Source organism: Plecotus auritus (assembly GCF_963455305.1).
Source record: "Plecotus auritus genome assembly, chromosome: 8".
Classification (NCBI taxonomy): Eukaryota; Metazoa; Chordata; class Mammalia; order Chiroptera; family Vespertilionidae; genus Plecotus; species Plecotus auritus.
Window position 1 is genome coordinate 93477077 of NC_137782.1, and position 70688 is coordinate 93547764.

Below are 70688 nucleotides of genomic sequence, written 5' to 3' on the forward strand. Positions count from 1 at the left end.
GAGTCACTCTGGTAGCTTGAAACCCCACCATAGTGGGGGTATTTACATCATGGGAATTGGCAAACATGACAGTTAGGGCCCCCCCGCCCCAGGCTGTTGTTAAACATTTACTAGCAGAACAGAGGCCTGATAAAAGGCAAGGTCTTGTCTGATTTTCAGGAGCCCCAAGTAATAGGAAGAAGAGATTATAGGTATCTTTAGGGCAAGAACCACACCTTAGCTCTCTTGGTTTCCCCAACATCAGCCAAGGCATTCAATTATGTATGTTGAATAACTTAAGGAAATCAGAGTCAAGGGCTTCATCTGTGGTTACCTAGTGGTGGGAAAGGGACCAGAGCTTTTATTTTATTCCAGATCCTAGTCAAGAAAGAATAGATAACCTGAATAGTCCGGTGGTTATTAAAGAAATAATATTTACAGTTAAAACTTTCTAACAAAGAAAACTCTAGAACAGGTGGCTTCACTGGTAAATACTATCATTCAAAGAAGAAATAATCATAATTCTACACACACTTCTAGAAAACAGAAGAGGAGGGAACACTTCCCAACTCATTTTATGAAGCTAGTATTGCCCTAATACCAAATATACTACAAGAAAAAAACCTGTAGACCAATGTTGCTTGAGAACATAAATAAAAGAATTCTCAACAAAGTATTATCAAATCAAACCCAGCAAAATATAAATAGGATAATACATTATAACCAAGTGATGTTTATTTTGGAATGCAAGGCTGGTTCAACGGTAGAAAATCAGTCATTGTAATTCATCATATCAGCAGATAGAGCAAAAGCAAATAATCATATTAAGCACTTGACAAAATTTAACATCCATTCATGATGAATTCTCAGCAAACTGGTAAAAAAAGAAATGTTCTCAACCTGAAATGGCATGTACAAAAACCTACAGCTAACATCATACTTAATGGCAAAAATGTTAGGCTCTTCCCCTAAATTGGGAACAGGGCAAAGATGTCTCATATTCAACATCCTACTGGAGGTCCTAGCTAGTGCAATGTGGCGAGAAAATAAATACAAACAAATTGGAGAGGGAAAAATGAATTTTTTGTCTCTTTATTCAGATGGCATGATTGTCTCTATAGAAAACACCAAGGAATCTACCAGAACTGATAACAAGTGAATTTAGCAAGGTTGCAGGATACAAGGTCAACATACAAAACTCTACTGTCTTACTCTATACTAGCAATGAACAATAGGAAATAAAAAAAATTAAAAAGAGTACAATAACAATAGTACCCCCTCCCCCCACCAAAAAAAAAAAAAAAAAAAACAAACCCACGAAAAACTTTGGTATATATCCAACATCTGTGCAAGATCTGAATGGTGAAAACTATAAAATGAGGAAACAAGGATGAAAGAAATCAAAGAAGACATAAATAAATGGAGAGACACACTACATTCACGGATTGGAAGACTCAATATTGTTAAAATGTTAAATTCTCCCAAACTGACCTATAAATTCATCTCTCCTGCCAAATTCCAGCAATATTTTCTTGTATAAGTCAACAAGTGTATTTGAAAGTTTACATTGGAAGGCAAAAAAAAAAAAAAAATCCAGAATAACCAAAACAATATTGTAAAAGAACAATGTTGGAGGACTCATACTTTCTGATTTTGATGCTGACTATAAAGCTACAGTAATCAAGACAGTGTGGTACCCATGAAGGGCGGATCAGTGCAACAGAAGGGAGTCCAGAAATAGATTCCCACATGTGGGGCCAATTTACTTCCAACACAGCTGCAGAGGGAATGAGATGGACAAGGAGTTTTTTCAATAAATGCTGCTGGAACAACTGATCACCCACATGTGCAAAAAGTGAACCCCGATCCACACCTTGCATCATAAACAAAATTGGACTAAAAAAGGACCACAGACTTAAATGCAAAACACAGAATTATAAAACTTCTAGTAGTAAACCTAGGGGAAAAAAATCTTTGTGACCTTGAGTTATGCAAAGATTTTTTCAATATGACACTAAAAGAATGATTCATCAAAGGAAAAAAAGATAAATTAGAGTCCATCAAAACTTCTTTAAAAATCTGCTGTTTGAAAAACACTGTAACCAGAATGAAAAGAGAGACACGGACTAGGAGGGAATATTTGCAAACGTGTGTCTCATAAAGAACTCGTGTCCAGAATCTATAACTAACTTCCAAACAACCTAATTTTAAAAAAATGGTTAAAAGATTTGACCAGACATTTTACTGAAGAAGATATGCAGATGGCAAATAAGCCCATGGAAAGATTTTCAAAGTTACTATTATTAGTAAAATGGAAATTAAAACCACAATGTATTAGCACTACAAACCCAATAGGATGGCTAAAAACAAAACAACAAAACAAACCCTGACAATACCAAATGGCATGTGGGTGTGTGGGCAGCTGGAATGCTCAGACCTGGCTGGCGGGAACACAGAATGGTGCATGCCCTTTGGGACCAGGTTTGGGAGTTTTTTACAAAATTAAACATACCTCCACCTTATGACCCAGAAGTCTCACTTAAAGAGGAATCCTATCTAATAAAGAGGGAATATGCTAATTGACCATCATGCCCTCACAAAGATGGTGACACCCACAGCCAATAAGGAGGGGATATGCTAATTGCTGCCACGCCCTCAAATGTGGCGGTGCCCACAGTCACAAGATGGCGGCGCCCAGTCCCTTCAGCCCCCCAGCCACCCAGGGCTGGCCTGAGGTACAGGCAAGCCTCGGATGGCGGCTGCCCAGCTGCCCAGGGCCACCCGAGGATCAGGTAACAAGAGCCAGCCAAGGCTTGCACTGCTGGCAGTGGCAATAGCAGAGGTATGATGGGGCATTGCCCTACCCTGATAGCAGGGTCGTCTCTTGCCCCTGAGGGCTCCCAGACTGTGAGAGGGAGCAGGCTGGGCTGAGGGACCCCCGCCCCCCACTCCCCGCTCCAGTGCATGAATTTTCATGCACCGGGCCTCTAGTGAAAATATATGTTTGCACAAAACCTGTATACAAATGTTTATGACGGCTTTATTCATAGTCTTCCCAAAGTGGGAAACACTCCAATGCCCTTGAACTAATGTATGCATAAACAGGTTGTGGACTGTCCATACAATGGAAAATTACTCTACCATGAAACGAACAAAAGGTCCACCAGCAGCAGGACTGAATCTCAGAGTCATTATGTTAAATGATTTTGTCTATCTCATATTCCGGTGGTTACTAGGGGCTGGGAGTAGGACACAAAGGATTTTGGGGTGATGGAGTTGCTCTATGACTTGATTGTAGTGATGGGTACATGACCATTCATTTGTCAGAACTCAGAGAATTATATACTTAAAAAGGGGGTGGGGGATTTTACTGTATGTAAGTTATACCTCAAAAAATTAAAAAATGTTTAAGAAAAATAAACAAAAAGATGTATTGTTGGAAAATAGCACTAAGAAGAATTGCAATATCCATTTCATTTAGATAACAAGTTGTGATTAGTAAACTAATTTCTATTTGCCCAACATTTGAAGGCCCCACATCCCCATGACTAATGTCTGATTCTTCATGGAATTTAAAAAATATGAGCAAGTATCTACCTGTACTCATCCATCCATCCATGCTGGGATTGTCCTATCTGTCACAATAAGTCGTACGAATCATGTTTGAGAAGAACCAGCGTCCTCCTTCTGTAGGGGCCTGTGTACTGAGAGGAGTGTTACCTGACATAGGACACACACGTTTGCGTAGTCAGACACGTGTATTTTGAAACAGTCCCTGCTCCGGCGACACTGCCAGCCAGCAAGGAGCAGCACCCCCTCGACAGTGATCCTGGATCTTCTCGTTGCCCCCTCCTCGTCACGGTGTGTCTGACACTGTAAGACAGCTGCCGCGCTTGCTCCCCACTCCCTGAGTACACAATCTTGGTGCCAAGCCATGGAGGAGGCTGGCGAGTTCCACAACACAGGTCACATGTTGCTTCTGGAAGCTCTGCCTCCTTCCATTCCTGCTGGAACAATGAGCCGTGGACAGGCCGCCAGAGAGAGGCTGAGTCACTGTGTTGGGTAGAACCCCAGAATGGAAGCTTATGGCTGGCTGCACAACATATGCATCTAGTTTTTCCAGCATGCATGAGAGCAGGGAGGAACGAAGCCTGGAGAGCAAGAGGCCCCAAAGCTCGCTTTGCAACAAAACTGGAAAATGCTGATTCTCCAGGGCCACCCCCATGCTAATTCCACGGGCCTGGGGAGTCCAGGGGTTTGGTTTTTATAAGCTCCCCAGGTAATCCCAATGCCCTGAGAGAATTCTGAACCACTGTTGTCGAGGGCCTCGAAGGAGCTGGATGTCCCCCAAGATGATGGAGTTGGATGAAGGTCAGGCATGTTGAGTGGTGTGAGGTATACAGAGCCACGCTGCAGGGGGAGGAACCCTGAGGCCCGGATGGATGGAGTGAGGGTGACCAGTGCAGGGACAAGTGCACACCCAGGTGACAGGTGCCGCAGCCCTCGAGCGGAAGGCACCCTGAGGACTGGGTGTCGCTGTAGACAAAGTGACCAATGATGATTGGTTTAAAGTAATTCACTGTCAAGCATACTATTTTCTGTTATCACTTTACTGATTCTGATGGTTCAGGCCTTGGGATGTAATTATGACGATGATCAGGATGAGTCTTTTGATCGGTGACCTTTGGACGGATACACGAACTGTTACACTCCACGAGCAGAAAATGGCAACAGGTGCCTTTCAGCTCATTTGGTTGCCTCCAAGAAGAATGGGTCACCATGTGGCCAGCTTCCAATCATCCTGGCTCAATTAAGAGGTTTTTTTAAAAAAATACATTTTATTGATTTTTTTACAGAGAGGAAGGGAGAGGGACAGAGAGTTAGAAACATCGATGAGAGAGAAACATCCATCAGCCGCCTCCTGCACACCCCCTACTGGGTATGTGCCCACAACCAAGGTACATGCCCTTGACCGGAATTGAACCTGGGACCCTTGAGTCTGCAGGCCAACACTCTATCCACTGAGCCAAACCGGTAAGGCTAGTTTCTTGTTTTTTAAATCCTCACCTAGGATACTTTTTCCATTGATTTCTAGAGAGAGTGGACGGGAGGGGGAGAGAGAGAAATATCAATGTGAGATAGACACATCCATTGTTTGCCTCCTGCATGAGCTCCCACCAGGGCTGGGAAACCTGCATCCGAGGTACATGCCCTTGACTGGGAATTGAACCCACAGCCCTTCAGTCCTCGGTTGGAGCAAAACCGGCCAGGGCTAAGAGGTCTTTTTATTGCCGTTTGTCTCCGCACTCATGGTGAGCGACCTCTATGGTATTCTACCTGCAACTGCTGAGAAAAAAAGTGATACAGGCAGTCCTCAGTGTACGTCGTTTCGTGGTTACGTCGCCATCTTCCATTTATTTATATAAAAGAAAAGTTCCATCATTTAGATGTATGTACATATGTGCTTTATGTTTTTTATTATTTATTTACTACAAATAAAGGTCAGGAATTGTTATCTTTTAATTTTTTTTTACTGTTTCGCTTCATTACTGCTGTGTATGTGCTCCATGTGAGTGACATAGGTGCTTATGTAGGTGGGTTCCGACTTTCGGCAAAAATCGCGTTACATTGCAAAGTAGTTCGGATCTCCGACGTAACCTGAGGACCTACTGTATGTGTCTTTTGAAATCCTAGATGGTGCATACTATAAAAGACAGTGATTTAAAGGCCAGGCTCATACTCAGCCATGCCTTGGAAACCTACTAAAGTAACATCATAAACTAGGATGCCACTTAAAATCTGTTTTATCAGATATACTCAATTAAAAATAAACTGCAATATGCCCTGGCCACTGTGGCTAAGTGGTTAGAGCATCGGCTGGCCCACCAAAGGGTCCTGGGTTCGATTCCCAGTCAAGGGCACATACCTGGGTTTCAGGTTTGATCCTGGGTCCCAGTTGGGGTACGTGTGGGAGGCAATCAATCGATGTGTCTCTCTCACATCAGTGTTTCTCTCTCTCCTTCCCTCCCTCCCTTCCACTTTCTCTAAACATCAATGGGAAAAAAATATCCTCAGTGAGGATTAAAAAAAGTAAACTGCAATAAGAGGATCAGCAAAATGTACATGAAATTGGCTGGTTAAGCCAAATGTCCTAAGGCTTTAATTCAACATGTTTAAGTATGAATAACACTGCCCATTAATGACAGAGTCATACAGCATACATTAAGTATCCATGAGGTTATCCATGGTTATTAAAAATACCACATTGATGTTGGAAATGGCATCTGTGAACTCTCGCCATGTTGAGTAGTAGGCTGTTGGGCTTTACAATATAAGCTCTTCTGGTTAGTTCCCCAGGACTAACCCTCCACTGGGAGCCACCCAGTCAGTGGCCGACTACAGCAATGCAGGCTTCAGCCAAGTCCTAGGTTTGTTTAAAGAGCATCCTTTACATAGTAAAACTGTTGTCAAACAGTGTTGTAATTTAAACACCCTTCCTCCGAAACAGAGACGTTAAATTGTGCAAGAGGTATACATTCCCAGTTTCCTGTGGGTTGCAAAGCTATTTTAAGCTGAAGCGTTCTGAAGGTGGCTCAGTCCCCAGGCATCTAAACTCAGCGCCTCCAAACCGTCCTCACCTCCAGGTTTTGTCAAGGCCCCTTTCTTCACAAAGTCAAGTGCAATAAACCCTCCTGTTACTAATAAGGACAAACCCTTTTTCATCTTGCTCTAGGGTACGGAATTGATCAAGCCAACGTGGGAGAGTTTGTTACAGCTTGGCCATTCCCATCAGTCTCCAGTAGCTGAAGTTCTGTCTCCATGGCTGGGGAGGAGGGCCGGTAGTGGGGGAACGTGGAGGGGAGACACAACTGCCCTCTTATGGGGACTGTTGTCATTGCTTCTGCCACAGAAATCGAATGCACTAATAGTTACTGCACTTGAGGAACAAATGAGTTTCTCCTTTTACGCAGGAGTTTGGTGGGAGTCTGGACACATAAAAGAATCAAAGCCCATCATCTGAATTTCATTCTACATCACATGTCATCAGGTGTTATACATGCAAAACACTGCAAATTACTTATAAAAGACTGTTTATGAGGAGGCATTGATGTTGTTAGATACCAACTGGGCTTGCAGTTTCAAACATGTTTTTGGTTGTTAATCCTCACCTGAGGATACTTTTCCAGTGACTTTTAAAGAGAGTGGAAGGGAGGGGGAGAGACAGAGAGAGGGACACAGTGATCGGCTGCCTCCCACACGAGTGGAGGACAGGGATCGCAACCAAGGTACATGCCCTTGACGAGAACCGAACCCGAGACCCTTCAGTCCGCAGGCTGACTCTCTATCCACTGAGCAACCCAGCCAGGGCTAAACATGTTTACCTGTTCTCTTTAAATTTAAAAATGTGTAATTGTAGTAAAATACACAACATAAAATTTACTATTTTAACTATGGGTGGACAGTTCAACAGCATTAGGTACATTCACGCTATTGTGCAACCAACACAAACATCATCTCCAGAACTCGTTCACCTTCCTAAACAGAAGCTCTGCACTTATTAAACACTAACTCCTCATGCCCCCAGTCCCCGGCACCTACCACTCTCCCTTCTGTCTCCAGGAATTTGACTACTCTGGGCCCCTCACATAGGTGGAATCATGCAGTGTCTTTTTGTGTCTGGCTTACGTAATGTCCTCAAGGCCCATGCATGTTGTAGCAGCTGTCAGTTTCCTTCCTTTTTGAGGCTGAGTACTATCCCATTGTATGGATGGACCACATTTATTTATCCATCCATCCATCCATCCATGCTCATTGGGTGGCTTCCCCGTATTGGCTACTGTGACTAGGGCTGCTATGACTGTGTGTAAATATCCCTTCAAGGCCCTGCTTTCAGTTCTTTTAGGTGTATACCCAAACTTCTAGATCATAGGGTGGTTCTATTTGTAATGTTTTTGAAGAACTACCCTACTGTATTCCATAGGGAGCGGCTGCACCATTTTACATTCCCACCAACAGTGCACAAGCGTTTCAATTTTTCCACATCTTCATCGGGGGCGGGGGGGGGGGGGGGGGGGGGAGGGGGAGGCATTTTTAAGAACCACCACGCACATTTTATAACAAAGATAACTTTAAGTCATTTTATTGAGTTATGCAAAACATCTTTAAACAATAGTAAAAAAATAAGAAACAATTACAAAAGTTCTAATAGTCAGAATGGTAGCATATAACAGACCATAGACTATGTCTCACTATGTGAATTCAATGGTTTGCTGTTATGAATAGAATATAACGCCCTCCCACATGCTCACCTTGTCCAGTGCTTCTGACGTGGGGTATTTTTAACAACAGATCAGCATTTTAAGAATTTGAACTGAGCTAACAAGATGGGAGAGGTTCTTCCACAATGTAGTTGTATATCAAATCATGGTGATGTACACTTCAACATCTTACATTTTTGTCAATTATACCTCAATTAAACTGGAAAAAGAAAGAATTTGCACTTAGGACCCATCATTGATCTTAAACTCTGGGGAGAAAATTTCACAGCAAAAGCAAGTGCTGAGCTCAGAAAAAAAATGTGACTTATTATGAAGATAGGAACTAGTTAACTTTGATTCTGGGCATTTCAGATGCTGTTCGAAGATGGGAAGGTCTTCAGTTGAGAAAGGCTCATTGTTTACAGGGGCTTCTAAAAAAGTACAAATTCTTCTCAAATACACATTTTCACGATCAGGATTCTGTTTTTTTCTCTGCCAATTATTTTGAAAACATAAAGTGGTTTTAGCAGGACAAAAGGGTGATGAACTGATATACTGACACGTAATAATGGGAAGTAACCAGAGTGATTTCCTGTAGCCAAAGGACACAATTTAGGGAGCACACAAAAATCTAAATGCAGACTTTGCTCAGACACCGAAGTGAAATAGGTTAAGCATTATTTTCTAGTCGAATTTAGAGTTTTTCATTGCCTACTCAGTTTTTTTTTTTTTTTTGTATAATATTAAGGCTCTTTGTGTTGAATCTAGAACTCATTAAAAGTATTACAAGGGCTTTAAATTTTATGGAAAATTCATTTGTACAAAAAGGATATAAATTAATATTTTATGTTTAAAAATTGTAATATTAGAACTATCACGGGCATGTACAATTCAACATAAAGTTTTCCAGCTTTGACTGTTGGCCAAAGCACTCAATAGTCTATGCTACGACAGAAATAGGCATTGTTCAAAAATCATTGCTCATTCATCCTGGGCCACTTTTGCCAAAATCTAGTGAATGAATTCATGGGTTTGGGATTTTATCCCTCAATTCAAGATGTTGGCCTCTTATAAAATACCTGCAATGTTTTTTTGTTTTAATTTTGTAAATATTCAGTGAAAAACAGGCAAACAATTCTAGGCACTGCGTCCAGCTTTGGAAAAAACTATGACTACCTGAGAATGACCCGAACGCCTCACTCATTCAGCATCTTGAGGACCATCTCGCAGGTCAGGTCTCCATCCAGGTCCTTGCTTCCGGCTGTGGTTCCCCCGGAGTTGACAGTAGTCATCTCTCCTGGGTACTGGTCTCCCCTCACCACGGAGGCCTCCTCGGCCTCCCCAGCAGCGGCTTCTTGGGTGTGGGGGGGGGGGGAAGGCACAGGGTTGATAAATTTAGAAGAAAGCCAAGAAGTCAGTGCAAATGTATTTTGGAAACAATCGTTTGATTTTTAGCCCAGCAGCACACTTTTTAGAAAGCCATCTTTCTATAGATGGGACGGGACGATTAGTCTGCTCTCAACTCTGCCTTCTGTCAGGGTTTCTCAACCTCAGCTCCACAGATGTTCTCTGTTGTGGGGCTTTACACAAAATCAGTGCATTTAGGTGAAGCCACACATCTATACAGATGTTTTCAGAACCATCCCACTTAGAGACCTGGTCCAGGTGGCCTGGTCTTGCTGTTGGATTTCACCTGGTTTGTTGTCTCCAATAAACGAGTGTACCTGCAGTGGGTTGAATCCTTGCCCCCCCAGAAGTTGTGTCCACACCCTAACACCTGATCTGAGTGTGACCTTTTTGAAATAAGGGTCTTTGGAGATGTAATTAGGGATCTCGAGATGAGATCATGTCAATTTCCCAGGCAGATCCTAAGCCATGACAAGGGGCTTTATAAGAGACAGAAAAGGTAAAGATGGACAGAGAGGTTATGTGACGACAGACTGGGGTGATGCAGTCAAGAGCCAGGGAACGCTGGGGCCACCAGTAGCTGGAAGAGGCAGGAGGCCCCTCCCCTGGAGCCTCCGGAGGGAGCAGGGCCTGGCCACGCCTGGATTCAGGATGTCTGGCTCCAGACTGTGGGGGGACAGACCTCCCTGGTCCAAGCCCCCAGTTTGCAGTCATTATTGCAGCATCTCGGGTGTGAACACAGCGCCCAGCAACCCACGGCTCTGCTGAGGGGAGCTTCAGGGACAGGAGGGCAGTGGGCATGTGCGGCTGTCATCCAGCCTCACTAAAATGCCCCCCAGGAACCCATGTGGTGGAGGGTGCGGACTTCCCCCAGGGCTCCTCAGTCACTTCCCTACTCTGACCTCACTGCAGCCCTGAGAGGTGGGTAAGTGACCAGGCTGCTCCACCCATGACCACTCGGGGCCACACGGAGTTCAAGACCTGCCCCAAGTGGCAGGAAGCCGCTCCTGGGCCGGGCGCCTTCGGGGCCTGGTCCTCAGGGTTCCTGGGTGCGCTGCCCGCAGAACGCTCAGCACCCGGGGAAATGTAGCGAGAATATCGGGGTCAAATTCAAACCCAATACGTTTAAAAGGAGATACCGTCTTCCTCCTTCGGGATCGCCCACTTCCTTGCCGTGGTCAGTCCTCCTGCTCTGGGGGCCGCCGCCGCACACTTCTCCGCGTGTCTCCGCATGTTGGTCTGCGGGAAGCGACACAGACACGCTGAGGGCCTGAAGGAATGCGGTCCAGGATGCGCTGTGGACAAGGTGGCGCACGCCACACTCTTACGCAAAAGGATGACTTTGTGAAGGTGACCCTTGCTGTTATGTGTGGGTCTAGCTGCAAGATGGAGTATTTTAGGTAGTTCTTTGTAACAGAAGTCAAAATGTACTTTTCTAGATTGCTTCTACTCTCCAAGGTGAGGCTGGATATTAAACCTGAAATTCAATGTATTGGTCGGTTTTATAAAAACCAATAAAAGACCAGAGCCATCATGGCCCTGCCAGCGTCTCACCTGCCCTGCTCTGAGTTATGAACACTGCGAACAGCAATCAGATTACAGTGGGAGTCTCGGGGTCCTGGTCGAGCCTCTCAGCGATATATTCTTAGGTAGGAACGTTGAGGAGGATTTGAAATTAGGCAGGAAACTTTCACTATCTGAAAAGTCCATGTGCTAATGGAAGATACTGGTGACATGTCATTAAATTTGCCAATTACATTAAATTTCCATTTTGACTTCAGGACGGGGCTTCCTGGGCTTATGGGTGGCAGAAGGGGGATTCGCATATAATAGAGGGGGGGAAGGTTACGGGTTAGTGAAACTCCATTTGGTGTTTATGCACAGGGGCTGGCACACTGTGGCTGTGGGCAGCCTGGCCGGCCAACGGCTTCTGTATAGCAAGTGCTCTGGGACAAGCCACATCCCTGCATTTAGGAACCTCCACCTCCGGCTGTGTTTGTGCTTTAACCTCAGACGTGAGCAGTCGGGGAGGAAAGGATCTGTCTGGTCTGAGAAGCTGAAAATATTCACTGTCTGGCCTTTCACAGAAAAAGCCTGCCAGCCCCTGGTTTGCACGGTGGTGGTGGGCACAGGAAGCCTCTAGGGTCGAGGATGCCATTGAGGATAAAGGGCAATGGTTCCTTCCCCAGAAAAATGCAAAGATATGTACACACCACACTCTCCCTACAAACCCATCACGTGCATGGTTAAGAACGTCTCATGTCAGTTTCGAATGAACAAAAAAGTCAAACGAAAACACACCCAGCCTTTCAGAAGCAGGTGGAGTAACCCTCTAGGACACCCAGGCTCTGTAGGACTCAGGGGACAAGGTAACGTGACTAACATCTGTGTCAGAGAGATGCTGCTCCTAGAGGACCCAGCATCCTCAGTCCCGAGCATGGTCCTCCCGGGAGGAAGGGGACCTGGCCGGTGACATCCTGGGGCTATTGTGTGTTAAAGCACGGAAGCTTGTTGCCCTGGCTGGTGTGGCTCAGTTGGTTGACCATTGTCCTGTACCCTGAAGGGGGGTGGGTTCGACTCCCAGTCAGGGCACATTCCCGGGTTGTGGGTTTGGTCCCCAGTCTGGGTGGGTGCGGAAGGCAACTGACTGATGTGAGGGAGATGGAGATTCTTCATATACCCCGGCCCCACAACTGCACACCTTCCCCTGCTATCAACAACCCCCACCTGATGGTACATTTGTTATAACTGACGAACCTACATTGACACGTCATCATCACTCAAAGTCCACAGTTTACCTTAGCATTCACTCTTGGTGGTGTATGTTCTATGAGTTTGGACAGATGTATAATGACATGTATCCATCATGTGTCACATGGAGTAGTTTCACAGCCTTAAAAATCCTCTGCTTCGCCCATTCATTCCTCCCTCTCCCACTCCTGAAAACCACTGGTCTTTTCCTGTCTTAATAATTTTGCCTTTTCCAGAATGTCATATAGTTGGAATTAAATAGTACGTAGCTTTTCAGATTGACTTCTTTCACTTAGTAATGTGCATTTAAGATTCTCCCATGTCGCCCGGCTGGTATGGCTCAGTAGTTGAGCATCAATCTATGAACCAGGAGGTCACAGTTCGATTCCCAGGTTGTGGGCTCATTCCTCAGTAGCGGATGTACAGGAGGCAGCCGATCAATGTTTTTCTCTCATTTATGTTTCTATCTCTCTCTCCCTTCCTCTTTCTGAAATCAGTAAAAACACATTTTAAAAAAAGCATCAGCAGAAAAAGCTTTTTAAAAGATTCCCCCGTCTCTCCATGGCCTGACCACTCATTTCTTTTCAGTGCTGGGTAATATCCCATTGTCCGGATGGGCCACCGTTTAAGTGCCCGTTCATCTACTGAAGGACATCTTGGTGGCTGCCAAGTTTTGGCTGTTATGAATAAAACTGCTACACAGTAGGTCTTCCTGTGGACATAAGCTTTCAACTCCTTTGGGTAAATACCAAGTATTGTGATTGCTGGATTGTATGGCAAAAAATATGTTTAGTTTTGTAAGAAACTGCCAAAGTATCTTACAAAGTGTCTATATCATTTTGCGTTCCCACCAGCAATGCTTTTTAAAAAATATGTTTTTATTGATTTCAGAGAGAGGGAGAGAGAGATGGAAACATCAGCGATGAGAGAGAATCATGGATCGGCTGCCTCCTGCTGGGGATCGAGCCCGCAACCCAGGAATGTGCCCTGACTGGGAATTGAACCATGACCTCCTGGTTCAGGGGTGGACATTCAACCTTTGAGCTTATTTTATTTTTATTTATTTACTTGTTAATCCTCATTAGAGTATATTTTCCCATTGATCTTTAGAGAGAGTAGAAGGAAGGGAGGGGAAGAGAGACGGTGGGGGGGGAGGGAGAGGGAGTGGGGGGAGGGAGAGGGAGGGAGAGAGAGAGAGAGAGAGAGAGAGAGAGAGAGAGAGAGAGATCAATGTGAAAGAGATACGTGTGGGATACAATTCAGGTACATGCCCTTAACCAGGAATCAAACCCATGACCCTTTGTTGTGTGGGCCGACAACCTAACCACTGAGCTACCAGCCAGGACGGGCTTCACCACTTTAAACCCACCAGCAGTGTCTGAGAGCTCTTTCCCAGCTCTTTCACGGTGTCTTTTGTTAGTTCGTTTGTTAATCCTGGCACCAGAGGATATTTTTCCATTGATTTTTAGGGAAAGTGGGAGAAAGAGGGAAAGACAAAGGGAAACATTCATGTGATAGAAACACATCGATTGGTTGCCTCCTGCCCTCCCCCTGACCAGGGCCTGGGCTGGGGAGGAGCCTGCAACCCAGGTACATGCCCTTGGCCAGAATCGAACCTGGGACCCTTTGGTCCGCAGGCCGACGCTCTATCCACAGAGACAAATAGGCTAGGACCGTAGCTATCACAACAGCTAGCTCTAGGGGTATCTTTTTGTGATGTTGATTCGAATTTCCCTGGTAACTAATGATGCCAAGCATCTCTCATGAGCTTCTTTGGAGAAGTGTCTGTTTAGATAATTTTCCTGTTTTTAATTGGTTACTTGACTTTTTGTTGTTATTAAGTTGTAAGAGTTTTTTTTTTTTTTAAATATATTCCAGATGTAAATCCAAATATCTTCCTTTTTGAATGAAAGACAAAGTTTCAAAGCTTCGGATTCCATGCTTTGAGGGACACTATGAGGCCAACTCATTCTGTTTTCCGCTTTCTGCTTCTCTCACCAGAGGGCGCTCCGCTCAGTGTTAACCCCAAAGGGATGCTCCTTGAAGCATTGCCATGACTTTTATTTCACATTTTGAACTACTGGCTTGAACACTCCAGAATCATCCCACTATGCTCCCTACCAGAACACACAACGACCCTACCTTACAAGAGAAAAAGTTTTCCCCCATAAAAATAGTCAACTTCAGATAACTCAAAACTTTTATAAAGTTAGCGTGGAGCACACATTATTTCAGGATCTAGCTAATCATTTGTGTGTGTGTGTGTGTGTGTGTGTGTGTGTGTGTGTGTGTGTGTGTGACGGGGGGGGGGGAGTGGGAGGTTAAGTGTCCACATGTTCTTGGACACTCTTCCTTTCTAAAGGGACTCATGCCCCACCTTTGAGTATGGGCTGGACTTAGTGATTCGTTTCTAATGAACAGAAGTAATGTTGTCACTTTTAAGACCAGGTGACAAAAGGCTCAGTGGCTTCCTCCTTGCACACTGGAGCAGTCCAATGGAGAGGTCCATGTGCCCAGGAACCCAGGCCTGTGCCCACCTCCACAGAGTGGCTCCCCAGCCGGGGCCAGCCTTCAGAGGGTACAGCCCCGCCAACACCCTGAGGCAGCCTCATGGGGGCGGGAGCCAGAGCCACCGGCCAAGGGTGGGCCACAGGACTTGAGGTCAGACATGTTTGGTGCTTAAGCCAAGCAGTGTGAGGCAATCTGTTAGGCCCCAAACAGAAAACAAGCACAACACCCCAAAAAGAATAAAGCTGGAGGGTAAATGGTGTGCTTAGCACAGTACCAACAGCACTATATTAAGACCATCTGTGAGCCCTGGGCAGGGGTCCTCAAACTTTTTAAACAGGGGGCCAGTTCACTGTCCCTCAGACCGTTGGAGGGCCGGACTATAGTTTAAAAAAAAAAACTATGAACAAATTCCTATGCGCACTGCGGGCCCGGGACGAGTCGGCTGCTAAGCAGGACAGGCAGAGGCACCCGGCACCCGGCGGGCCGGATAAATGTCCTCGGCGGGCCGCATGTGGCCCGCGGGCAGTAGTTTGAGGACGCCTGGGATAGAGCATCGGCCTGCAAACTGAAGGCGCCCGGGTTCAATTCCGGTCAAGGGCTTGAGGGGGCATGCGGGAGGCAGCCAATCAATGGTTCTCTCTCATCACTGATGCTTCTATCTCTCTTTCCTTCTCCCTTCCTCTCTGAAATAAAAAAAAAAATTAAAAAAATATATATATACCATCTGTGAAACATTTTGAAAATTGCTTTCTCTCTGTGAGAAGCCTAAATCGAATTCACAGGAACAATTTTTAAGTGTTACCCTAAAACTAGTGATTCTCCCTGGATTGCTGTGTGTCTGGGAATCCCTAAAAGTGTTTACAAGGCTTTGTCTGTAGAAGGAGAGAGCACACTTTGATAAGATTTTCAGGAGTTCTGTGACTACTAACCACCTTCCCAAGGCACAGCAGGTGCCACCTGGCCGGTCCATAACTGGGTTTCCGCCCGGAGAGTGACTGTGCCTGGGAGGAAGAGGGGTCCTTTCAAGGAGATCGATGGCGCCGGGGAGCTTACCCAGCGGGAGAAGCCTTTCCTGCACTTGGGGCACTCATGCACGGCCGAGGGCGAGGTGGCCTCGTGGCATTTCCTGACGTGAGCGCTCAGCAGTTCCTTCTTTCGGAAGCGCTGGCTGCAGGACAGGCAGGCGAATGGCTTCTCTCCAGTGTGGGTCCGGGTGTGAGCCGCCATGTGGCGCCCCTGGAGGGAGGGGAGAACAGCCGCTCAGCTCTTTACAGGGATGTTTTGTGTCAGACATTACGTATTGTAAGAGTTTTCCTCCCCAAAGGTGAGTGCACTACTAAGAAAGATCACAGCGGAGACATTGCCGACACAGCACCACCGGCCGGGGGTGGGAGCGGCCTGCGCAGGGCCCAGCGGTCTCCCCGTCCCCTCCCAGCGCTCCCACAGGCCCGGGTGGGAGAACACACCTGCGGGAGGGAAACGACAACCCTTTTCCCTCCAAGAGTTCACGTGTTTGCAGACCCGTGAACTGCGTTTACGGAAGGCGGACAGAACTCGCAAACTAAACACAGAGTTTCAATTCAGTGGCCGTGTGGGGTTGGAAGCACACGAAGCTTCCCTTTCCCTTCTACTTCCTGACAGAAGGATAACAAACCTTCACATCGAATTAAAAGCATCCTGGTGCCAATGACTGTTCTCAGCAAAGAAACAGTAGAACTTTTAACCAAGATTTATATGAGTAAAGAATTTCGGGAGAATCAGGACAAAAAATATATATAAAATCAAACAAAAATACACATTTCATTTGTTTAATTTAAAATGCTATGACTATTTTTCGTTTGTTTGTTTTAATCCTCACCTGAGGATATTTTTCCATTGATTTTTAGGGAGAGTGGAGGAGAGGGAAAGACAGAGAGAAACATCGATGTGACATCGTTTGGTTGCCTCCTGCACAACAGGGCCTGGGCCAGGCAGGAGCCAGGAGCCTACAACCAAGGTATGTGCCCTTGACCAGCATCGAACCTGGGACCCTTTGGTCCACAGGCGGACGCTCTATGCCCTGAGCCGAACCGGCCAGGGCTAAAATGCTATGATTCATTTGACATACATGAGCACTTGCGCACTCCTGTTAATTGCCTACTGGACAGTCTTGCTTCCAGTCTCTCGCTCTGGAACACCCTCTGCCCTTCCACCTGCCTCTCATCTCCTCCAGGACCATCTCCTGGTCTCCCCGCTGGGAGTCACCGTCCCACCTGGAGCCTGGGTCTCCGGAATCAAAGCACTCAGAGCTCCCAGCAGTGTCCCAGCTCAAGGTCCCCTGTCTGCTCTCTGCTTGACCCTCCCTGGGACCCCTTCCTCCCCTCCAAGTCTTACCCATCTTCCAGGAAATTCTCCTAGTTCATTTTTTAAAAATTGAGCCTGGGCTTAGAATATTCCAATGCTCAAAGTTCACTTGAAAAACTCTCTTTTCTTTACTCAAAGCATTTACCATTTATAGCTCCCACTTTGAAACACAGTAAGTACTGACTCCCACCTTTCCTAACCAGGCAAAATATCCAAGTGGCACATGCCTTTTTAAAAAAATCCTCATTCGAGGATATGTCTTCCATTGATTTTTTAGAAAGAGAGGAAGGGAGAGGGAGAGAAACACCTATGTTAGAGGAAAACATTGGTAAGTTGTCTCCCGCATGCACCCCGAACAGGGATCGAACCTGTAACCTGGGTATGTGTGCCCTGACTGGGACTCGAACCCTTCAGTGTACAGGACGATGCTCCAACCAACCGAGCCACACTGGCCAGAGCAGTTCCCACACTTTTGGTCTTAGGACCCCTTTTACTCTTAAACATCATTAATACTCCAAAAATTATTAATACTGACTACACTAGAAATCAAAACTGAGAAATTAAAATATGAAAATGGTTATAGACTCTTTTATTTTATTTTATTTTATTTTATTTTTTTAAAATATATTTTATTGATTTTTTACAGAGAGGACAGGAGAGGGATAGAGAGTTAGAAACATCGATGAGATAGAAACATCGATCAGCTGCCTCCTGCACACCCCCTACTGGGGATGTGCCCGCAACCAAGGTACATGCCCTTGACCGGAATTGAACCTGGGACCCTTCAGTCTGCAGGCCAATGCTCTATCCACTGAGCCAAACCGGCTAGGGCGGTTATAGACTCTTTTAAAAAGAACAATAAACCAACTGCACCTTAACGTATTTCTACAAACACATGTTACATTTCTTTCAAAACAAAAGTGAGTATCTGGCTGAGCAGAGAGGGTTGCCAGTTACCAGTTGGGACGTGCTTATAAACACAAGCACTTGTTTATCTGGAATTCAAATTCAAATGAAGACAGCCTGGCTCTCATCTCTGCTCCTGCCTTCAGGCAGCCGATGTGTGTTGTGGTTGAGATACTAGTAGATGAAGGAAATCTACTCTTACAGATAGGTAGCTGGGAAAGGGACAGAATTTTAATAGCTTTTTCAAATAATTGTAAACATTCTTTTTTTTATATTACACCAAAGGTCAAAAAGTGGTATTTCTTAAAAATTGGCTAGAATGTGGAATCTGAAACCACCCCTATGAACTTTTTGTATTGTTACATTAAAATCTGTTGATCTATCTTATACTTTGAATGGATTCTTTACCTAACCCTCATTCTGTAAAATAATAGATTGGTTGTTTGGGGAAAAATCAGTTTGAGTTAGGAAGAGCTTCTGAATGCTAACACATTTCATTATACCATATACAAAATTGCTTTCTTAAAGTCACTCCCATCTTTGGATATAAGTTTCACAAAATTCTAATTACAATTCCCTCTTAAAAGCTGATGCATCCTTGGCCACAATATTTCTCTGAAGTGATGTGCCTATTTCGTTCACTTTCCAGAAGAAGGTGTTGGTATTGTTAAGTGTCCAGGAACTGAATAAGCAGAGTTTGTCGCTTGCTCTTGCAAGTAAAACTAGAAAAGTGGCCAGTTGAGCTGGCAACTCCAGCAGCCCCACAGGCAATGTCCTCCAGACACTGTCCTGTCTCAGAGGGGAGAGGGGCTTCCTATTGACCTCCAGCTCGTCACCCGGAGCAGTCAGGGTCCAGATTGAATACAGTTCATAGCTGTGCTGCTTCCCCAAGGACATTAGGACGTAAAACTGCCCTTTATTTTTGCTTCCAGTGCACGAAGGTGAAGAGCACAGTGGTGACGGCACTGCTTTGCTTTGTACTAAGGCACCTCCACGGCTTTTGCACAACCAGGGCCAATGCCACACAGCAAAGGGCATATTGGCATTAATTCATTATTTAAGGACAATATTTTTAAAAATCCTTATCCAAGGCTATGTTTTTATTGATTTTTAGGGAGAGAGGAATGGAGAGGAAGAAAGAGAGGGAGAGAGAGAGAGGGAAAGGGAGAGGGAAAAAGAGAGAGAGAAAGAGAGAGAGAGAGAGAGAGAGAGAGAGAGAGAGAGAGAGAGAGAGGTGAGAGAGAAACATTGATCGGTTGCTTTCCATATGCACTTTGACGGCGGATCAAACCCGCAAGTTAGATATGTGCCCTGACTGGGAATCAAACCCACAACCTTTTTGGTGTATGGGACGATGCTCCAACCAACAGACCACCTGGCCAGGACAATTAACGATAAAAAGTTTGATCTCATGGCCCTGATTGGTTTCAAGGACCTCTAGGGGCCTATGAACCATACTTTAAGAACTGTTGCTTTAATGTATTGGCTCATGGCTGCCTTTTGGTTATTTTCAATAGCCTTTTTATAAAAGCATGACTTTTTTTTAGCATTTTCAAAGTGATAGAAAACCCTACTCCAGCCCTCCATTCTTCCATGGCCTCCCACCGTGTTCCCAAACTGATTGAAGCTCAGTACCTGCTTGCAGGTATAGCTGCAGTGCTCACACTTGAACTTCTTCTCGCTCCTATGAGTTTTCTGGTGCTGAAGGAGGCCATAGCGGTCGTGGAAGACAGAAGAACAGTAGCGGCACTCCATCTCTGCGGCTTTGTAAGTGTGCAGGTTGCGCAAATGGACACCTAAAACAGTTACAGAACATTATATATGGGGGTGTTATTTCGTGAGAGGCTGATCTAAACCAGGGTTCCTCACTCTCAGCATGTTAGCACATGGAGGGTGGACCGTCCCGTGTAGGACCTTTAGCAGCACCCCTGGCCTCTGCCCACTAGATGCCAGGAGCATCCTTTCCTTCTCACAACCAAAATATCACGAAGCTGCACTTATGCAAACCAGCCACCAGATGGCACCACAGGACTGCTGGAAAAAATACAGGTTCCCAGACTAGTTCCTGCAGCCCAGCTGCCTCCTTGGAATCAGGCGCAGGGCTCCACGGGTTCCCCTGCAGAAGGAAGTTCATCAACTGAAACGCTCACGCAGGTCGCTCTTCCTCGCGATGAGTGCGGCGCAGTGCGGACACTGGTACTTGGGGACGTTCTCGCTGTGCTTCTGCACGATGTGTATTTTCATGGTGCCGCTCTGGGTGAAGCGCGCATGGCACACGTGGCATTCGTAGGGCTTCTCGCCTGTAGGATGATGACAAAGACGACCCTCTGCAGAGGGGCCTCACCCCGCAGGCCTCATCCTCCCCAAAGGACACTGGAGCTAAAAGCTTGTCTTTTGTTCCCTGGGCTCCTTGTTTAACCCCTTTCTCCTATGTTCACCCCCAATTAGTACAAAATTCCCAAGCCGAGACCAAACCGCCCTCTTGTTCTCATCCTCAGCGTAAGGACTGAGAAGCACGTATAAGAATGTTGTTTATACACGAAATATGAAGTGAGTGCACGCTGGGACCAGCGCCCTGTTTTATGTGTTTCCAGGTTGAGGATGCATTAAGGAGCTGACTTTTAAATCCTGAACAACCAATGGCAGCAAATACTTGATGGTGTCTTCTTTGTCACAGCGGAGCGACAGCACAGCGTGGTGTCAGATTACGTGGGCTCCTGGATGCCACATAAACGCAAAGGCACAGAGCGAGTCCCCAGCCGAGAAGGCGCAGAGACACTCACTGATGCTGGAACTTGAAGAGTAGGTTTTACCAGCTCCCTTCTGAAATGAGTCGGTGCTTTATGGCCGTGGCCTCCAGCGTGAGCCCCTCTTACCTGAGTGTGTCCTCATGTGTCGTTTCAGCTTGTGGGTGTCCTTGCTGGCGTAGCTGCAGAGGTGGCACTGATAGGGACGCTCCCCCGTGTGTGACCGGATGTGGCGCTTCAACTTACTCGCCTAATAAACACATGGAAGGTACTTGTTTGCAAGAGAAACCAGAGAATTTTAGACCCAATCTATCAGCATTCTAGAGAGAGATTGACATTTTAACCTCACCATACTTCGCACCCTGAGAAACGCGAAGGGGTCGTTACTTTTCATCTTCGATTGGGAACGGCTGTTTGTCACTTGACGTGCGTTTAAGACCCTTGGGGAGAAACCAGCAGTAGTTTCCAGAAACTCTCAGATTCAACTTCACGTCCCACAGGGAAGACTGCAAGCTGGCCACTCAGCCACACGGGCTTTGATTTCCATTCCCAAGGCCACTTACACTTGTGTGGCCAAGTTTAGGCCGCGCCACGGAAGCACGGAGCCGGGTATTTTGTTTGCATAAACAATATGAGAATTTTGAAACATTCGCTCTCTGAGAGGCAGACACCTGTCTGAGGCACTTCTCAGGTTCTGTGGGATCCACATGGCCATCAAAGATGGTTCCATGTGCCCGGAGTTTCTTTATAATGAGTCACTTTTAAGTGGAAGAACATACATTCTAATTTGATTAATTACATAGCCCAGGCAACCAGTTAAAAGGCAAACAACCCATTACCTCCCATTTGATCATTTTTGCCTGATGGTTCTGTTACCTCCCAGAACCACCTTCGTCTGCATTCCCTCCCTGCAGGCCTTGTCTACCTTTGGCAGAACAGAGGGCAGGGGTGACTGAAGTCAGAGAGCCCCCATCGCCCTGCCTGTGATCTCTGGGTCTCACTCCCCAATAAGTGACATGCACACATAAGCCCAAAGAACATTCAAGAACAAAAGAAGACTTAGATCCAAACCAAAAACATTAGATTTTTTTTTCCAGATGAAAAGTAGATGTCTTCAAGTATATCAGAAAGTGAAACAAAAGGAATTTTTAAGATGATAGCATGAAAGATTTGATGAAGGGCTGTGAATGATCAAAGGCAGCTATGTGTCAACCTCCTCTGATGGCTTCACAGGGGAGGTGTGGGAGGGGGAGCTCGGAGATTTCACAGGATGTCTTGGGCACCCCAGCGTGATGCATTCCTGCCGGCAGTGTCTGTGTGAGAAATGGCGTGGGGGTGCAGGGAGCTTAGGACGCCCGCTTAAAGCAGACCAGCATGGCAAGACCTGAAACTTCATAAAACAGATCACGTGTGCCAGGCCGGCCAATCCACAGGCTGCGTGCAGACGGCGGGCTCCGGAGAAGGGTCTCAGTGTACCTCGATGTTTATGCTCAGAACCCTCAGGACACCAACCAAAGTCCACTCCAGGCTTGAGCGTCTCAGGTAGCTTTGTTCCTTGAAACTTTCATTTTTGTGTTTTCAAACTAAAGTTACAACCTTTAACTCGGATGAGAAAGAACTTTCAAAAATAGTAATAGCAGAAAAAAATTCTTGGAATCAGAGTCTGACCCTGTCGGTGAAATTCCCTCGTGTATGAAACGAGGTTGCATCATTCCCCTTTTTCAACGTTAGTCATGCCCTTTAACTTAGTTCCCTTCCGGAGTGCAGTATCCTTTCCCAACTAGGCTCAAAACCAGGTCCCACAGGCGTCCCGACAGACCGTGGAGGCCTTAAAAATTCCTTGTAGAACAGACAGTGAAAGCAACGGTCATGTTCGTTCGTCTCATCCAGTGAGCTGCTGAGCCTGCTAGAAGGTCTAAACAAAAGGATCTAGTTGATATGACCGGGACACAGGACTGAAGTTTGAAACACCTGGTTTCTCTGTAGTATCAGGGGATGGTATGTTTAAAACTTCAAGCAAGTCACTTTGTATCTGACCAAGAGCCACTGAGGCAAAAATGTCAGCCACCCTGAAGCCCGGATCTGGGGTCTGTTTGGAGCGGATACATTTGCGTCTGTGGACCTGAGCGCTCCCTAACATACGAGGGAGAGCTCTGAACCTACTTTGAGATTTATTTCCCAAGCACCTCATGCAGTTCTATTTGTAATTTGTACACTTTTATATATTGCTTTTGCTAACAGGTAATCAAAGCAGAAAGAAATCCAATTTTCTATTTTCAATTTAGAAAATTGAATGACTATTATTTCCTGCATAGACTTTGTATGAATAATATCTTTAATAAAACCTCTTTTGTAAGGGATTCTGCTGTTAGTTTAATGTAACGTAATTTAGACCAACTTCTTAATAAGACGCCACAAAGCTTTAAGCACACGTGTGAACTTACTTCTACGCTCGCATACTTGCACATGGAACATTTAAATGGCTTCTCGTGAGTGTGTTTGTAACGTCTGTGCCTGACGAGCTCTCCACTGGTGACAAACGCCATGTCACAGTCACCACACTTGTGGGGCCTGGTTCCTGTAAAATCACAGTTTATCCTTTTCAGCAAGATTTCACCTCAGGTTTCCTTAGAAATGTATAACTTCTGAATTACACTCAGCCTCAAAATGCATTACATATGATGAAGAGGCTCGCTGTTTAAACCTTAAACAGGCCAGGCAGAGGCGAGAAAAATCTTTGTAACGCCAGTGTTTTTAACTGACATGGCAGAAAACAAGACAAAACTAAAGTCTAAAGCAACACATTATTTTAAAACATAGAATAGGTTGCATTCGCATTCTTAAAGCATTAACACGCATCGCTCAAGGGCCATGTCCTTTTTGGCGGTCACCTGTGTGGGTGTTGATGTGGTTCCGCAGGAGGGTGACCGTGCGGAAGGCTTTCAGGCACAGGTGACACACATGCGGCCTCTCGTTGGTGTGGGTTTTCATGTGACGGTTTAAACTCGCCACCCTGGCCGTGGTGAACGTGCACAGATCACAGTGGAAGGCCTGCTCTCTTCCTGCGGGAAGAAGACACAGTTCATGCTTCTGTGAAAACCTCTTTGTGTTCCCATTTCTTTTGGGGGTGATGAAAGTACGCTGGGATTAGACAGTGGCCGTGGGTGCACAAACTTGTGACTATATTAAGAACCTGAAATGAGCTGGGAATTGGGATTTTGGGGTCACAATCTCTTGTTTAAAATATATAAGAAACTACTATATGGGGAGGGCTGCAAATTCAACCCCCAACAGGAAGCAGCAGCAGTAATGCTGAATGAGTGACTTGGACTACGGACGGTGTGGCGGTGTGACTTTCTAAACCAAGTTACTTCCCAGCCCAGCCACCTGCTGCAGGAGGAAGGAAACAGAGGCAAGTGTTGCCAAATAGGACTTTAAAAAAAATGAGCTAAAATTTGAGATTTGGAGGGTGAACTCTTAATTTAAACAAGAAATTATTTTTTAAATAGAAGCCAAAAAAAAAAACCAAAAACAATTTTGAAGGTCAAATTCATCCTGTGGGCTGTCAAGATTCAATCTCAGTTTTTTTAATTTGTTGTTAATCCTCATCCAAGGATATTTTTTCCATTGATTTTTAGAGAGAGAGAGAAAGAGAGATGTGAAAGAAAGACTTCCATTGGTTGCCTCCCAACTGGGTCTGGGGATCAAATCTGCAACCAAGGTACATGTGCTCTTGACCAGGAATCGAACCAGAGACCCTTCAGTGCACAGACAGATGCTCTAACCACTGAGCAACACCAGGGCTCAACCTCAGTTTTAATATAACTTCAAGGTCCTTCCTAATCTGGCCTGATCTCCCTCTTTGAGCACCGTCCAGCCTCATTATGAAGCCACACCCATAGGCCACTTCCTGCTGCCTGGACCAGTGGTCCCCACTGAGGGATTTCTGAGTCCTTTCCTGGCCCCACCTCATCTTCCTCTCCCCCAGAGGCGCCTCTGCTGCCTTCTCCACATCACTCCTCCTGGACGGGGAGCAGCTGCACACTGCAGAGCAGGTCGGAGCCCAGCATTCTATGTACATGCACAGCATTTTGCAGGAGCATTTTCTACGCTTTTAAAACATTTGTGAGCAAAACACAAAACTCTTCGATTCGATGTACAATATACAACATCAGTTTAACATTTCTCCCATTTCCTGACTTTCTGAAAGCAACTAGAAGTCAACCACTTAAAACTTCAACAGCAACCACTTTTATGCAGGGTCTGTCACACAATGAGCCCACCTACCCTTGGTCTCTTGTTGAGTTTTTGGAGAGTTGGCTGTTTCAACAGGTGGCTGACCAGAGGCAAGATGATCTTCTGTTTCCTCCCTGTTTAAGTTTGAAATTGTCAGAACAATTTCCTGTCCTTGCCTCGCTTCCACAAGAAAGAACTGGTCTTGTGCTTGCTGGACGCCTCCTTCAGCTGGCAGCTGGTCCTCCTCCCGACTCTTCTCAAGCTAATAAATAAAAACGAGCATTCAAACAAACACGACACGTAAATTGCAACCTGATTCAACTCTTTGCCTTGACGACACCAAGGAACACATGACGAAAGAGACAACTAAAGTAGCACATAAGGTTGTCCAGTGCAACCAGAATGCTTAAGCGTAATTATTAAGCATCAAGGAGTTTTGGTGGTAAAACAACACTATTTTAAAAAAGTCCCCACAATGTCACCTGATAGCATTCTAATTAGTGAAACTTTTTAAACTCTTAAAAAAAGAGCACGTGGTCTCCAGGATTTTTCTGGGAATTATTTTAGTGTGGTTAATTTGTCCATACACAATGCTGCACAAAAGGCAACCTAAAAAATAGTTTGCTTTTTAAAACCAGCCATACCTTAATCAGCCCAGCACTTTCGGGCAGGCTCTCCGCACACGCACTGTCCTCAGGGGCCAGGGCCACGCTGTTCTGCAGGACGTGGAACTGCATGGGCTCCACCGCCTGCAGCGAGTACACCTCGTCCTGGATGCTGATGGCCACGCACTGGTGCAGGCTCTGCTGGGCCCCCTCTCTAACCCACAGCAGCGAGGGCAACCCACTGCCGGCCTGCTGCACCATCACCTGCACCCCTTCTTGGTGCTGTGGCATCTGACAGCCGACCTCCTGCAGCTCCTTGTCTTCGAAGGTGGGGTACACCGCCTGCAGGGTCAGGATGTGCCTCCCGCTGTCCTCCATGGTGGCGGGCACCAGCTCCTGCACTCCCTCGGAGATCTTGGTCAGGAGAGCCCCATAGGTGCACTCGGCCTCCACTTCCCTGGGGTTTGGGGGCTCCTTCGCTCTGCGCACTCCACCCTCCTCCTCCTCCTGGGCTTTTTCTGGTACCAATTCTAGCTCTTTGATTTTGGTGAATTGCTTAGAAGGGCCAGAGACCTCAGTCCTTGCCATTTTGACTTGGCCTGTTTGAAAAAGAAGCAAGCAGTCTGGTGGGGCACACTGAGGTTTGGCCCTAGTAGGCTTTGGGGCTGACCTCAGAAGGCTTTAGGCCCCATAGGAATCAGGACTAAGCTGACTCAGTAGAGGCCTAGGAGGGGCTGAGCCTCAGCAGGCATTTGTTCAGAACATTCTAGAACCAACAGATTTGGGCTTGAGCAGGTTTTCAGCGAATGCACGCCCTAAGACAAGCAAGGTGGGCCTGAGCAAGCTTTCCACCATTGCACAATTCCAGATTGAGCACCATTTGAGCCACCCGGACTTAGGGCCTAGAGTCTTGAGCCCACACACACTTGGCAGACGGGGCATGCGCATCCCCACTCCCGACCCCTCCCCCGTCCGGCCCCTCCATACCGCCCAGCGCACCTTCCCGCCTTCCCGCCATCTCACCCGCCTGCCCACAAGTGGAGCAGCACGTGCTTTGCAGGGGGCCGGAGCCTGGCCCCTGGGTGCGTCCCACACCCAGGAGGCGTGGCCTTGGTGCTGGCCCGCCCTCTCCAGCGGTTCCGCCTCTGACGCCTCTGACCGAGGGCTGCAGGCACTGCTGGCCCAAGTGGCGGCTTAGGCAGGAGGATCAAGGATCCAGGGCTGCTGTGTGCGCAGGCGCAGGGTGGAAAAGCAGGGGCTGGGGGTTGGGGTGCTGGCGTGCAAGGGGCGGAGCCAGGGGGAGGGGCGACTGCTGAGGAGGGTGGTGGAAGGAGGGACCTGAGACCTGGAGGTGGGGGGTGATGATGAGGAGAAATAGAGGGGGCTAGCAATAGCGCTGAAAGACCTAGGGGGATGGATGAGGAGGGAAGTGGAGGGGGATCTGAGACCTGAGGGGAGGGATGAGGACGGAAGTGGAGGGGGACCTGCAGGTGGCGCTGAGAGACTTAGGGGGGGAGGGGAGAAGACGGAAGTGGAGGGGGACCTGCAGGTGGCGCTGAGAGACTTAGGGGGGGAGGGGTGAGGACGGAAGTGGAGGGGGACCTGCAGGTGGCGCTGAGAGACTTAGGGGGGGAGGGGTGAGGACGGAAGTGGAGGGGGACCTGCAGGTGGCTCTGAGAGACTTAGTGGGGGAGGGGTGAGGACGGAAGTGGAGGGGGACCTGCAGGTGGCGCTGAGAGACTTAGTGGGGGAGGGGTGAGGACGGAAGTGGAGGGGGACCTGCAGGGGGCGCTGAGAGACTTAGTGGGGGAGGGGAGAGGACGGAAGTGGAGGGGGACCTGCAGGTGGCGCTGAGAGACTTAGGGGGGGAGGGGTGAGGACGGAAGTGGAGGGGGACCTGCAGGGGGCGCTGAGAGACTTAGGGGGGGAGGGGTGAGGACGGAAGTGGAGGGGGACCTGCAGGGGGCGCTGAGAGACTTAGTGGGGGAGGGGAGAGGACGGAAGTGGAGGGGGACCTGCAGGTGGCGCTGAGAGACTTAGGGGGGGAGGGGTGAGGACGGAAGTGGAGGGGGACCTGCAGGTGGCGCTGAGAGACTTAGGGGGGGAGGGGGGAGGACGGAAGTGGAGGGGGACCTTCAGGGGGCGCTCCCAGTGTCTTATTGAAAGGAAGAGGGACAAAATGGGGGGACTGAAGGGAGGGAGCACCAAAAGGAGTTTGGAAATAGGCGGCAGGGTGGATGGACGGGGCAGGTGGATGGACAGTGGAAGGGGAAGGAGGGAACCTGTAGGAGGCTCCAGAGACCTGAGCGGGAGATAGGTGGATGGAAAGGAGGGGAGGAGGTAGGAGAGGGTCCAAGACATGGGGGGATGTAAGTCAATGGAATAAAAGAAGTTGGGGTAGGAAGAGTGCACTATGGAGGAGACATGGGGAAGGAGGAAAGTGGGTGGGGATGTTCGGCCGAAAAGGGGTGGGGGAGATGGGAGTGGAGAGGGGCAAATGCCGGGAGGGGGCAAGAGGCCCAGGCTGCTTGAAGCCTCTCCCAGATCTTTAGACTTTATGAAATTCTTCCCAGAATGCCTCCTCTAGGTGGGAGGGTGAGGGAAAGTGACCTGAAGGAGATACCGAGAGGAGACTAGTGTTGAGGAGAAACAAACTGGAAGGGGCCACACGTTGTGAAAGTCCTCGTGCCACCCAACTGTCCACTTGAATGGGGTTGCTCGCCTGGGAGTGTCCTTTCAGTGCCTTCTTTACGACGGGATTCATGTTTCCGATGGTCTCCGGAGGCCATCGGTTCATTTCTTCACCAGCTACAAAATGCATGTGTGTAGAGCCCATGAAGGGTTAAATCATCCGCAGTTCCCATCCAGAGGCCAAGGACTGTCCATATCTGTGAAAGGGCGTCCTGTGTTTGCCCAGCAACCTCCACAGCCCTTCTTGTGGCTGTTCAATTTTATTTCACGTTCTTGTGCATAGGGTGCACTCAAGTCTATTTTTTCATTTTCGATGGCACGAAGGATGGAACTAAATTCCCTTTCAAAAGGAACTCATGTGCCAGCAGTCCTGCGTTTGTTAGCGAGTTGCTTGGCTGGCTGGCTTCGACACGGTCTGGGTTTCCATTACAGTATGCATACTATACGGAGAAGATAAATAGCAGAGGGTCAGGGAAAATAGTGTATTGTGATAACTTCTTTTAAATCATTTAAATGAGTTTCTCCGCCCGAACAATCACCACTTATTTAGTGCCTTCTCGCTCTAATGCGCAGGCAGCTAGAAAGTTTGGCCACTATTTATATAATAAATGTGTGTTTAGAAATTTCAGCTACCGATTAAAAGCAATTTTTTAAAAGAGGTATAAAGCCAGTGGAAGGAGGGGCATGGAAGGGGAAAACGCAGGGTCTTAGAGAGAATGGAGAGAGGAGAGAGGAGGGGCAGGCGGGAGGAGAGGGTGTTGAAGGGGAGAGGAGGTAACTGGGATGAAGAGAATAAGAGTGGCAGGGAAGACAAACCAGCAGTTTATTGAACTTCGCTCCTATCCTGAAGTTGCACCGAAAATTGCATTTGTTTTTGCTCTTATTAGACATCCTGGGAGTCTGAGGGGAGGCTACCTCGGACCCCCACGGGAGCCCTCCACTGAAGGGCGCGTCACCTTGGAGCTGCTGGGACCCTCTTTCAGAAGGTGGAGGTGGGGGAACAGCACTGGGGGGGTGGGCAGTATATAATCTCTTCAAAGTGAAAGAAAAAGTTAAGAAACTCGCTCAAATGATGGGAACTATGATTCACAGCATCCCTATCTTAAATACTGTGTAGTTTGCTATTTATTATGGTTTTTGTTTGTTTATTGACGCCTGGGGGAACAGACTATGACAAGAATGTTCAAAGGCCTGGGAGGGAGGACCTGCACAGCTCTGAGGAGCAGCTGGGTGTCGGGGGCCCTTGCCCTGAGCCCCTTTCTTTCCTGCCTCCCTGCACACGGGGAGGGAGAGCTTGATTTTCACATCCTAGAATCTTCTAGAAACCAATGTCATGGTTTTCTTTTGTGGCTCTGCAGTGATGTTTACCTGAACCGCTGAATGACACCTCTGACCTCTTCAGGTTAAGAGACCTCTCTGGCACTTTTCACCTTATCCAGCAGTTGTTCGTGCATACAGTAGGCGTTCATAATGAACACAGGTATCTTCATTGGGGTGCTCAGACAGCCTTTCTGAATGGTAATCCGGCACCCAGAGTTTCCAGCTTTGACATGGGTGTGTGATCTCCCAAGATAGACTCGGGCCTGCTTTAAAGAAAGAAGTTAACCCTTAGTAGGCTAGGAGGGTCTCCCTGGACTAACCAAGATGTGTGAATTCTGCCCTAACTGTGTGTTGCTACAATCAGCTCAATTCTAAGGAAGAACAACCGAAAGAGATTTCCTACTTTGTTGACTATTACAGTTGGAGAGTAGACGCCAAGTGTTTCTCCTGCGTGGTTGGTTGGCTCTGCCTTCATTGATATTACTCTGGAGCCTGTCTAGCAGCTGGCGCGTCCACCGTTACCTAATCCAGTCTTATGTGATGAGTTTGGCTCCTCTAAGTGCCACAGAGATAATCCGTACCCGAAAAGTACATCAACAGCCTGGTTCTTTTGCCTAAAATGATCTTGTTATCACTCTGATTTTAACCAATAGGTTGTAAAGGAGTGTCTGTTTTCAGCGTGCCAGTTAGCCTCTGGCAAACGCTGTTGGAGTGTTACACTTTGAACTTTGGTATGAACACAGAGAGAATGTACCTTTACTTAACAGGTGGTTCAGCATTGCTCATGGACTTGGCCACAGGGGCGGGAGGCTGGGGACACATGCACAGGAGAGTTCTTCAAATCATTAGGAATGGTCATAAGAAGAGGCAGGGTGCCAGCATGGGAATTGGACTGTCAGGTAAAGTGTACCAAGTGTTCCAGAACTTTCTGGAACGTTATCATTATAACCTCTACCTTGTCCTGTTTATCTATGAAGAAGCATTGGGCAAATAAATAGATAAATATGTAATAAAAGTTTATTGCATTTAGCCTGATTAAATGGAGTCTGAAGACAAGCATCTTGGGGTAAAAAATCTGAAATTGTGTAATCCAACCTATTACTGGTAGTTAATTTGGGGGCTGGGGTGCTGAAGGGGCCAATGCAAAGGACTCTGCTTTATTCCTTTCAATAGTGAACATACTGTGTGCAATAGAAAAGGATTTTTTGTTGTTGGAAAAAAAATCTTGGAGGATCAAAAATCTAAAGTAAATTCTGAGGGTCTATGGACTGTGTCCCATTTGTCTCTGTATTCCAAGCTCCTAGCTGCTATGCAGCCCGAGGAGGCAGCATGCCATGGTGTAGAAGTGGTGCCCAGCTTCCCAGCTGTGTGGCTTTTGCTGGGTTACTCACCCTCTCTGAGTCTCTATTTTATCATCTGTAATGTGGATCTAATCATAGTACTTCCTAATTTTATTATTGTGAAGAATAAATGAAATAATCCATTGCAATTGCTTAAAAATAACACAGTGCTTGGGATATAGTGGATGGAAAATAAATGCTAGCTATTTTATTATTACTCTCACTCATTTATGCATCAGTTGTTACTAGTTATAAAGAAGTTATTTAATGTCATTGGGATTCTGGAGGTCTTATGAAATTCACTTTTCAGAATTTTTTTGCTAGTTCTACAATTAAATCCTCAAAAAAAGAGAAGACATCCCTAAATATTCTGGCAGAGAACAGATCAGGTCTTATTTTATAGCTTTATATTTTTCAAGTGGGGTTAGCATTAGAAAAAGGGCTGAATTTGATGGCATGGCTAGATAATACCCAATTAGGTGCTATTTAGAAGTTGATAATTTTACTCCTAAAACCTAAGAGGGGTGACGTTTGCTATTGTCCAGTACCAAGGACAGTCTGGGATGTCCTACTTCCTGCAGAGCTGCTCCTTCCTGTTCCTGTCGAGGTCAGCGGTAACCCCACATTGGTGGCTTCGTGCGCAGTTCTCAGTGCCTACCCACCGTGTGTGACCTTTCAGGGACGTTGTGAGAGGGAGACAGGAGGGTAGGAGTCAGACGAGGCAATGTGCTACACCTGAAACTATTCTATGTAATAAAGAGCTAATATACTAATTAGACTGGACAGAGGAACAACCTTCTGGAACAACCAGTGGGCAGGACCGTGGGGCTACGAGGCAGCCAGGGCTGCGAGGGCCGAGCCCCTTGCACGAATTTCGTGCATCGGGCCTCTAGTTATAAAATAAGATTGAATATAAACTATAATTGAAAAATAAAATTTGAAAGAGAAAAGAATGAGGCAATGTGATGATGGCAGCAGAGAGAGCGATTGGATGTTGTCACACTGCTGGCCTTGAAGCTGGAGGACGGGGCCACGAGCCACGCAGTGCAGGCACCTCTAGAGGCTGGACTAGGCAGGGAATGCGCTCTCCTCTGGAGCCTCCAGGAGGAGCACAGCTCGCTGACACACTTTAGACTTCTGACACCCAGAAGTGAGAGAGAATAAATGCGGGTAGCTTTAAGCCTCTCAGTGTGTGGCCCTCAGGGCTACACTGGGAGGGGCCAACCAAATATCTGTGAGAGGAGGGCAGGAAGGGTGGGAGGACGGGCAGGAGGGAGGGAGAAAGGAGTTTGAAAAGCAGAATAGAAGCCCCGATGATTGAGCAGGAGGAGGCCGCTGGCAGCCCCGGGCAGAGAAGGGCGTGCAGAGCAGCTGTCCTCCGATTTCCCCATTGGGGAAATCACCTCGAGAAGTTACCAACTGGTGGAAGGCAGGACGTCCATCAACACGCTGAATGGGGTAACAAAACTGCCCTGTGTTAGAAACGGAGAATTTGCCTTTTTTTGCTTTTCATTTTTTTTTAAAATTATTTTATTGATATTTTACAGAGAGGAAGGGAGAGGGATAGAAAGTTAGAAACATCAACGAGAGAGAAACATCGATCAGCCGCCTCCTGCACATTCCTCACTGGATATGTGCCCACAACCAAGGTACATGCCCCTTACCGGAATCGAACCCGGGACCCTTGAGTCTGCAGGCCGACGCTCTATCCACTGAGCCAAACCGGTTAGGGCTCATTTTGTTTTTTAATAAGCGGGATAAAGATGGACAAGAGTAGAGAGGGAAGGGGGAGAAAGGAATGGCCACACAATACTCAAAATGGCTAAAATACTCATCGCGCGCACACGTGTCTCACTGTCTGATTTTTCCGGAGAAGCCAGGATCTGGGTGTGTAAGTAAATTCTGATTTTTCAATAGCGGCAACTAAATAAAAGAAATGTTAAGTCCTCTGGTCAACAAAACAAAGACGATGCAGCATCCAGAATTGACCGGAGCCAGCTGGTGACCCCCACTGGGAGATTTCCCCATTAGCTCTCACAATTCGTTCCCAGAACAGGAAGCACAGAGGAGGGGTGGGATGGCCGGCACCGGATCTTCCCAATAGTACGCATAAACACTTTATTAAGTTACGGAGTCATTGTTTTTCTCAAATGAGAAACGTTAACATCTGCAGTGATAACAAGGAACGTTTGTAATGTGCTCTAAGGCTTTCCAAAGCAGTGCTGGTGTATGCTTCTTTGATTTACCTCCCGACGGGGTGGGGGTGTGGATCTTCTGAGGTTAAAGGCTGGGAGTCTGGGCATAGCCCGAACTGTAACCGACATCAGGGTGGGTGTGGGGGCACCCAGGGGCTCCTGCCAGAGCCCCCAACAGCATGGCGATTTCTTTAACTGGGCTGACCAAAGCAAGTGTGATCTTTTCCAACTTGGGATGGAAAGCTGGTGATGCTGGACCTAACATGCTGACTTGGAGGGGTTACTTTAGCTCCTTGAGGGTCCATAGATAGAAATTAGATTATAAATCACTTCAAGTGTGCACAGAACGTGTCCCCTCTGCTCCCAGAGCAAATTTTTCTCACCACCCCCAAACACACCTTAGCTGTGGGAGCCGGCAGCCTGCGGCAGGAGCTCCGAGGAAGGATCGCTTTCTTATGGCTCTAAAGGTCACACATGACCCAGCCGAGCCTCCTCTCTCGCCCTTGAATGACATGGACTTTACTGCAGCAGAAACATTTTTCTTATCAGGTGACTGCTCAGGGAGGTGTTTATTTGGAAGCTCTAATGTCGTTATTGTTTTAAACAGCCCGGCCGACGCATGAGGACATTGGTCTTCGGTGTGTTGACCTTGAAAATGTGGTCTAGAAGGAGGCCAACATGCTGGTTTCTTCTTTTCAGGCTTCCCTCTGGTCTGCCATGCTAATCTGAGCCAGCTCTTGCCAGCAGCTTTTCTGACCTGACACCACCTCCCTCCCGCTAGCTGCCCTGGGCATCATCCTTCCTCATAAATGCCAAACATGTCCATGTTGGGGGTCTCCTCCCTCCAATGTAACCCGTGTTTTCTACTATTAACTGCCATCTCAAATGCTCCCCTCTCCAGCACGTGACTCCTGTCACAGCCCCGGCTTCCTTATCTCTTCTGTCTGAACCCTTGTTTACGTGTTTGCCTGCCTATTGCTAGTCGCTCTCATGCTGTAGCTCCTGGGGAGCAGGGCTGTCTTCTTGTCCTCGTCCTCAGAGCCGTGCACATTGCCTGGAGTTTATGCGCTAAATGAACTTGAAGAGTCCAAATGTCAGTGTGCTTTCACATTGCGTTTTCTGCCGGGAACTGGAGCAAGGGCACCGCAGATGCTCTTGCTCCTGATGACAGCCCACACAACAGACCTAACTCACCACGCTCCGTCTTCTCAGCCTTTATCCCTGTGCAAGCATCTGGCTGTTGCACACCGACTGTCCAGGGCATGGAGTTTTCCGGAGCCGAGGTGGAGGCCCTGGAGTTCATGTGTGCCCACGCGCCTTTCAGCACCACTTGCCTGCCTTCTTCCTCAGAATTTCCTCTGGCCTCTTTCCAGCAATCTGTCAGGAAGTTATAGACTAAGGACTCTTTGGCCATTAGACTGGGCTTCAGTTGTTTCTGAAAGATGAATTTAGAGGTAATTTTCCAATTACCAGCCGTCGTCAAATAAACGGAGACAAAAGACGGCTGGATCTTTCTCTTGGTGTGAACGGTCCTTGTGCCTGCAGGAGCTGGCCGTGGTGTCTTAGTGATGAATGTGGGGAATCAGCAGCTTAAAAACCAATTAGCTTTCTGCTTCTTTTGCTAACGTGTGGCCAGGGCGGGCTGCTTGAGGATGGAGTTCAAACAGGGCCAGCGGGAAGTTGAGCTAGCAGAACTGATGAAAGGCCTGCTCCAAGGGTATCTGTGTCTCAGCAACATCCAGATCTTCATCTTCATTTGATGGAACACTTCTGAGTCTGATCTGTCAGCACAGGCATGAAGGGGTAATAGCTGTCGACGCCTGTTCTAGGTACTTACTCCTGAAGTGATCACAGGGGCATTTTTCACGGGAGCTTTTATCTGCAGGTGGAAGTTTTCCTGTGCATTTGCTATCTGCAAAGATGGCGAATGTACCCACACTAATATTTATAAGGTGATAATCTGCCTTATAAATTTATAAGGTGGTGTTTTCCTGCCATGGTTTGTGTGACATTTTGCTTTGTTAATGGTTGCATTTTGTCATGGGTCTGACAGGAAGGCCAGGGGATCACCTTGGAGTGTTGTGTTGCATGGGCTCAGGGCCTGATTTGCAGGCTCGAAGGTCCAGACATTTAATTCTGTTAGGACTCTACTGTGGAACTAACCAAACTCAGAAAGCACTGTTGTATCAACCAAGATGCCAATTTCTTAATTTACAACAAAAATACTACCTTTCTAGGGAGATAGACCTCAACTCTTCCATCCATGGTGCCCCATTCCTTGTAGCTTCCATGATCAGGTGGAAAGACAGATCTAGTACAGAATCCCAGCTCCACTAATGACCTCAGGTAAGCCTGACCTTTCTGAGCCTCAGTTTCCTCATTTGTAAGACAGTCATCCAGGGTGGTCGGGAAGAACACACATGTTAACTGCTGGGTCCAAGAAGAAACATTGACTGATTTTGATAGGACAGCCAAGTGCAAAGGTGAAGAATATAGACTTTGGAGTCAGCGTGTGGATTCCAATCCCAGCTTCTGCCACACGAGCAAGTGGCCCCCTATTTCTGAGATTCAGTGTCCTCATCTACAAATCAGGACTGGAATGCTCTCTAACTCATGGACTTGCTGTTGTATTGAATGATAGGCCATATTGGAAAGCCCATGGCATGGTGATCACGGCTCCTGGAGGTAGTAAGAGCTCGAATGAATGGAAGCTGCCATTGTTATTAGGCATGTTCATGGCTGTGGTGGTTAGAAATAAGCAGTAGTGGCTATTGTGGCACCACCAGCAACAAAAGCAAAACAGCCAAGAGGTGCACGTTGCTTAGTGAGCAGAAAATTGACCCAAGGGGTGGACTGTCTAGGGAATCATGCTGGTGCTATTCATGCTTTGGGCTGAATGATCCTCTTTTGTGGGGGGCTGTCCTGTTCATGGCAGGGTACTTAGCAGCATCTCTGGCCTCCACCCACTAGATGCCAGTAGCACCACCCTGTTGTGACAATCAGAGATGTCTCTGATCTCACCCTGCTGGCGAAGCACTGGTCCAGGGGACTACTGCACCCAGACCATGGAGAAGCCTGTGAGCCTCCACAGCACACCCGCACCTTTATAAACTCCCACTGGCCCAAGTGTTTTGCTTTGATTCTCCCTTTTCTAGATTTAATCTAAGCTCTATTTTGTCCCTTTGATGACAAATATCAAGTGACTATTATGAACCATGTGCCTGGAGGATAAGCTATTGGAGAAAAGGCTCAGCCTTTGCCTAGGACAGTGGTCGGCAAACTCATTAGTCAACAGAGCCAAATATCAACAGCACAACGATTGAAATTTCTTTTTAGAGCCAAATTTTTTAAACTTAAACTTCTTCTAACGCCACTTCTTCAAAATAGACTCGCCCAGGCCATGGTATGTTGTGGAAGAGCCACACTCAAGGGGCCAAAGAGCCGCATGTGGCTCGCCACTGTCCTAGGAAACAGGCCACAGACTTACCCTCAGCCACTCTGGCTGCTCTCTCCTTGCTCCCATGGGTCAAGACCATCGGCTAGATCACAGCTTTCTAAACCCCACTGCGGTCCGTAGCAGGACGCTTCTTGGTCCTGCAGTGACGAGCCTTGTCTGTGTAGAATGACTTGTTTTGAGAACTCAACGTTTTCCGTGTGTGGACGCCCATGATACTTACTAGCATAATAATGGCTGGACATGAATTTACCACATGGGTCACAGATTCCTGTGCAAAATGGGGACGGTGCTCTATCCCCCAACTGTTGCGTGGAGGCAGATTAACTGAGATTCTGTGGGATCTTCCCTGGTCTCTCTCCTGTCTAATGTCGATCTTATTCCAAATGATAGACCAAGCCCCTTGATATTTACCACAAAGTGGTTTTTAAGGACAGAACTTAACATAATGTGTCGAAGCTTCCGTTTTCTGCTCTGTTATCCAGTGCCTACCTCCGTCTGCGTTACTGTACAATTTTGAATGCTCCTTGCCCGCAGAGCTAGTGGTTCATAAATCTCTGCATCGTGACCAGAATAGTCGGTCCCATTGTAATTTAGACTCATGTCGGGGAAGTCCTGGCCGAATGATTAAAAGTTCAAATTATTTTCCAATTAAAGAAAGATATTTCATTACTTTCAAAGTGAGCAAGAACTGGGCTAGGCAACTATCTATGACTTTAATAAAACTCTTTGGGGAACCATTAAGTAAACAGATAAGAATGACTGGGATCTTCATTCTGTGAGCTCCGTATTGATTCCTCATGCGAGTCCATATACAGTTCCCACTGAGAACTAAGTGCTCACACAAGCCCCTCTCTGCTGAATGTGTTTGAAAACACTTGTGTTCTCACGCCGTTTCAGCAGTTACCAGAAATGTTGTTGACACTGTCAGTTTACTTAGCAGAGGCGCTCTTAAAAGATCCACAAAAGTAAACTTCAACCCGGCCTCTGTCAGAATTCCTATTAGAGGTATAGAATCAACGAGATGTGTTTAGCTCCCTCCCCTTTTGACCTTTGAGAGCGATCATTCTACATTTCTCAGATATGTCACGTTCAGATCATGCCACTTTTCAGAGATGCTTCACATAATTTCATCTGGGACGTCCAGGTGTCTTGGTTTAACTATGGATTTTTTATTGAAAAACAAAAACTATAAATCACCTACTGTGCGTTCACCTGCAGTAGCTCCCTACCTTTTTCTACATCGAGTCATTGCCGTGGGGTCAGTGCCAAGCCTGCAGGCCTGGACAGACATCAACAGGCCTGGGCCAGGCTCAGGATCTGTCTCTAATGAGCTAGGTCCATGATAGGCAAACTGCGGCTCGCGAGCCACATGCGGCTCTTTGGCCCCTTGAGTGTGGCTCTTCCACAAAATTCCACGGCCTGGGCTAGTCTATTTTGAAGAAGTGGTGTTAGAAGAAGTTTAAAAAATTTGGCTCTCAAAAGAAATTTCAATCGTTATACTGTTGATATTTGGCTCTGTTGACTAATGAGTTTGCCGACCACTGAGCTAGGTTAATTTCTTCAACATTTAGTCTCATTATTTTTGGATAATCTTCCATTTTCCTACCTATCAGAGTTGTGAAGATTGAGTTTGGAAAGTGAGGGGGTCTGAAGACTAAAAGAAATTTTACACAAACACCTGCCAACAGGGTCTCTTCATCTGCAGAAGGATGGGTTGCCATATCAGGGCTCTAGAAGGATCTTTCAGAGAGTGTGCAGAAAGGGAGCCATAGAGAAAAGCGGGAACACCACGAGGGACAGTTCACAAGACGCGTTGCCATTTAGAGATAATGTCAAGTTAAGGCAGGAGCTGCAGCGCCTGCCAAGGAGGGTGTGGGTGGCCCAGAGACACTTGGTCTCTGGTTAGGCCAGGAGAGCTGGGCAGGCAAGATGAGCAGATGGAGAAAATAGATTGGTGGTTGCCAAGGGGAAGGTGGGAATGGGGAGTGACTGCTAATGGGTAAGGGGTTTCTTTAGGGGCTGATAAAAATGTTCTAAAAGTGATTGGGTTGATGGTTCCACAAATCTGTGAAAATATAAGGAAAACTACTGAGTTTTATACTTGTAAAGAATGAATTTTAGGGTGTGTTAATTGTATCTCAACAAAGCTATTATAGAGAGAGAGAAAGAGAGAGAGAGAGAAATTTAGAAGGTTATGCTCATAAACACTTGAGACAGGATTTTAAAAATATCATTATTTCTGTTAATAAAAATTCTGCTTCCAGAGACTGAGTTGCTGAAAGAGTTGGGTTTAGGAGTCAAGAGACCTGGCTCTAGTGCTTAGGCAAGTCCCTCAGCCTCCCAGGGCCTCAGTTTCCTCATGTAAAATATTAGGGACTTTGATAAAATGACCCACGTGTTCCGTCCCAGCCCTAAAAGCCCTACAGTTTCCAATCTGCCATTCCTGTCTGCTTTCTTCCCAAACATCACCCCCCAGAATTCCACCTTGCCAGCATTCACACCAGGAGAACTTGTGTGGTATGACTGTGGATGTTTTATATATTGGGTTTCCTTTGAGTCGGGCATCCTTAAAACAAGAAGTTCCCAGTTCTTCTTAAACTGTCCCATACGAGTCTAAGAATACTTAGACACCCATGCACGGGTCCCAGAACTGTGACCATTGATCTACTTTTATGTAACCCTCCTGTTACATAATCATCAAGTTCAGGTTAGGAGTGTCTTGACTTTTGCCTCGGGTCCAACACCTGCCTGAGGGACTGTTTTATCACTTTATTTTCCTCCTCTGTTCCTGTTTATCTCTCCTGCGCTTATTCCAAGGGACTTGAAGACATTAGCACAAACCTCACCTGATTGAACTGATTAGTGCAAAACAAGGCTGTCCCCTTGGGGCTGCCCATAATACAGTTTTGCAGGGCGATGCCGGCCGCTCTAGTTGGAGCTGACATCGGCAAGTTAAAGGTTGAGGAGGCTGGTGAGGAGGAAGGAAAGGTTCGAGCTGAATCACAAGCTCAGGGTCGGACACCAAGTAATAAAATAAATGCATGATAGTAGCTGCCAGGCAGACAGTGGGCTAACGGGAAAGTGGCAATTGAATCGGCGGGGGGCTGAGCAGCAGAGAGGCGTGGGCTGGATGGAAAACTAAAGAAAAAACAATAAAACCCGGCTCGGCAGGGAGAGCAGAGGCGGCTGTCACCTTGTCTTAGGAGAAATTAAGAAGCCAGACAAATTATAAGTGTACTTTCATCTGGAGACACGCTCAGACAGTCTGAGATTGGCCCCCTGGGGGGTGGTGAGTGGCGCTGGAGGGCCCATGCGCACCCGCTCTGACTCAGCATGGGCACCGTCGGGACTTGCCGACATGTGCAGGTGTCGATGAAGTGCAGGGCTGGTGATGTTTGGGGTGTTGCTGGATGTCCTTGACTTTCCTGTTCAGAGAGGGAATAGAAGGTAAAGTAAGGATAGCTACGTGGGGGAGACCTCTGTGTATCCAGCCATGGGCTGCCACAGGTGATACCACTGTTGGCCACATGGCCTTCTGCCGTCAGAGGTGACACGGAAGCAGCCTGCTGGAGCACTCACAGCAAGGACTCTGTGCTCCCGCATCTCCCTCCCCAGGAGTCCTGAAGCCGCTGTGTAAATGGTGAACCGCACCTCTCGCAGGGATGGCTGGAGGGGTGCAGCCACAGGAAGGGTTTCCGGGGACACACTGATGTCCTTTGTCCTGCCAGCAAGAAGGAAGTGGATGGGGCTGCTCTGAACATTCACCGTCTTCAGCATTCCATTGCTTCTCCTTCTCTCTATTGGCGCTGGTTTCACTAGGCTCTCCATCAACAATGCCTTACTAGCAGGGGTCCTCAAACTTTTTAAACAGGGGCCAGTTCACTGTCCCTCAGACCGTTGGAGGGCCGGACTATAGTTTAAAAAAAAAAACAACTATGAACAAATTCCTATGCGCACTGCGGGCCTCGGACGAGTCGGCTGCTAAGCAGGACAGGCAGCAGCACCCGGCGGGCCGGATAAATGTCCTCGGCGGGCTGCATGTGGCCCGCGGGCCGTAGTTTGAGGATGCCTGCCTTAAAGAGTGTGCCTCAGTGTGTTTAGGAACAAAAGCAGGAAGAACCTGTCCCATTCAGACAGCTGTGGGGCCTAGTCAGGTGGGGCTGGCAAACACCTGCAGCTCAGGTGAGCTCCAGGCTCACAGAGCAGCTCAGCCCTGGTGGCCAGCAAGAGTGGGGCTCCTCCCTCAACTGTGCTCCCCAGCCCACACCCAGTCCTGCAAGCCTGCTCGGCCACCGTGGCCTCTGCGGGTTGAGGAGGGATTCAGTCTCCTTCTAGACGTTTCTCTCCAGTTCTCAGGTGTCATGTCCCAGTGGAGGGAGGAAGGTTGATTTTGACATGGATGCCGGCTTCGCAGCCAACACACACAGCCTTCCTCGCGCAGGGCCAGCTCCGGGCTCAGCACTGTCTTTGCCCCCGTCCCAGGACTTCAGGGAAGCCCGTGCAGTACGGGTTCTGGGCAGACCCTCCCTAAAGGAAACACAGCAGACAGAGGAGCGCCAGTGGACTGCCCCGCCCCAGCTCATGTTTCATGAGGGCCATAGAAGGCATACTTTGTTTTCAGGGGGTAATTTTATTAGCCCTCAATGCAAAAAAGGTAAGATGGATCCCCTAGTATTTTACAATAACGCTATAAATTTTCTAATACCATACTATTACAATAAGCATTTTACTGAACTTGATGAATAAGTAATTGCATTCCTTATCTATTAGCATATCATAATTTACCACCCCAAATTTGGCTCTCTTATCCCCTTCATTCTTCTATTTTCACTATTAAAAAACTTTTCAATATTTTCTAAAGTGGCTCCTTCAGGCTTACATTGCAGGTTTTCTGCAACAAACCAATGTTTCTGTTACCGCCTCTCTCTTCAGATGGCAAATTACCCTGAGAGGTTTAATGAATAAACTAACAAATGAATTAATAACCACCAGGTAGGTCCCAGGAAAGCAGCGTGTTCAGGGGTCTCACTGACATTGAGTGAATGGTGGCTGGCTGTCTTATGATACAAGATGAACTTCATGTTCCCCCCAACTCTCTCCTTCCTGGCTCATAAGAGTTTTCACAGGCAGTTATATAAACAAGCACGATGGAAATTATTGCCTAATTTCAAAACCATAAATGAATCACTAACATAAAGTGCACCTTTGCTTCATGCTGTTAAGTCTCAGGTGAATCATGGCGTGTGCTTTCAGAGACAGGTGCGGAACAAGCTGACCTGCCTGGCGGAGGCCCTGGCATCCTCCCGGCGCTGCGTGAGTACAGGTGTCTCCACGTGCGGGTAGGGTTCTCCCGGACGCCCTCCACCCCAAATCAAAGGCGTCAGGGCAGGGCAGGCCTGTGGCCCTGTCCAGCACTGGGCAGGTTGAGGAGCCTCCCTGGCTGCTACCCACTACATGCCAGTCATGCTTCCCTATGTTTGTGAGCACCCCCAAAGCTCCACATATTTCCAAAGGCTGCCCCGTTGCAGGTGGGGGTGAGGGTCCTGCGCCGGTGGAGAATGTGTTCCAGGAAGTGCGGTTCTCCAAGCTCTCAGCGATGTGGGCCTGTGTAGCTAAGTGTTGGCCACTTGGCTAACCTACAGTCCATGGAGTGTAGTACTGTTGTTATTTATTCCTGCAAGACACTTGTTTTTGTTTTCTAAAAGAAGAATTATTGTTCAAATAGGCTCTGGGCTCTCAGGGAAGGAGAAGGGTAGCATATCCCATACAAATAAAACCTGGAACCTCTCAGGGATCTGCTAGAAGTCTGAAAAAGATACAACAGTAGCAGGAGTCTGAGGACCGGGCATGCACCCGGGGGTGTCCCCCTGATTCACCAAGGGGAACACTTATTCCTGGCTGAGCCCTCCATAGCCAGTGTTGTGACTGCGAGCTTCCATCCTCAATTCCAATTATATGAGCAACCTCGCGGTCGATGGCTGTCAGAGGGGGGCTCCTTTCCACCAGCTCCCGAGGCTGAGGTCTGGAGCTGGGAAGCCCACATGCTGATTGGCGGTAAAATCAGGGCTGGGCCGGGATCACTCAGCCTTTGGGAACCATAATTTTCTAGTGCTCAAGACAGAGAATTCAAGCAAAGGGGTTGATCAGACAAACTGAATTCACTCGCTATGCCGCACATAGTGTTGAGCACTATGGTCAAGACTGGGTCAGTCGTGACCAGGACTGACAAGGTGTTTTGCAGCACAGAGGGATTCTGGGATTTAACACACTGACAAATGAAAACACTAATGACGTATAGTGATAAATGCCAAGAAGAAGACACGGTGGTGGCCGTGGGTGGGTGGGTGCCAGGAAATGCTGAGCCCTGAAAGACAAGATGGCCCAGCCACACCCAGACCAGGAGGAGCACTGCAGCAGACAGTGGAGCAGGTGCAAAGGCCCTGTGGTACAAATGAAGGTCGCTCAAGGGTGTGACTGAGTTAACGCACAGAAGGCAGCCGAGCATGAAGTTCTTAGGAGATCCTTGGAACTCCCAAGGGCTGACCGCAACCTGATCCCGAGGGTGGGGTCAGCAGATGGAACAGTTACAAAACAGGATGTTCAGGATTCTTCTGGCTGCCCATGTGCCTTCCCACACCAGTCTCCCCTCTGAACATCGGCACAGAGTCCGCTCTGTGGATTGTACCCAGATACTTGTTAATAAGTGTCCCAGGCACTACAGATAGTGGAATGAAGGGGCAGTGAGCAAGCCAGCAACAAATAAAGACTTTTTTTGTAAAAAAAAAAAAAAAAAGCCAGAGGTAATAAAGTCCCCATGTCCATGCAAACCTGTTCAGGCCTCGATTTCCCTTGGAAAGTTAGACTTCATCGCTGACTTGGACTTTTTCTTATTAAAGGAACGACATGTCACATGAAACTGTTTTTGACATGACAATGCCTGGGATAATTAGATCCATAAAGAACAATGAAGAGCGAAGTGTTTCTAAGTCTATTCTGAGCAGTTATTATTCAACCTCAGTGCCTTTCAAATGTCACTTGTGGAGTGTTCCTCTGTAGCGAAGCACAGAACTTTCTCGCTGTTCTCCAAAGTACCCGAGAGCATTTGAACTCTCTGTGTTGAACTGTGGCAAGTTGCTCCAGAATTAAACATGCTCAAAATATTTATTTTGAAAAGCCCAAACGGTGCCCATCAAAGCAGCTCGAACACCCGCCTCTGAGCTCACGGAGCATGCTCCTCTGGAAATAATGTCAGGGAAGTGCTCATTTAAATAACGTGACAGCTCACAAGAAGACACCAACGAGCATCGCCTTCCATTGTTCAAAGTGCAACAAAAGAAGTCCAAGAAGATTTTCTTTCCCAAAGAATTTATCGTCAGTAGTTCACACGAGCTCCTTTATGTGTGGCCACCTACTGAATGCAATGACTTAATTTCTCTCTCCGTCTCGGCAAATGGAGGTTGCGAATTTTCATTTTACATAAAGGACACCTGGGATTTGCCGGAGAAAAATAGAGTTAAGGCTGCTCAAAGGGCTTTGTGCATGCACCAGGGCCCTCGCCACGCGCCCCTCCGAGGTGCTCATGACATGAACAAGGCTCTCCCGTGTTAACAGGAGCCCGTGTGGCGCAACTTGGGTGTTCACATGGCTCAGGCTGCTCCGTGCCCCTATTTGATGGACTGTGTGGATGTCTTGTGGCTCTTGATGCACAAAATAATGAGAACATATGGTGGGACTTTGGACAAGTAAACGGCGCAGCTCGAAAAATGCCTGCTCAGGTGCCTTCCATCTGATGCAGTACGTGCTCGGGGCCGGGGAAGCAAGGGGAGCAGCAACGCCAGGAGAGAGCAATGTGCCGGTTGTGCCTCACACTTAGTAGCATGAATCCGAATCAAGGAGCTGAGAGAGGAGTGGAGAGGGAAGCATGTGGGAAAGTTAAAGAAAACCCGCAGTGATACTGCATGACTCCGTGGGTGGAGATTTATCGGGTGGGGACATTTCTGGGGTGAATTTATTGCCTGCACAATGTGCTCGGTGCTAGGCACAGTGGCCGGTACGGCTCCGCTCCTGTGTGCGGAACTTGTCTTTCCAGCTGGGTTTGTTTGGTGGACATTTGCTGAGCGCCTACTATGTGTTGGGTACTGAGGTATGGAGGATGCTGAAAGGAGCGAAGAAACTGACTCCTGGAGGTCAGGGACTTGGCCTGTGGTTATTTGTCCCCTCTCTCCTGTGCCTGGAATTCCCCAGGAGCCAATGGTTACACGAACTGAAGAGTGTGCACCATAAAGAACAGTGCTTTTCCTTCCGCGTTTAGGGGCACTCACTCCATTGTGCCAGGACTGTTCCCAGGCGCTTTCTTGGGGTGCCAAGTCCGATCCTCTCATACTGCCCTGCGAAGCAGGTATGGGAATGATCTTCAATGAACAGACAGGAAACTGCGGAGGGTATGACTTGATGAAGGCCATGGTCAAGGTAGGGATGGAAGTGTCTGCCTCTGCGTCCATGCTTCCAGAGTACACGGCCTCCCCGGGATGCCAGGGGCCCACCTGCGGGTGGAAATGTTGAACCAATTCCTGTTTCTGATGACCTTGGTGGCCAAATAGGATCAAATGCTGCGTGAGGTTGGCTCACCTCTGTACAGAAGTTGGTGTCTGAAAGCCCAGACCTCCCACCACTTTTCAACCCTGGAACAGTTGGCCCGGCTGCTTGGGGAGAGAGCCCGCGGGGTTGGGAGCTGAGGCCAGCCCTGAGCCAGATGCCCGAGCCCTAGACCCTGCTGGTCCTGGCTGCGTGAGCGCTGGCCGGCACAGGAGGGTGGGAAAGGGGCCTGTTACATCATGGTTTCCTTACTGCAAGCAGGGGAAGGAGACTTACATAACCTCCGCCAGCTTTTAGCTGAATAACCACAGGACAGAGCTCAGTCTGGTTGAAAACAAAAGAATCACAGAGCCCATTGCACCTGAGGGTGCAGCGGTCCCCCAGCCCCTGCTTCCCGTTCTCCTGTTGAAATGCCAGCTGCGTGACATGACCGCCTCTCCCACCTGGTTGGCTGTGCTTCTCTGGACCTGCAGCCCAGTGCTCACCCCTCAACAATTTTACTTTTTCTTAAATACCCCAAACACCCAAAAGGAATGTTTCTTTCCCCCTTGACCGTTTAGCTTACTTGGTTGCCTCTTTGAAGCAGTGCATGTTGGTTTGGCAAAGGACTCACAAGCTGGCCGCCTTTCCACCAGACTCGGCCCTCGCTCACACGCAGGGTCTTCTAGGTGCGTGGAGAGGGGCTTGGCTTCTCTACCAGAGTTTTAGAACATCAGTCCCAAGGGGCTCAGTTCCCACCACATTCCCACTTGGAAATATTTCAGGGTCCTATAGCTAAGTTAGGAGCCCCGGCACCCGAGGAGGTGTGCTGGCTGCACCCCCCACCCCAGGGATGTGTCTGTCCTCAAGTCTCGGGGGTGTGAGTCTCCCCTGTTGGGAGAGGAGCTGAGAGTGAGTTAGATTTAGAGTTTGGGAATTATCTTCAGCACGGATCAGAAAAGACATTTTTGTTCTGAGCCCTAACCTTAGCGGGAGGGAGGATTTGCAGAGTTACCAGGGAGTGCGAGGGAGGGTGGCATTCGGTTCTGGGGCAATGACTGTGGCTTCCAAGAGGATTAACTGTGCCGCAAAGTGGATCCATTTCCCCGCTGTTTTGTGGGGCTGGTGCGACTGGGTCTCTTTGCCCTGCGCTAGCCTGCGCACACGGGTTTTCTCTGTGTGTACATTTGGAATGGAATTCAGTGGCACATTTCTTCTCACTCTGTTTGCCACACACTCTCTCCGAAAATGGACTTGCTCGCTCCTGAGCACATGAAAGCAGGGGCCCTTTGAGTTAGAAGGGCTGTCTCAGTTTAGAGATGAGGAAACGGAGGCCATAAGGGACCCATCGGGCACTCAGGGCCGGGCAGGACCCTCTGTCCCTCTGCCCACTCTGACGTTGGTCATTCCAGAGAATGTGTGAGAATGCACATGGCACAGCATTCCAGAGCCACATGGAGTCCCACCCCACAGCCAGTGCCCTCAACACTAAACGTCACAGGCGAATAATGGGGATGGTGGAACACTGGTGATTTGGGCTAAAATTTGGGTATGCTCTGTCTACAACATCAACCTGAAAGAGAGAAACCGAGGCAGGGTTGTACAAAATTAGGGCAAATCAGAGTTTTTAATTTTGTATTGTCTTTTTTTTTTAAAAAATATATTTTATTGATTTTTTACAGAGAGGAAGGAAGAGTGATAGATAGTCAGAAACATCGATGAGAGAGAAACATCGATCAGCTGCCTCTTGCACACCTCCTACTGAGGATGTGCCCGCAACCAAGTTACATGCCCTTGACCGGAATCGAACCTGGGACCTTTCAGTCCGCAGGCCGACGCTCTATCCACTGAGCCAAACCGGTTAGGGCTAATTTTGTATTGTCTTATCCTGACGTGCTGTCCGTCCCTGTGCCCAGGGCAGTTGCGCATCTCAGTCACCTCCCCTTTAACATGCAGGAGTTGCATGGGAACCAAGGCCTTCCAGCCTCCAACAAGAAGAGAAGCTCAGCAAACACTGTCCCCGGTCTTCCAGTGCAAGAGGGAAACAAGACAAAAACCAAACCCGACAGGACTCCAGGGAGGGAAGGGCCTCGGCGGCGTCTCATCCACCCTGCTCTGCACAGGTGAGGGGGGAACGCACAGCTGCTGGGGAGCTGGACTGGAGCCACCACGGCCCCTGAGTCCGGGTTCTGGGTGGATGGTGTATGGAATGTAATCTCAGATGCTGTGGGCTGCAAACAATGGGCCGCCCAACTCAAAACGGCTTAGACAACAGGAGTGTCATTACCTCAAGGCCAAAGAGGAGCAAGGCCAGACACAGAACAGGAGCAGGTCAGTCGTCGGCCTGTCCTGACTGTGGGTGGCTCTCCCTCCACTGACCCATGTCAGCATCCCCTGGTGGTGGCACTACCCTCTGAAGGGCGCAGCCATTCACGGGATGGATGTGACGGGCCACGTTCAACTCCCACACTTGAGTCCTTTCTGCATGGCCACAGCTCCTTCATGTCTCTGCATAAACCTGACAGAGAAATAGCTGAAGAAAATAAAGATAATTTTATGGATTCCCTATTTCCATGGGTCGCTAATGATTGTAACAGGAGAGAACCAGCCTGGGAAAAGGGTCTAACACCTGGCGGTCCACATTCATTTAACATAATTTCTGTGCACATCTCTGCCGCAGAAATCACGCTTTATCAACACACACCAAGCGAAGTGGTTTGCCTCTGGGTCCGTTTTATTTCTTCATTGTGGAAAGAATATGTAAACAAAATCATGACCCTCCCTGGGGGAGATTCCCTAATGATATTAACTGTCCTCTCAGCCTTCCGAGGATGAATGTCTTAAGACCTTAGGAGGCCATTGGGAGCAGTGGAAAGGATGAGGTCGAGGGGTGGTGCTGGTGGGTGCATGGAGGGTGTTGGAGACCAACCTGCCTCCTAGAGAGCGGCCCCCATCCTGGGCCATTGTTCCCTCGTCTTCAAAGGAACAGACTGGACTACATAATCTTTTTTCTTTTTTAATTGCGGTGAAATTCACATAACATAAAAGGAACCATTTTACAGTGTACAATTCAATGGCATTTAGTACATTCACAATTATGCTGCCGCCACTTCTATCTAGTTCCAGAACATTTTATCACCCCCAAGGAGACCCCCTACCTGTTAAACTGGATTAACATAATCTTTTAAGGACCCTTTCAATTATATAATTCTATGGCTCCAAATGAGGAAATTGGCTCATTCAGCTCTTAAAAATACTCTCCAGACTGCAAAGACGCAAAGATTACCCCATAAATGTGGAACATCTAAATATTTGTCCCTAACAAACACAGTGGGGGGGATGACCGGGGTTGCTGGGGGCAGATGACTCCTGGGCTGCTTGTCGACAGCTCCATGGCATTGGACATTTCCACGGCGGGGCCAGCCCAGTGCCCACGGAGCAGCCTCCTTGGCAGCAGAGACTGGGCACAGTCTCTGGCTCCGGGACAAGACGTGGGATTCACATTGCTCGTTCCTTGTCACCTCAGGGAAACCACGGTCCCGTCTGTCTTTACCAGAAAAGGGCCATGCTTTTCAAGGAATTCAGATTCCTGAGCCGAGGGCATTTTTGTGGTTGGCCCCCAGTGGGATGAGCCTATCCAGTCACCCCCATCGGTAAGAGGAGTGAAGTGGGAAGGTCACGCGTCTTGCCTTGGCGTGGGAAATGGTCCAGTTGCACTCCCGGGTCTCAGCTTCCCACCTCCCCTGTGAAAGAATGCGGATGTCCAATGTTTTCAGGCGGTGAGATTCCTATTTCAAGCAAAGATCCAACATGGAAGCCTAGTACATACCACAGGTGGGCAAGTCTGTGAGCTCATCTCGCTGGGCCTTCTCCCCTCCTCTATGAGGGGCCTCCGTGGACCACCCCCACCCTGTAGACTTCCCCCATTCCCTCAAGCACAGGATGGAAACCATCCATTTTGGCCCTGCAGGGGCTCCAAGCGCTGGTGTCCATGGTCTTTGGTTCATCTGTGCACCATCTGTGAATTTCTGCTTTTTTATTGGCCACCAGGTCGCTAAGAAACGCCCATGTATGTCACAATCAAACTTCCTGAGAGTCTTCGGTGAGACCCCTGCTCTCCATTGCTCACCTGGATCACAGCATTCCCCGCCCCCTGGCTCACCTGCTCACACCTTTTAAGCCTCAGCAGCCCCACCCGTGTTTCCAGGCCGCCTTTGCTCCATTCAGCGCAGCAATGAAAAGATTAGAGGCAGGGCAGTGGTGACTCAGCGCTCCTACATTTTAATTGAACTTGCTGGTTTCTCTCGAGGAGGACTCGGGACATAAACACCTGGAATTTATGAGTAGTGTTTAGAATGGCAAATGGTTTCACAGTTTTGTTTTCAGTCTATGTGCTCTTGGAGGGAATCAAACCTATTACAGCTTTATCAGCCACGCGGGCGTCCCTACCCATTTGGTGAGATGAACTGCGGATGCGTGTGTTGTGTCTCTGTGGTCCTGCATTGGGCTGGAAATTTCACGGATGTCACATGTGGAGAGTCCCTCAGCCAGGAGCACTATCACATCGTGGTCACATTTAGACAGGACACGGACTTGTACGTGGCTGGCAATGCCACGGATAATGAATTCTAGTGATCGAAACGGGAAATAATATAAAACTAAACTAAACAGCTCACATTGCATTTATACTGAAAGATTCGATTGGTTGAGTAAAAACCTAAGTAAATGAAACAGCAGCGGTGGACAGTTTGGTGGCAGGCGGGAGCGTGTGCACCAAGCTGCAGTGAGGAAGGAACCCCGTGGACAGGCCACTCAACACTCCGGGCCTGAGACAGCCATTCTGGGGCCTTCTACCTGCCACAGCTCCTACAGTTACCGTCACGGGACTGTCTCAGCACATGCTCCCTGGGGAGGCAGGTGTCCCTACCCGACCTCACTGGAGGGAGGGGGCTCCCCTGAGCCTTGGGGTTGGCTGTGGGGAGTCAGGGCCTGGCTCCCTCTCCTGACTTCTCACCCAATGCTCTCGAAACACCAGCAACCGCTCCATGGTCCATTAAATTGGACTGAAGCTCCGACGGCTTGCAAAGCACATTTTTCTGAACAGCTGTTATAAAGGTCTCATTGCTCAAGTGTAATCTAGCAAAACCGCCAGGCCCCCCACTCCCGCCCCTCCCTCCCCTCCCTAGATGCTCGGACTTGCCAGGGCAAGGAAAAGGGATAGCTGACTCCAGGAGAAACTGCACCCAGCCCAGAGCTGTTTGGAGGATACACGGAAGGTTCCAGAAGAGGCAAGGGCACCCCACAGGGATTATCTGGGGTAGTACTCCAGAGCCCAGCTCGCCTGTCCTCTAGCTCTCCCTCTGCTGCCCACCAGCTGGGGAGCTGGGAGTGGCACTCTGCCTCCTTGTGCCTCAGTTTCCTTGTCTGGTCATAGGGTTGCTCATGGGCTCCGCCTCAGAGGCTGGTCGTGATGCAAGGCCCTGAGGACAGTGCTCACCGTGCGTCAGGAACTGTACCCACAAAAATGAGCAAAATAGGCAGCAATCCCTGCCCTTATATTGGGGGTATAGTAAACACTCAATTGGGTTATTAGCCCCCAGTTAGATCAGACCTTTGCCAACAAGTCACCCCTTTTCCTGGCATCGGGTACGGCCTTCCCGGGGCTTTGACGGTGGCTGACACCTACCACCGTAATGTTCTGCCAACCAGCAGCCACGGTACACACAATGTGCTGCCAGCTTGTGCCCTGGACACTCGACGTCCAGGAGGTGCTCCCGCCAGCCTGTGCTCGCCCCTCCCGCCTGTCAACGGAAGGGCCATGTGTTTTGCATCAGCAGTGAACTGGGCCAAAGTTTAGTCAATAAGACGTTGTGTAAGGGCTGGCGAGGGGTCGGAGGCCTCCTGGCATCCCCTCGGCTGGCTGTTCAATGATTATCTCCCTGGGGTGCGTCGTGGGGATCCGGTCCAAAGCAAAGCTGACCATGGCCCCGATCCAAAGGCCTGCCCCTGACGTCAGAGATGAGCCTCCGGGGTGGGGCCAAGGGGCAGGACCTTGCTTCTCCAGGGCATTTAAAGCTGGTGCTTCTGCCACCAACACCAAACACCGCCTTCCCACCGGGAAAGCAGGCTCAGCAGCAGGAAGAGCCCGAAAGCAAGCCTTGGATCTCTGGTTGAGATCGTCCAGAGAGAAGGAAGGTAGGCCAAGCTTTTGAACTTACATTGCTAAAAACCACCGAGGCAACGCGAACTCACTTCCTTATCCTTACAGCTACGCCTGTCTGCAGGTGCGCAGCCAGACACAGCCCCGGCGTGGGCTGGAGGGCGTCGGTTCTCGCTCATGTTCAGGAAGCCCATGCTTGCTATTTCAGGGAACCTGAGTGTCCGTGGCCCTCAGTGCAACTCTGCAGAAATGCCTCCTCAGCTCCCCAACGGCCTCAACTTCTCAGCCAAGGTCGTCCAGGGCACCCTGGACAGCCTGCCCCAGGCAGTGCGCAAGTTCGTGGAGACCAATGCCAGCCTGTGCCAGCCCGAATGCATCCACATCTGCAATGGCTCTGAGGAGGAGAACCAGCAGCTGCTGCATGAAATGGAGGAGCAGGGCACCATCAAGCGGCTGAAAAAGTATGACAACTGGTGAGTGCACCCCAGCCCCAGCACCCACCCCCCCCTCCCAAAGGTGGTGTTGGTGGAAAGAGGTGGATGAAGATCGAGGGGTTGGGAGTTTGCAGGCCTTTGAAAAACTATGTAATGGCCAGAACCATATAGACTTTAACTTAATGACACTCGAAGTACCCAAGTCTTCAATGAGATAGCATATGCAAACAAATGCTCTTTGCAAATTAGACACTGGATAAAAATGGAAGTCGGACTGTCTCTGTCCTCCCAGACTAGTTCACAGTCTAGTAAATGGCTCCTTGACTCTGCCAGCTGGTGTGGCTGTCACATCTGCAGAACATCGCCAGTGCTTGGCACCTGCTAGGTGCAGGGAGGACACGAGGATGAGTCAACGGGTCCATTCCCACATGACGCTTGGCTGAGAGGACCCAGCACACAGACGCATTCAAAATACCTGCACTTCCCCTCCGCCCCTCACCTGTGTGGTTTTGATTTTTGCAGCTGGTTGGCTCTCACTGACCCCAGGGATGTGGCCAGAGTTGAAAGCAAGACGGTCATCATTACCCGAGAGCAAAGAGATACAGTGCCCATCCCCAAAAGCGGCCTCAGTCAGCTGGGTCGCTGGATGTCTGAGGAGGACTTTGAGAAAGCATTCAGCGCCCGATTTCCAGGGTGCATGAAAGGTAGATAAAGCATTTATTTGACGGGCAAAATATCCGCAAGCCTTGTATTATGATGTCTGTCCGAACGGTCACCTTAACCGTAATGGAAACTCCTCAGAGGTCTTTAAATTCCATACGTGAAATTGGCAACGTATTGAAAATGTACATTTTAGTTTTAGATTTACAAACTGTCTCCTAGGAAAGGAAAACGATTTCCATGCAAGGGGTAATCCAAATTGCACATTTATGAAAATGCCTTTGTTTTGGGATTCTCTCATTTTCCAGTGGACTCTCGTGAACTGGGGAGCCGGGGGCGGGCAAGGAGTGACGTGATTGGAGGAAACCAGTGTGGGTTGCGAGTGAGTCCGAGGCCCTTTCTCACGGCTCCCACCGCCCGCAGGTCGCACCATGTACGTCATCCCCTTCAGCATGGGGCCCCTGGGCTCGCCTCTGGCCAAGGTCGGCATCGAGCTGACGGACTCGCCCTACGTGGTGGCCAGCATGCGCATCATGACGAGAATGGGGACGCCTGTCCTGGAAGCTCTGGGTGACGGGGAATTCGTCAAATGCCTCCATTCTGTGGGGTGCCCCTTGCCTTTAAAAAGTAAGCACATTGTTTCAAAATCAAAAGCTAGAATTTCTAAAAGTAAGTTTAACCTTAAGCCCCAGGCGCGTCCTCCGGGGCCTCAGCGGGTGGGGCCATACTGACGAGGCTGTGTCCTCTGTAGAGCCGCTGGTGAACAACTGGGCCTGTAACCCCGAGCAGACGCTCATCGCCCACCTGCCCGACCGCAGGGAGATCATCTCCTTCGGGAGCGGCTACGGCGGCAACTCGCTGCTGGGGAAGAAGTGCTTCGCCCTCAGGATGGCCAGCCGGCTGGCCAAGGAGGAGGGGTGGCTGGCTGAGCACATGCTGGTAAGATGCAGGGAATTCTGAGCGAGCAGGGTCGGGGCAGGTGCAGGGCAGGTGTTGGCCAATACAGATGGCCTTCCAGGTCCCATCAGGCCAGGCCCAGGACACCCAGGCCAGACAGATGCGGAAATGCCATCAATAGTTATGAATGACTTGCGGCTGCTCCTTTTGAAGGACTTCAAACACAACCAGACCCGTAGACGCCATTATTCAAAATACTTGTTTTGAAACCCGAAGAAATAGAAGTTGGGGACCCACCCTTTGGGGGCTTCTAGGCACACCCCAAGGCTGAAGTATGGGCTGGGAAGCAAAGGAAGGGAGGGCGTCAGGAGGAATGTCGTCTCTGCAGATCCTGGGCATAACCAGCCCCCAGGGCCAGAAGAAGTACTTCGCGGCCGCGTTCCCCAGCGCCTGTGGGAAGACCAACCTGGCCATGATGAACCCCAGCCTCCCGGGCTGGAAGATCGAGTGTGTGGGCGACGACATCGCCTGGATGAAGTTCGACCAGCAAGGTGACTCTCGGGCCCACCTGTTGCTCACAGTGGACTTTGGCTTTTAAAACATGCCAAGGGCCCCTGAGTTCACGCTGTCCGGATTTTTAGTTTAGTGATTTCAGATCTTGCAAATCCTTAGAAATATGTATTCCCTACAAGCAGTCTTTCACTTACTATCAAATCTGGGTTGAAACGGGACCCTATGTGGCTGTTTGTTTATAGGGTACATATGTTAAAATAGCACTGATGGAAAACTGAGGAGCAGTTTGGGTGAGAAAAGAGAAATACATTCGAAGGAGGAGGGGAAAAAGAATCGAGAATTTGGTGCAAAAACGAGGCTGGCAAGGTCTCAGAATACAGGTATGCTTGTGTGGCGCTCACTTTGACGTCTTGGGTTTAAAACTCTCCAGGTAACTTAAGGGCCATCAACCCAGAAAATGGATTTTTTGGTGTTGCTCCCGGAACCTCTGTGAAGACCAACCCCAACGCCATCAAGACCATCCAGAGGAACACCATCTTCACCAATGTGGCCGAGACCAGCGACGGTGGTGTCTACTGGGAGGGCATCGACCAGCCGCTGGCCGCTGGGGTCAAGGTCACCTCGTGGAAGAACAAGGACTGGACTCCTGAGGACGGTGAGCCCTCCAGAGGCCCCGCTGCCCCCAACCCTGGGTACTCCATGTTTGGGCTGGACACTCAGGGGCCTCTCCTCTCTGCCTGCTGTAGGGGAACCTTGTGCCCACCCCAACTCGCGGTTCTGCACCCCCGCCAGCCAGTGCCCTATCATCGACCCTGCCTGGGAGGCTCCGGAGGGCGTGCCCATCGAGGGCATCATCTTCGGAGGGCGCCGGCCTGCTGGTGAGGCTCCCTGCACCCGGCTGGGCGGGTCTGTGAAATCGCTCCTTTCCTATGACCGTGTCAGAGGGTGCCCGCGAGGCCAGCTTCCTTTCCCAGCATCTGGGATGACTGGCAAGCCCAAAGGTAGAAGCCCCTCTGGCCACGAGAGCCTTTCTGGGCCCGTGACCTATTGGAGCTTTATCCGTTTTCCTTTGGCTGCGGGCCTCGGTGGAGGCACTGCGGCCGATTCTGCCCTCTGGCTCTGGAGGCATCGTTAGCGGAATAAGGAAGATGCTGCTCTGCCTTCTTTCCATTAGTGAGATGACAGTGCCGGCCGAAGGGTCTGAGTGTCAGAGCGTTGAAGGGACATCTTTTCTTTCCTGCTACAGGTGTCCCTCTCGTCTATGAAGCTCTCAGCTGGCAACATGGAGTGTTTGTGGGGGCGGCCATGAGGTCTGAAGCCACAGCGGCTGCTGAGCACAAAGGTAAACCCAAGTCCAAATCTGCAGCCACGGGGACGGGGATGGTGCGCTCTCTCCCGGCTCTGTGGCTCTCTTCCTGTCTCTCTCTCCTGTCTCTGTGTTCCTCTATGTCTCTGTGTCTCTCTCTCTCTCCTGTCTTTGTTTCTATGTCTCTGTGTCTCTCCTGTCTCTGTCTGTCTCTCCTGTCTTTGTCTGTCTCTCTGTCTCTCTTGTCTCTGTCTGCCTGTGTCTCTCTTCTTGTCTCTCCTGTCTCTGTGTTTCTTTATGTCTCTGTGTCTCTCCTATCTTTGTTTCTATGTCTCTGTGTCTCTCCTGTTTCTGTCTGTCTCTCTGTCTCTCTTGTGTCTGTCTGCCTCTGTGTCTGTGTGTCTCTGTCTCTCTCCATGTGGAGAGAGGAGCCGAGCATGCTGATGTCAGCAATCAGCACTGTCCTATGGGGGCCTCACTGACCGACAGGGCCCCTCCCTTCTGTGTTAACAGGCAAAGTCATCATGCACGACCCCTTTGCCATGCGGCCCTTCTTTGGCTACAACTTTGGCAAGTACCTGGCCCACTGGCTCAGCATGGCCCAGCGCCCCGCAGCCAAGCTGCCCAAGATCTTCCACGTCAACTGGTTCCGGAAGGACAAGGACGGCAAGTTCCTCTGGCCCGGGTTTGGAGAGAACTCCCGGGTGCTGGAGTGGATGTTCAACAGGATCAACGGGAAAGGCAGCGCCAAGCTCACGGCCATCGGCTATGTCCCCACGGAGGAGGCCCTGAATCTGAGAGGCCTGGGGGACATCAACACGAAGGAGCTCTTCGACATCTCCCGGGAGTTCTGGGAGAAGGAGGTGGAGGACATTCAGGCCTACCTGGAGGAGCAGGTGAACGCCGACCTCCCCTACGAAATCGAGAGGGAGGTCCTGGCTCTGAAGCAGAGAGTCAGCCAGATGTAAGGAGAGCTGGGGCTGCACACCCTTAAAACCCCTTCCAGTCGGCGAGGTGTGCTGGGCGCAAGAGCGCCGGGCTTCCCAACCTGCTGCCTCCTGCCACCCACAGTGACCACACCCCTGAGCCTTTCCAACTGACACACTTTAATTGTTCAGATACAACCACAGCGTACCGGCTAGTAACTAACGAGATTGGGGAGGGAAATCTTAGCATGTCTCCCAAATTCACGATTCCGTGCACATTTGCTCAATCTTCAGGACACTCAGGCATTTAGTCATTGTCACTGTAGCTATCAGTTAGCAGGAATGCACAGAGAACAATACTTGAGCTGTATATATGTGAGTGTGTGTGGTGTGCTCGTGCGTGTGTTTATGTACTGTTATCTAAAATGTATTTAATACCTTCGGAAAAAATCTTGGGCAAGATTACCTACTAGTTGTTGCTAGAAAGAAATGTTGCTTTATTATTAATATGTGTGTTTAAATTATTTTTATATACAGTTGTTCCTTACCTTTGCATAATTTCACCTTTTCTCTGAACATGTCTTGGAAAATTACAAAATAAACTTTTATAGAAAGGTGGATTTGTCTGCTTGGTTTTTAAAAATTTGAACCACCAAGGAGAGAGGACTCAAATCTCAAATCCCCTCCAAAGCACATGGGAAGTCAAGATCCCCCATAAAGAGGGGTGATTTGGGGGATGGAGGGAACAGAGAATGTCACCCAGAAGGGACAGGGCACCATGCTATGGGCTTTCTTTTTTTTTTTTTAAATATATTTTTTATTGATTTTTTACAGAGAGGAAGGGAGAGGGATAGAGAGCTAGAAACATCGATGAGAAAGAAACATCGATCAGCTGCCTCCTGCACACCCCCCACTGGGGATGTGCCCTCAACCAAGGTACATGCCCTTGACCGGAATCGAACCTGGGACCTTTCAGTCCGCAGGCCGACGCTCTATCCACTGAGCCAAACCGGTTTCGGCTATGCTATGGGCTTTCTGAATCAACCACTGGGCAGTGTCTGAAGCCACTAGTTAGTGCCCTGTAGCACTTCCATAAGCCTGTAGAGGTGGGTCTTGTGTACCTGGAATGGGAACATTTAAAATGTGCTTTTTGACAAAAACGTGGGTCTGGGGGCTTGGCCTCCCATGAGAATGATATCAGAGCCAGTTTCACAGGCTTGTGAAGTAAATTCTCTTCTGAGCGGGGCTTTTCTCAATGTCATGCTCAGGGAAGGAGAGGAGAGAGGAAAGGGTCTCTCGGCAGGAGCAGCCAAGGGTGTCTTTGTGGCGCAAGCATTGCCTGAGCCCTGGGCACACCAAGCACAGCATCAGCAGTGGGCGTGCAGTGATGCCCCCTGTCGGCCTCACACCCTGGCCCTCTGCTCCCAGTTTGCTGGGTGCTGGGTGCTGGGAGCAGTTCAGACCAGCCGTGGACGTGGCCTGACGCATGACTTCCTCCGGTTGTTTCCTTCCTGGGCTCCACAGTTCGGGCAGCTTTGTTCCTGCCTGGTTAATCACACCATGCTTTCCTTTCACACACTTGCTCATCCCCCCAAACCGCCTTGGATCCGCCACAGGCTCCAGTGGACGGTGCAGCCAAGATCGCCCCGATTTATAGATGGGAAGCTGAGGCCAGGAGTGTCCCCTGGGGCTGGGAAATAGCAAGCAGAGTTTTCTTTCCCTAAAGGAGCTGAGAACAGACCCAGCTCTCCTGACAGTGTCAGTTCTAATACCAAGACCACTGGGGGATGGGGGGGAACCACACTGAATAGAATGAAAAGGTATTAATTCAAGTCAGTGGCTTTCAAACGGATTCTACTTGTCTCTGTGAATGTCCAAGGAAACAAAACCCAAGGCAGCCCACCTGGCGACAGGGGAGAGTGGGGACCAGGCCATAGTTCCTTGGACTTCTGAGAGGGGCTTCCAGGACAGTTTGGGCACCATTGTTGAAATGCATGCCCTGGGCCCGTGTCCTAATCTAGGCCCTCAGCAGGTTTTGTCCCTTTGCAGGCAAAGCTGGCCATCTTGGGATTCCTTAGACTCCCACCCAGCATCACCCACTCACCCAGCAGACTTTTGTATGACCATGTTGCCACCAGGCCATGAAAGCCTGGAGGACAGCCTAGAGGAGGTGCCTTAAACAGAAAAGAGTTTTCAAAGGACCAAAAGGATCCAACAGTTGCCACTGATTGGCCCCTGACTCATTTTCCCAGAACTGTGCTCCCTTGTCTGCCCCGTCTAGCTCCAAGCCCTGGTCTCTGTGTGTGAGCTACCAGGACACTACAGCGTTGCCTGCAGTGCCGGTTTGCAGGAGGCCACGCTAGGTCCTGGGAGGGTGAGTGGCCCTTGGTTGGGAGAATGAAAACCCAGCGTCCTGATTCCTGGTCGGCCCTCCCCATGTGACCTCAAACCAACATTGGGACTGACATCTTCCATGGGAAGCCAGCGTAGGAGCTGCCCCTGACCTCCACGGTTCCCGGAGCTGCCCTGGAGTCTGGGTTAAAGGCCAGAGCACAGTAGGTACAAGGCAAATATTGGACCAGGACAACAAACCTGCCCTGTGCTCACTGGAGCATCGGGGAGCCTGGCAGGTGGGGGTGGGTGGGTGGTGGGGCCCTCTCCCTTCTCCCTCTCACTCCTCGGGCGCATTAAACCCAGAACCCTGGTCTGGGTGTCACACGCATGTTCCTTCTGGAGCTTTAAGATCACAGGGCATGGGCACCAGAGGCTCCCGGCCTGCCCCTGCCAGAGGCCCCGAGCCAGAGCAGTGACCGCATCTTTGTTGCCGCTGTCATCAGTTGCATCAACAGGGCACCAGGTGAGGGCATCTGAGGGAAAGGGCTGGCCACCTGCTTCCTCCCTCCTGCCCCTCCCTCCCCCGGGGGTAGTAACCACTGGTGACCTTGGACACATTCCAGCTCTGCCTTTGGCCAGCAGGGTCACCGGAGTGACTTACCTGGGCCAGCAGTAATGTCCCTGCCGGGTCCCCGAGGATGAGGGGAAAAAGCCCAGCCCAGCGCAGACCCCGGGTCTCCCCCTCCGGCAGTGGTGGATGCTCAGGTGACCACACAGGCTCCCGCCTCAGCTTCCCTGGCTGTAAGATGGGTGTAATAACTGTGTATGAGGGTTGCTGGAAAGATCCAGTGAGATGGCGCGTGTACGGCCCGGACACAGTGGGGCCTTGAGGATAGCAATGCTGTTACTTTTCTGTGGGCCTTCAGTGTAGCTGTGATGGTGCAACATCAGGGTCCAACATTCAGTGTATGTGTGTGGGGGGGGGGTGGTGGGGGACGGGGCCTGGAGGGGAGAGGCTGCAATCACCCCACCGCCTTGCTGGGGACCTGCTGCCCGGCCCCCTGACACCCCAGCTTATCCAACATCCATCCCAGGTCCTTTCCCGGGCCCCCCCAGACCTTCCCACACAGTAGAGGGGCTCCGGACTGGCTCTGGGTCGTCTCTGAGTGGTCACTGACCCATCGGTGGTTAAATATTTTGAATGTCACTCCTGTCCACGCCTCCCCAATGCCTTGATGTCACACAGCCCCTCCCCCCATCCCACACTGAACTTTGCTGCAAACGGGTGCTGGGTGTTAGGGGGATGCCCTCGAGCTGAGGCTACGACCTCACCCCTAGGAAATGGATAGAGTTCCCTCCCTGGGTGAAGTGGGGCTTGGGATGGAGACACGATTCAGAGGGGAACAAAGGCTGTGCCTTTTCTGCGGTTCTCAAGTTCTGCCTGAGTTTCCTGTCCGGCTGGCGCAGGAAGCTGAACCCCGAGGGGCCCAGGCAGAAGCCCACCTGTGCTCTTGCTAAGGACCAGCTCCCGGGATGGGACGCTGCCAGATGACAGGAAGACAGCGGGCCCAGGACAGACAGGGATCTGATGATCACAGAGCTGCTCCCCCACACAAGGGGCTGAGCCCAGAGGTTTCTCTCATGCTGAGGAGCTGGGCTTCCAGGCCGCACAGAGGAGCAGCGGACGTCATTGGTCCTCAGTGGCCGGCGGCGGGAACAAGAACACCGTGGCCTGGCTGACACCTGCCTCGTCCCTCCCTGACGCCAGCTCTCGGGGGCTCGCTTGTCTGCCACTTGCCTGCACAGCCTGGCCCCCTGGCGATGGGGATGTAAATGTATGAATCAGCCAGGCGCGCCAGCCCCAGCGGCAGAATCTTTCTCTAGGCGAAGCAATTTGCAGCAAAATATGCTGTAAATATTTGTTCAGCTCAGGAAAATGACTTTAATTGCATAATTAAACTTGTTGTCAATGCTGCTTCCGGACAAAATGACTGGGGAGAAGCTGGGACCACAGCTGGCCCTCTGAGTTTGTGGAATAGAGGGACTGACTGTTTGCAAAGATTTTGCCCTGGCCCCGTCTTTCCTCTCCGTAAAGGGGGTTTTGAGATCAGTCAGGGAGGAAGGAGGAAGGGGCTCGATGGCTTTGGAGAGAGGAGAGAGGGGAAAAGTTCCCCAAATCAGAGAACCAGCCGAAAAGGGACTCCCAGTAGGTTGAAAGAAATTTGCTTTAGAATAAACCATTGCATTCCAGCCAGCAATGAAAAGCCAGGATTCCTTGATAAGGTAACCACATGCACACAGCGCTTAGCCAGGCCCAGAAGGCCAGCCACATGTTGGCAAACCCACAAAAAGACGGGTGGCCCCCGGGGTCCGGGGAAGTGGCACTGGGTATGACTGCTGATGGGAGCAGGGTTTCTTTTTGGGGTGATGACATGTTCTAAAACTAGATTGTGGCAAAGGCTGCTCAATCCTGTGCCTATATTAAAAACCACCGAATTGTACGTTTTAATTGGGTGAATTTTATGGTATGTCAATTATAGCTCCATCAAGTAGTTTTACAAAAGAATAAAATGGAAAACAAAATTGCCTCTCAGCTTGCATTAGAAGCCAGCTGTTTACCGAAGGCTCTGAGCTGGAGGCCTGCACCCATTTTGTCAAACAACAGAGGAGCACAGAAGAGGGTGGCATTGGGGCAGGCAGAGAGAACCAGGAGGACTCAGAGAAAGGGGACTGACTTTCTCATTGTGGGGTTCAATGTCAAGGCCCATGAACATCTCCAAATCATCACTGAGCATCTTAAAAATCATCTCCCCCACCTCCAGAGGAGAAACAGGCCAGGACAGAAACCTGCAAACAACCCTGAGGCCAGCAGGTGGCAGCGCTGAGACTTCCAGGACCTCAAACTCCAGGCGGATGCTCATCAGCACTGAGTCCATGTCAGGACCGAGATCGGGAGGGGCGGGGGGACAGGGACCTCCCCCAGCTCTGACAAGAGAAGAGAGGGCTTGCTCATGTCACCCCGCAACAAAGGGGCTGGACCAGGGGCTCTAGCCATGCAGGCGCCCACTTTCCTTCTCTCCCCTTCCTGGTAGCAGAAGCCTGTGGAATGGAGGCTGAGTTATGGAGTGAGTACCCAGTGCAGCCACTAGACTCCTGGTGCGGCCCGAGCCTCAGCTTCCCCAGTTGCACAGGAGAGGCTTGCCTTGCCCCCCAGAGGTCCTTCCACCTCTAACCTGCCCTGAAATCGGAGCCACGTGGCTCTTCATTGGGGCCCTTAGAATTGGGACTTAGTGACCCCGGGTCCAGGCATGGGGGGAGTGACAAGACAGAGAGCGTGGGGCGGGCTGCCTTCAGGGCCATGAGCACTGTCCACTCCCAAATAGTTCACCTGGAGATCATCGGCATGCCGGCCACCCAGCCCCTGACGCCCCACTCCCTGCTTGTTCCAGCGATGACACCATTTGCCCCTCATGTAGAGCTGAGCTCCTCCAACCCGAGGACCCCGGGAAGGAAGGCCGGAACAGGGACTCAAACTCATGGGCATGCCTGCAGGTCCCTGACCCTCCGCCCCGCCACCCCCCCAACCCTTGCCCTGTGGCTGGTTTTGTCTTTAGGGCATGGCTAAGCTCAGACAATGGGATATTAGCTGGCTTCGATAAGCCCTTTGGATCTCCTGGGGAGACAGAGGGGACCTGCTCTGTGGCCCAGGGGCAGCTCAGGGAAGCCAGCATCTAGAAAACAGTGGCTGCCACTCACAGGACAGACCCTGGAAGATGCAAGGATACTTTTTGGGTCTGGGTGAAATTCCCTCTTAGGGCCAAGGTTCCCCAATCAGGGGAGTGGGCATAGGCACCTGGGCTGCCCGAGACTGCCCCAGAGCCCGGTCTGGCCTCTGGGGGTGGCATTCACCCCCTCCCCCCCGCCCCATGGACCACCCTAATAGAACATTCTGCCCTCAGAGGTGAACCCAGGTCTGGCCTCGGTGGGCACGGAGGCTGTGCCTGTTTGTCTGAAGCCTCGGGGAGGCCTTCATCACCATTAAGGCTAGAGGCCGGGAGCCAGAGGCCTGCTGACTCATGCAGCAGCTGCCTCCCGTTATGTGAAGTGGAGCTCAGAGCCATTAGCCCAGAGGAGATGAAATTTACATTTTGAATTAAGTCGGATCATCAGACCCAGGAAGATTAAACATAAGTTGGAGGGATCTGTGGGCTGCAGAGGTAGGGCTCAGTCAAGCATCCCAGACTGGCACTTTCTTTTTATTTTTTTCACCGTTCTGCAGGCAAAAGGGGATGGGAGGACACTGCTGCAAAGTCAGCCGGAGACAGAGGGAGTCGAAAGTTGAGATGCTCTTTCTTTCTTCAACTTGGGCAGAAGCACAAGGAATCTTCTCGGCAGAAGTAAACTCTGATCTGTCTGAGTCCCTCCATCTTACTCTCCACTAATGACGGGTGCTTACTGAGCATCCTATGTGCCCGCACTTGGCTAAGCACTCGGCAGAAGTGAGCTATCACCCCTTCTTTATCCCCCTGCCTCTCGGAGAGGGAGGCTGACGGAGGAAGTAGAAACAGTGGTGTTAACAGCTCAAGTTCTGAGTTACGTTAGGAGTTTTGTTTGTCTTTCAGATGTATCATTCAGGAACCAGACCCACCCCCCCCGCCCCGCAACACACACACAATAAAGCTTTGAACCCTTCCCCATGGTCTGCGTGAGCGGCGCCACCTGGGGTGGTGCCATGCACGCCCCCAGCCACCCGGCGGAGTCTGCACCTCCAAGTTGGAACAGGCCCACCGGCTGGGATGGAGACCCAATGGCAAGTGGAGTGTTTGCACCTTCCTGTGGCTACAAGTGTGTCTGACCCATGTCTACTGAGGCCTGTCCTTCCTGGGAAGGGACAGCGTCGCAGTGGCCTCCTGGCTTCGTACAGAAGAGACCTGCTATCACTCAGCCCCCAACAACTCCAGGGGGTGGGTCCTCTATCAACAGGTCTCCCTGACTTCACAGCTGAGTTGACTCCCAGGAAGGAGTTATCACCAGGTTGCCTTGAGTTGAGTTGATCCAGCAACCTTTGCGGCTGCTGCGTGAGAGGGCACGCTCTGCAGGAAACGCTGCGCTCTCCGGCTGGCCACACTTCCCTGGATGGCAGCTCTCCAAGATCAATCCGTCACTTCCCAATGAATAGTTATTGAATGCCCTGGCTGCCTGGCATGTAGAGTTGGCCAAAGTGCTTAGAGAACCTGATCAGCACTGTCCTTCTAATGAATGGGTCCCACAGGAGTCCCTGTCCTTTGCCCTGGGTCACTGAAAAACTTGAAGCCTCGAGTTATCAGGAGCAATATTGCCTGTGGGTGAGAACCCAAAGGTTCCCATGCTGGTCCATTCAGAATTTCCAAGAGATCAACCTCCTGGTCTGCCCCCTGCCCTCAGACTGTAATTCTGCCTGGGTAGCTGGGTGCTTTGCATCCCTCCCTCCCTCCCTCCCTCCCTCCCTCCCTCCCTCCCTCCCTCCCTCCCTTCCTTCCTTCCCTCCCTCCTTCCTTCTATTGATCCAGCCCTTTACCCTTCCATTTAGTTATCGATTCTTAGACCTTCCAACCATCCATGCCTCCACACACCTCCATCCATGTACACATCTATCCAGTGGGCCCTCCGACCTGCACTCAGGTGCTCATCTAATCTCTGTAGGCCCAGTCAGCCATCAACTCAGCATCCATCCTCCATCCACACCTCCATCTTCCCACCAAGGCCATGCCGCTGCCAAGCTGTGAGAGCCAGGATTTAAAAGTGCTTGGCCTGATTTTCCCACTATCCCCTGTGTCTCCAGGACAAAGTAGTTGCTGGTCTGATGGAGCAGCAAAGCTGTGTGCTCCCAGAGGTGCAGACAGACTGCCCCAAAGGTTCCGAGGACGGGCGGGGTCAGGATGGGTGCAGTGCTCATTACATGGCGTCCCCTTCGGAAGCCAGAGCTAAAGGGCAAAGTACAGGACTTGCAGGTGAGCAGGACCAGGGAGGGTTGAGGGCAGAGTGTGTTTGCGGTGGGTGGGGGTGGGTGGGGGTGGCGGGTAGATGCTGTGTAGAATGTAGATGGTCGAAGAGATGGAGGTATAACTTGGTCAGAGTAAAGGGTGTGGATGAGGAAAAGAGGAGAGGGGGCCTGCATGCCTGCACAGTGAGGGAAAGCCAGGCCAGGTAACTCAGTGGGGCCCCATTCTCTTGGCACAGGGAGGTAGAAAGCTTGGTGGTGATGGAGGTACCCAGCGAGGGAACCTTCCACCAAGAGTAGACCCTGAAACTGTATGCCCTCCATTTTGGGGTGCTGGTTGGCACTGTCCTTCTTAACCTGGGGAGATGGGCCCAGAGCTGTCAGTGAGAAGAGGCCCAGCCCACCTGGCTGTCTCGGGGTCTCCATCAATGCTCACGGCGGGACTCAGCCAACGGGGACCTGGGACCTCCAAGTCCACAGAACAGGCTGGTGTCCAGAGCTTGACTGACTGCAGCTGGGAAACCACCGCTCTCCGTGGTCCTTTCATAATGGCCATTGCTGATGGGCCAGGAACGAAGTGGCGGAGGAAACCAACTAACTTCCCGGGGTCTTGCCTCTGGCAGGGGACAAATGTAGGTCTTTATGGTTTCAGACATAAGTGCTAGCCTGCTGTTATGCTAAAAACTTCAGCATCTGAAAAGTTCTGAGCTAATTTCAGGGGAGAAATTAGATGAGAAGTGGCTTTTAAAACTCAGAGAATCTTGTGTTTAAAAACTTGGTTGCCAGGGAAACGCTTTCTCCAATAGTTCTTCGACACCACATTATAAATTAAATCCCCTAAGTGAAGGGTAATGAAGGTAATAGCTGGCCCTGCTGCAGAGAGAGAATGCAGCAAGACAGCTGGGGGGAAGGGGCCCTAACTTTTTAGGGCACACCCCCCTTAGCCCTGGGAGAGAGGGCCCATTATTGCACGTGGGGGTCTTGAAAGCGCCTCCAGAGGAGAAGGCAAGCCAGTGAGCAGCTGCGTGCTGTGTTCTGTGAAAGGCCAAGCAAGTGATTGCTGAGAGGCAATCTTAAATGTCACGCTGCTACCCTGTTGGCTTTGAATAGGTGAAGAGCCCCGCGAGCCAGCTAATGAGCAGATTGCGAAGGCTGCAGTGTTCCGGCACCCCGTGGCCTTGCTAATGTATGTGGTGCCAGGCAGGAGCTGGAGCAATTGTTATCTGCCACCTTCGGGAGGGAAGCAATTTAACATTTAGTTTGTGGCCTCAGCCATCTAGCCATCCATCTGTCCATTCATCTCTCTCCATCTGTTCATTCATCTAATTGTCCATAGGAACATCCATCCACCCATCATCTATGCACCCATTAATTTAATCATCTACCCATCCATCTGTCTGTCTAACTGTCCATCCCACTCTCTATCTGCCTAGCCACATGCGTGTGCATGCACACACGGGGATGGATGGATGGATAAGTGGGTAGGTGGTATATAGATGGATAGTTGGATGAACAAATGGATGGTGGATGAGCACTGATCTAGGTACCCATTCACTAATCCAACCAACCATCCATCCATCCATCCTCTCATTCACCCATCCACCCAGTCAGCGGGTAAACATTTACTGAGCAGCATATGACAACAGCAGCTCCCAGGGTGCCAAGCCCTTACTGGGCATCATGTCCTTAGTTCCTTCTCTCACTGCTGACACTTGTCCCCATTCCATAGGTAAGGCAGTGGAGGAGTTCTAATGGCTAATGAGGTGGGACCTGGGCTTCAATCTTTATCTCCACCCTGAGTGTACATCCCCAGAGGGGGCCATGGGCTTGGGTTCATCCATCCACCAGGGTTTCAGCCCATGAGCAAAAGGTGAAGGAGGATGGGGTCAGAGAGTGAGGAGGAAGTACCAGGAGGAAACCTACATCTGAGACTCCAGAGGCCAGCTGCCTGGGCTGACCTCCTGCACTGCCCCGACACACACACACACACACACACACACACACACACACACACACACACTCCCCTTACATGTATCCCCTTCCCACTGGGTAAATACTGCCAGCGTGGTCATGGAGCCAGTGCCAAGGTGAAAAGTCCGTGGGTTAGAACCTCAGCAGAGAGGCCAAGCCCCTGGGGAGTTCCATTCCCAGAAGCTGAGACTTTTCCCCTAGTGAGCTTTGGTCTGCAGCCTCCGCCCCTTTCCAGGGAATGCCCAGTAGGCAAACTGATGCTCCAGCTTTGGCCTCTGCCTCCCCCTTCACCTCATTCCAAGGCATCCTCTCCCCCCAGAACTGGGCTGGTGGTTCTTGGACTTCTCAATCCCCCAGTTGCTGACATACAAGGGGTCTGAGCACTGACCCTGCCCAGCACTGGGCTTCGTACTCAATCCAGCCAATGTGCCCACCATTCTCCTGTGGCAGAGGAGGAGGCTGAGGTTCAGAGTGGTGAGATGACTCCTCAGGTCAGACACTTCATTTCCACAAAGGAGGGTCTCATTTTGAACCCTGATACCATGATGGACACTCACGAGGTGAGGAGCAGCTAGAGCCGGCTGCAGTTGGCATGGGTGGGGCTGATAGCATGGGCTCTGGGTCAGACAGCCCCTTTTGAGCTGTGTGACCTTGTGAGTCACCTTAGCTCTCTGGGCCTCAGCTTCCTCTTCTGTATAAGGGAATAAAAACAGCAAGGCACCCAGTGAGCAATCTGTGGTAACTGAGTCCTTGCGCCCTGAGCTGGCAGGGCAGACTGTCCAACAAGGGAACCCCACGGTCGCTGCTGGGCCTGGGCAGGGGCTGCAGGGTCAGAGGGGCTGAAGTTCCATCTACCTCTGAGCCAGCTGTGACCCTAGTGTCCGGCTGTTGGGGGGCAGGAGCTGAGTGACTTGCCATGGTCCCTGGAGGCTAAGGGGCAGAGTGGGATTCCAACCCCAGTGCGTCTGAGCCCAGCCACCTGCTGACCCCTATGGAGCCGGGCATAGGTTTCTCCTGAAGCTTCTGCAGCTACTGCTGATGTCTTACTGACTGGCGAAGATCTGACCAACCCAGGCCCATTTGCTGAGTGTTTTTCCCGTGGCAGGCTCTGGGGGTCTTGCGGGAAGCCAGACGTGGCTCAGGCTTGGGGCTGTACATTTTCATCTGGGGGCCCCCTGGCCAGGGGTGGGTACTGCAAACACTGTGGAGCTGCGTCCTGAGCCCAGAGCCAAGCCTGTGACATTTGTCCCTGTCTGGATAAAAATCCTCCCATCTGCTCCCCACCAGGCCCACCAGGTGCTGGGCACCCCTCCTCACGTCCCCCCACAAGCCCTCAAGGGCGCTGCTGCTTTCATTCTGGGCTCTGTCTGAGCACGCGGGGGTCTTGACTTGAGTTCCCCTCATCTCCAGGTGTCTCAGGAGCCAGACCCCCACATTCACTCGGGTTCACCAGCCATCCGGCCTCAGCCCCCACCCAGATAACACACTAGGTGGTCTGTGGTCTCTACTGACAGGGAAACTGAGGCTCAGAGTGGGGAAGGGGCAGATCTGAGCTCCCCTTCCTCTCTGCAGACAGCCTGTGAGTCATCCAAGGTCGCCTGGGCTCAAGGCAGCAGCAGCATTTTGACTGCTGGTCAGGTCCGCCTCGTCACGACGCGCCGCGGGGAGGGCAGGCGCGGGGGCGAGGGCCTCTTTAATTCATGAGTTACTGGCAGAAGCACAATCTCGGGGGAAGATTGATGACCGGCTGCAGGTATTGGTGGGTGGATTCATAAAGCTGTCAGCAGCCGGCCGTAAATCAGATGAATATTCAAGATTCCGCCTCGGGAGCAATTCTCCAGCTCTGGCAATAACAAGATGGATTGGACGCAGGAAGCAGGCACAGTGGCCTCAGGAGCCCCAGCCCCCGGAACCTGGCTTTTTCCACTTGCACAGAACTTCTGCTTTTGCTTGGAAAACTTGGGCAGCTGCAAAGAGAGAGGAGAGGAGAGGAGGGTGTGGACCCCAGGCCCCCCTGCAGACCCCAACTTACAGATATTCTTTATGGAGGCATGAGTGACATGCAGTGACACACGCAGGTCTGAAGTAGAAAGTGGGATGAGCTCGGCCACCAGGTCTGGGTCTAGTCCTGCCCGATTGGGAGAAGGCTGCTGTGACCCTGTACTGGCTTCCTGGCATGTCTCCTGTGTAAATAACCCGCATGGAACAGATTCAGATATGTGGGTGCCCACTGCACACAGGAGACAGCGCAGGTCTCTCCCGCGTGTGGCCTCAGGCCTGTGTGACCCCACCCCAGACACCTCTGTCACGGTCCCACCTGCTGACCAAGCTCCCGCCTACTGGTGGGTCAGGCCCCACCCCAGGGCATTTGCACTGGCTTCTGCTCCTGCCTGGAGGATGGTAGAGATGAGCCCCCTCCCCCTGCCCCCGCCTCGGAGATGTCTGTTTCCTCTTCCCTCACCCCTATCCTATATAGCTGTCCTCTCCTGGGGCCCCACGGGCTCACCCAAGGGAGACCCTGAGGATGCAAAGGCTGCAGGAGGCCCCACTGCCCTCCCCGCTCCAGTCCCACCCATCAGCATGTGTGGGTCCCGCGGGAGGAGTCACCACTGCCTTGGCAGCAGGGAGCTTGCTTGCTTCAGTTAGGTGCTGGGTGCGGTCACCGCAGGTGGTCCCACCGGGAAACTCCTCTGACAGGCCAGGAGGCCACTGACCACCCAAAGCCCCCCAGTCTCTGCCTGTGGGATCAACCTTTCCTGGGGGGAGCCCTGAGCGGCCTGGCATCTCGCCTGGTAAGGGAGCACTGTGCTGGCTGCAGGAAGAGGGAGGCTAAGGGACTCTTCCCTTTTGGGGTCCACAGCCTCCCAGTGGAGCTCTCCCTTTGGGAAGATTGTTCCCCCACTCTCTCTCCCACAGGTGAATTCTCTCCTCACCTCTGTGGCTTCATTGGAGCCAGCCAGCACCACGGGCACGTGCCCCATGTGGTTGGGGGCCTTTAGAAGTTATTGCATGAGACACCCCCCACCCCTGGGTCTCCCCATCCTGGTACAAGGGTAGGCTCCAAGATTCATCAACATCCCTGAAGTCAGAGCCCCCAAGGTGGGGAAACCCAAAGCAACCCCTGTCCATAGGAGCTGCACCCCATTCTCTCATGGGGGGTGTGGACAGAGGACACAGTCCGCTGTCTCCCGGCCCCTGTCCGCAGCGCTGAGAGGGCTGACAGCCCTGGTCCTGGGAGAGAGGAACTGTCCCAGGTATCTGTCACTGTCCGGCCAGCAGCCCTGATTTCCTTTTACAAATATTGGTGCCATCCATCAACCCCTCAAATCAACTCCCCAAAAGGCAGCCGCCCCAGATGCCCTCTTTGAGTTAAAAATTTCTTGTCCTAGACTTCCTAAGTCCAAGGAGGAGCCTTAGAATCCCAGGCACGGCTGCGGGAGATGCGTGCATCATGGAAAACCGGGAGGCTGGGATTGGGCGGCCTCTGCTGCAGCGCCAAGTCCCCAAACGCCTGGAAAACGGCATAATGTATTCCTGCCTGCAGCTCCAGCAAAAGCTCATTTCTTGTCTTGTGTTTCCATCTCCCGAGGATTAATAAGTGTGGAGGGGGACTTGGGCTTCATGCCGAATATTTATTTAGTCAATATACACATCAATTTAGCAAATTAGAGCTTGCAAGCCATTTCTAAGCAATGCTGTAAAAATAATAGCTGTACTTTAAACTTGTAATGGATTTGGTGTGGGGGGCGGCAGCTACGTGCCTGGCACGTCATACGCATGAAGTTTTCTTGTCCTAAAACTTCTCTGAATGTCTGAGTCACTGTGGGTGTCTGCTAAGAGAGCAGGCATCTAAACTGGGAGGGGCCTGGGCTGGGGACTCTGAAAGCACTTGGAGGAGTTGAAGCATGGGCTTTGGGGCAGGTGACTGCGTGGAGCCCAGGCCCCTGAACCTTCTGGCTACGTGGGGGCACAGGGCAGGCTTCTTGGCCGTGGCAGTGCCGACATTTGGGGCTGGCTGATTCTCTGGTGGGGGGGCTGTCTGGGTGTTGTCGGATGTTCTGGCAGCATCCTGGCTTCCATCCACCAGATGCCGTCAGCAGCAACCCCCTCCCTAGCTGTGACAACCAGAAATGTCTGCAGACATTGACACTTGCACCCTGGGGTGGGGGCAAAATCATTGATGTGGA

The 70688-nt window shown here is 50.0% G+C and overlaps 2 protein-coding genes and 1 long non-coding RNA gene across 3 annotated transcripts; 1 reads left to right on the forward strand and 2 right to left on the reverse strand.

The window, feature by feature from the left end:
- Window positions 1-8110: 8110 nt before the first annotated feature.
- Window positions 8111-26331, reverse strand: CTCFL (CCCTC-binding factor like; the record flags this gene model as incomplete). The annotated part of the gene is made up of 9 exons (XM_080684930.1): window positions 8111-9591; window positions 10784-10883; window positions 15960-16142; window positions 19791-19951; window positions 20306-20455; window positions 21032-21152; window positions 23347-23480; window positions 23794-23964; window positions 25827-26331. The coding sequence occupies 9 exons, from the start codon at window positions 26329-26331 to the stop codon at window positions 9434-9436; spliced, it is 1683 nt and encodes a 560-aa protein (XP_080541056.1). The 3' UTR covers window positions 8111-9433.
- Window positions 26332-48338: 22007 nt separating this feature from the next.
- LOC308255615 lies at window positions 48339-50850 on the reverse strand. Its single transcript, XR_013961378.1, has 4 exons — window positions 50818-50850; window positions 49770-49948; window positions 49483-49650; window positions 48339-49063 (listed from the first exon to the last, which is right to left on the reverse strand). It is a non-coding gene; the product is annotated as an uncharacterized lncRNA (long non-coding RNA).
- Window positions 50851-50964: 114 nt separating this feature from the next.
- Window positions 50965-56854, forward strand: PCK1 (phosphoenolpyruvate carboxykinase 1). Its single transcript, XM_080683350.1, has 10 exons — window positions 50965-51515; window positions 51689-51953; window positions 52437-52618; window positions 52998-53201; window positions 53326-53513; window positions 53860-54022; window positions 54415-54639; window positions 54731-54862; window positions 55231-55326; window positions 55804-56854. Exons 1-10 carry the CDS (start codon window positions 51248-51250, stop codon window positions 56256-56258), a joined length of 2178 nt encoding a protein of 725 aa, XP_080539476.1. The 5' UTR covers window positions 50965-51247; the 3' UTR covers window positions 56259-56854.
- The last annotated feature ends 13834 nt before the right edge of the window (window positions 56855-70688 follow it).

What these genes read in the sequence shown, in the direction of transcription:
- PCK1 (XM_080683350.1), top strand. Translation starts at nt 51,248, where the DNA reads ATGATTATCTCCCTGGGGTGCGTCGTGGGGATCCGGTCCAAAGCAAAG. An exon ending in ATTTCCAGGGTGCATGAAAG is followed by an intron (nt 52,619 to 52,997) that starts GTAGATAAAGCA and finishes CACCGCCCGCAG; the next exon opens with GTCGCACCATGTACGTCATC. An exon ending in GGACTGGACTCCTGAGGACG is followed by an intron (nt 54,640 to 54,730) that starts GTGAGCCCTCCA and finishes TGCCTGCTGTAG; the next exon opens with GGGAACCTTGTGCCCACCCC.